At 31.6% G+C, this 72,089-nt stretch overlaps 1 protein-coding gene and 1 long non-coding RNA gene across 10 annotated transcripts; both read right to left on the reverse strand.

Moving 5' to 3' along the window:
* Positions 1-1,213: 1,213 nt before the first annotated feature.
* Positions 1,214-2,946, reverse strand: LOC132755820 (uncharacterized). The gene is made up of 2 exons (XR_009629257.1): positions 2,682-2,946; positions 1,214-1,317 (listed from the first exon to the last, which is right to left on the reverse strand). It is a non-coding gene; the product is annotated as an uncharacterized LOC132755820 (long non-coding RNA).
* A 10,016-nt stretch (positions 2,947-12,962) lies between these two features.
* Positions 12,963-56,759, reverse strand: LOC132755973 (serine/threonine-protein kinase DCLK2-like). 9 transcript variants are annotated; one of them, XM_060747029.1, is made up of 8 exons: positions 56,670-56,759; positions 45,615-46,098; positions 37,454-37,528; positions 19,843-21,572; positions 16,970-17,116; positions 15,621-15,753; positions 14,939-15,106; positions 12,963-13,780 (listed from the first exon to the last, which is right to left on the reverse strand). In XM_060747029.1, the coding sequence occupies exons 2-8, from the start codon at positions 46,000-46,002 to the stop codon at positions 13,551-13,553; spliced, it is 2,871 nt and encodes a 956-aa protein (XP_060603012.1). In that variant the 5' UTR covers positions 46,003-46,098; positions 56,670-56,759; the 3' UTR covers positions 12,963-13,550. The 9 variants fall into 9 exon arrangements, with proteins under 9 accessions (XP_060603012.1, XP_060603084.1, XP_060602930.1 ...); XM_060747101.1 differs by lacking the exon at positions 56,670-56,759 and adding an exon at positions 49,739-49,841; XM_060746947.1 differs by lacking the exon at positions 56,670-56,759 and adding an exon at positions 49,403-49,662.
* Between the last annotated feature and the right edge of the window lie 15,330 nt (positions 56,760-72,089).

The following is a 72,089-nucleotide window of genomic DNA, read 5'->3' on the forward strand; positions in this document are numbered from 1 at the left end:
TATGAACCTCTGATGTTTGTAATCTGTTGGGAATTACACTTTATAAATTTATAATTTAGCTAAAACCTAATAAATACTTTAAAAAAGTGTCACTGTAACCTTGACTTTTGACCTATATAGTCTACTGGTAATTCTTACACAAAAAAGTGCTTCCTATCAGTACAGATATATACATTAAAAAATAAGCTAACAAATGAAAAATTGCTCTTCTGACCAAGTATTACAAACCAACATAAGGATGCCTGGCCATAAAACAAACCTGGCTTTTATTGTAAGTTTGACATTAATTTATCTTCTATTTCACTTTGGAAATTAAACTTATATTAAACCCAACAACAAAAATATTCAACCATATAAATCAATTAATGATTTTGACCTTGTATGATAACCAAATTCCATATGACAAATCTAAAAACAAATTTTGACATTTTAAGTCATTTCACTATTTCTTAAAACTATACATACTGGCACATAAAAATAGATATGCCTTAAATATGTAGCTAAAAACTGTCAATTTACTTAAATTTCAACAGCTTTCCAAACAACTTACATGTATATACATTGATGTATTCAGTATATTAACTGATTAATAAAACACATTAAAAAAATCCTATTTAATTTTAGCAAGCTTCATCAAATTTGTCTGAAAAAAATGTATTTATTCAAAATCTACATTCAATTTTAACCAGCATAATCAAAATTTATATTGTTAAAAAATGATGTACCGTAAAATTCCTAATAAACGCCCCTCCCCTAATAAAGGCCCCCCAGGCCTTTTGATAAGGAAAACAATCTACTCAACAGTGCTGAACTCGTATTAAAGCCATAATTTTATTCAAATCACTCAGAATCCATTTTATTTTATAGTAAACACAAATATGTATAATATGAAATTTAAAACCTTAACACTTTTTAATGTTATTTCCACTTGCTAACACTAAATGTATTTACAGTGATTTTTGGATTTAGGAAAAACTGTGTTGTAATAATAGCCCTTCTTTTGGAAAATGTTTAGCCCACGGGGGCGTTTAATAGGAATTTTACGGTATACATTGTATTTTTCCATAATCTATGTTTTAATCATACAGTCAAGACTCTTAAATAGAAGTATTTACAAATTATTTCCAGGACTGTTTCCCTGAACCGGAATCCTGGATGCTTGTTACAAATGTTATAGGCTATATTAAAGGTAGAATGTAATATTTTAGCTTACCTGAAGTGTGTTAGTTTATCAGGATCTGGCAAATTTTCAAAATTGCCTTCCTTGTATTCTTTTATTGTTGCATCCACATCAGATTTAGTGGCTACACATCTTTTCTATAGAATAAATAAATGCCAAGTGGACTTATTGATTCTCAATGAAATCAAGGTGTAGTTTTGTACAAAACAATTGTTATATAAACATTTAGAGGAAAAAGTTGAAGAGTCTGTTTACATAAGAGCTCAACAACAAAGATTTCATGAAAAAGTTTCTACTTTCAACATTTTTTAAAAGCAGTATACGACTTAAAATTAAACAATATATCTATAATAATTGATTTATCTAGCAATTTGTGATAGAATTTACATAAACTTTACTATATTTACATAAATGCTAAAAAGAAGTTACATTAACTTAATTTTTACTGTTTACATAAACTGAAACAAAAAAGGAAGTTACATAAACTATTTACATGGGCTCATCCTGTAAAGTAGTTACATAAACTATTTGCAAAACTGACAACATGTAAAGTATCTCATGAATATACATTTACCCTATACCATATAAAGTAATAACATAAACTTTTAACAAACATGTAGACTCACACAAAGCTAAGTAAAAAAAAAAAAAATGTTACATAATCTATTTATATAGACGTATACAGGTATCTTATTAAAAGCTAGTTATTTCATTAACAACTGTTAACCAAGGGTTCTATACATCTAGCATTAAAATTTTCTGAGAGTAGTTACATAAACTATTTACAAAAGTTTCTATATTAATACATGTCTATCAAGCAATTTCTATGACAAGTATTGCGGTTAGGACTTTGTTTTTCCTAATCAGGAGTTAAAAAAAGCCTACTTAAGAAAAATAAAATTCTAATTAGGACTTTGCCACACATAATTAACAGTTACAAAAGCCTCAATATGACTTTGTAACTCCTAAGTAGGATTTTATTTATCCTAATCAGGAACTCACAAAGTCCTAATTGGGCATTTGTTTTTCCTTGTTAATCTATTTTAACTCCTAATTAGAAAATACAAAGTCCTAATTATACTTTTTACTCCTTATAAATATTAGGATTGCCATCATATTTCTCCGAATTGCCTATTCACAATTAAAAAGAATCCTGATTAGAAATACAATGTCCTAATTAGTTCTTTCCTCCTAATTAGGAATTTATAAAGCCTTATAAGGCCAAAAAACCTAAACTTTAGGAGTTTAAATCCCAGTTAGGCTTTCATTTCTCCAAATTATATATAGGTTTATTAACTCTTAATTATAAGCACTTTAAAGTTGTGCTAGAAGTAAATAAGATTTTGTAGGCTTTATATAACATTTATTTTTTAAAAACCAGGCTACTGATCAATGCAGATAATAATAATTTACACAACGTATTAAAGTCGAGAACAGACTTTTAAAATTTGAAACGTAAGAAGTAAACTGCTGTTAAGCTAAGCTTCGCACGTGCACTTACCTGTACAAGTTTCTGCGGCTGAACCGAAAGTACGCCAATCCGAAAGTTACTTCCGATTAAATTTATCACACTGTTTGTATTTGTACAAACAGAACGAACAAGTACTGCCGTAGTCATATCTAAATTTATCTTTTCATATAACTTAGTTTACTGATAATTCTTCATGAATGCTCGGCTCAGCGTTATTTCTTTTAGATATATTCGCCTATTGACGCAATGCCCTATGCGTATTTCGTTATATTTTTAGATGACCGCGCATGCGTGGTGATGCAATAATCACACGGATTGATTATCGCTATGCACATATAAGCATGTGTGCGCATGCGCTCAGCTCGAGCGCTTATTGAACTTTACATGTATATCATTTATATAAATTATATACTAACTAACAGAGTCAGTGATTAATATACACCATTTATAGGAAAGTCTGAACAACATGTTAGTATTTAAACGTTATGAAAATCAACATTTTATAATGGACAGTCTAGGAGCTGTTTTATAGTAGACCTACATAGAATCATACAACATAAGTTCGCATAGTTATAATGTGTGTACCAAGATGGGATGAGGTTGGGTTTTACCGTTAAGGTCATATGATGACCTTCCAGTTTTACTCTTGAAGTAAGACTTTCACGTGCAGGGGCTTGAATGGTCTCGTACGTACGGCGTGAATAATTAATTGCTTGTGAAACTTAAACATAAGAGAACCGAAGAAGTGTACAAACTCAATATTCTTGTTTATTTAAAATGAGGTTGAATAAAATTAAAAAAATAAAATAAAATAAAATAAAATAAATAATAATAAATATAAACATAAATAAATAAATAAAATAAATAATAAAAAAATAAATAGGAAAGTTCAATCATAGGTTAGATCTAGTTATTTAATTCTTAAACTGGATATGACTAGATAGATCTATTTGAGAATTTTAATTTGATTCAGTTGATCGATAATAATTATATTTGTAAACCAAAGTGTAATTTATATAGCACGAAAAATAATGTATTCGTATGATAAACTTGTATCTGTGTCTTGCTTTTATTATCGAAATAGACTGAAAGCTGAACATTTAGCAAAAGATTTCAAGAAACTACGAATATAGGATCTATGTACATGTATATCTTTGATGCACAACATTATAACAATCGCCATTATTTATGTTGTAAACAAACTATAATTCATGACTGTGAATAAATCCATGTCTGTGAAGAAAACGGTGGTTGTGAACTAAACAATGGTTGTAAACAAATCTATTGTTATGAACAAATTCATGAATGTGAACAAATCAGTGGTGGTGAATTAATCCATGGTGATTGTGAAATTGATGATTGTGAATAAATGTATGTTTTTGATCAAATTTATGAGTATGAACAGGATTTAGACACATTTGATGTTCCTAAGACTTGTGTTGCACTATTGTCGTCTGATAATAGATTAATTTGGCAACAAAAATGTAAATCACAACATAAACAAAGCTTGATCGTTACAAGTAAAATTACGCAACAATCTTCGCTGGTCTTTTAATAGCTACGCATCTATAATAATAAATAACTCCCTTTACTCCAGCTTCCATTTTCTTAGTCCAGTATAAATTTTGGGGATATCAAGATGAAAATTTGAAATTTGGTCAGCAAACAGTAAAGAATTTGGTATGTGCTTGGATAGCCTGACTCTTTGCTTGTGGGAATGGAAAATCGTTTTCGATAGAGAAGGAAACTATGATGATGTGTTAAATAAAAACAAAAACGAACCGCTAAAATTATCAAGCACGACATTCACACCGTTTATGAAATATGACACCCGTTTAATAAAACAATTTTCATCAAACTCCCCAAACCCCTGTTGTGCATGCATGTTCCAACCACAAATCTGGACGTAATATTTTAGAAAAAAATAACTTTGTAAGATATCACCGTACATAGTGTGCAAATGTGCATTTTGTTGAAATCCATGTACGACAAAATTGATAATGTCGTAGGCTCGGTTTGATTGAGCCTATTCATGGAAGTCATTGTTTCATTGCGCGATTTACATGATTTATAACTATCGATTTTAAGCTCCTTTAATAAAGAAAAATCCCGGATATCCGCATGTTTTAGGGTGCATTTAAGTGCAACTCCTTAAGGGAAGTGAGTTATTTAATGTGATATTTCATGAACCCGGACGACATAACACAAAAAATATTAACTTGATCTTCCATTTTATGTAATACCATACCATATATTTTAAGGATTAACTGTTCCTCGAAAGTTGACAAAATGTGACGTCAGGCGATCGCCAGTTTTCGGTGATCACATAATAATATGTTTTATATAATCCTATTATCGCCGATAATGATTTTCCTTCGCCATCAAATTATACCTGAAAAGGAATTCTTGCCTGCACGTGTTAAATAGCAGCTTTTTAATTTTGTCATATTAAATTAATGCTTTTGAATTCCCTTACATTACATGTACATTACTATAAATTTTGCATAATTTCAACTGTGGTCAAAATGACAAAAAGTTTAAAGAGGTGGGTGTATATAATGTATATCTTTTTACCCGTTTATGCAATGATTCCGTCCGTCTGTGTGTATGTACCAAAATCATCGTAGCATTCTTAATTCAAAGTTAAGCAAGGGAGACGATGCATGAATTATTTCAGGATCAAGCTCATCGCAGTGACCTCCCTTCCACATAAAAGGGTTAAAAATTCTATTTTTTAATTAATAAACCATTCATGGTTGGTTAGATTATTATATGTCAACTTATTTTTCTCTTCGAGCGTTAGAAAGCAAAATGTGCTACCAAAGAATAATAACTTGTAAAGCAGTTTTCTGAAGAATAATCTTTGCATCTAAACCATATCAAGATTTGCTAAGATGTTGGACTCCAACATTACTAATGATTTCATTGACTCGTTCATATGGGACCTGTTAAAGGAACACCACTAAGGTCCAAAAACCTTAAACTTATAAACGGAATTTCTTGGCTAGATCAACATAGGCATAAAACAGAAAGATCTGCAAAAGATAATTAAGAAATATACTCAGAAAGAATTTGAAAATCGTATTGTTGTGCTATTCTTGTAGTTTAATAGGAAGGAAGTCTTATATTTTATCTTGACATCCATAAAATTGTAATAGGAAGTTCCAATCATGTACAGATGGGCTGATTATCTGTCAGTACCCACTATATATTACATACTTTAATAGGAAAAGATAAGAGTATCTTTGTAAAACAAAGCAGTCTGATTATTATAAACGTATCATTAGTATGCTAGTTCTCATGCCGTTGCTTTAGTGTTTTCTCTTTTGAACTATTTCACTAATGTACAGTTTGCCTCTTGAAAAACAGGGAAGATGTTAAAATTGTAAAAAGAAAACAACAAAAAGCAACAAAAACAAGCTTTTAGAATCTTTGTCCATCTTGATGAAATCTTATATACTGTTAAAGGTTTAATAAATTGGAAAAGTTTGGCTTTCAGCTACTAAGTAGTACTACAAAGTATTTAAAATGGTTCAAAGTCGCAATTACGTAAATGTAGTGGGAAACCTCCTAATCAATAAATATATATATGTATATTGAGAAGATGCATGATTCTTCAAATACATTGTAATATGAACATCTAACGAGCACAAAGCTTGCAAGTTTTCCCCCCTTTCTTTTTTTAACTGAATATTCGAAGCTTTGACAAAAAATATCATCACCTGCAAAATCAAAGACTTTTCTTACTATTTATTATATAAAGTTCTACGGCAAAATCTCCATGGTCTGGAAATGTTCTCCATTCTGGAAATTTTCACCGTTTTATATTACATTGCCAGTGTCAGTGTCAACATTGTCCTCTGGTAAATGGATTATTCAAATTGCTCTTCCAAACGATGATCTTTGATTTTTAACTTTACTTAGTGGACTAGATTTTTATGATGTAATTGTATTCTTAATCCATTACATGTATTATCAAAGGGTTCAGTTAAAAATATCTGCTTTATAAAGCAAAGTAATGGCAGCCTGGTTGAGTTCGGACTGCTAATAATGTTTGCCGGCGACAAGCCGTTGTTTCCTTGAGCAATAAAACTTAATGTTTTTAAACTTAGTAATGGTTGGTTCAACTGATTCGAGTGTTTCGAAATATGTAGAGATTAAAGTTTCCAACACAACTGAACTAAAATAAATTTTGTTTTAAATAAAGCAAAGCTTTCATTACTGGACCCCAGATATTGCTCCTATAATATAAGTCAACAAGAGCTGTCACCCAAGTGATGAATGCCTCCGAAAAGGTTTCTTCAGCATGCAGGTATTATGAAAAGAAAAGAGAATGAAAGTATCTAATTTGTGAATATTAATTGTTCTTTGTATTATTGTACCTGTAATCTCTAATTGTGATAGCATGAACCTTCAAAATATAAGTGTGACCTTAATCTTTGAAGAAGGGACGTGGTTCCTGGACGCGACAAAATGTTGTTATGAGATAGACATTTGAGCGAAATTATTTCAAAATCCCTCAATGCATGACAACGTTACAATCTGGACATGATTGTTGTGTAAGTGGGGACAGACAGACATGAGCCTTAGCCGCGACACATTGTCTTGATATGGAAGACATTTGTGCCAAGTTATTTTAAAATCCTTCCATGGATGACAAAGTTACAGTCCGGACATGAATGTGTATCTTCAAACTCTTCTCGAGAGAATGAGTACCTTCAAACTATAAGTGTGACCTTGACCTTGAAGGTAGGGACATGGGTCTTTGTCGCGACATGTCGTCTTAATGTGGTAGACATTTATGCCTAGTTATTTTAAAATCCTTCGATGCATGACAAAGTTGCAGCCCGGACACACACGTGTGTACCTATAAACTCTAATTGTGATAAAGTGAACTTCAAAATGGTAGTGTGAAGTTGACCTTTGAGGTAGGGGCGCGACACATCGTCTTGATGTTGTAGACATTTATGCCAAGTTATTTTAAAATCATTCGATGCATGACAAAGTTACAGCCCAGACACGATTGTATGTACCTATTAATTCTAATTGTGATAATGTGAAACTTCAAAATGTTAGTGTGACCTTGACCTTTGAGGTAGAGACGTAATTCTTTGACGCGACACATTTTCTTGATGTGGTATACATTTATGCCTAGTTATCTTAAAATCATTCGATGCATGACAAAGTTACAGTCCGGACACGAATGTGTACCTAATTTCTCTAAAATTGAGATAATGTGAAACTTCAAAGTGATAGTGTGACCTTGACCTTTGAGGTAGAGACTTAATTCTTGAACACAACACATCGTCTTGATGTGGTAGACATTTATGCCAAGTTATTTCAAAATCCCTTATGTATGACAATGTTACCGTCCTGACAGAATGAAGTGGGACGGACGGTGCGATTATATTATGCCTCCCTTCGGGAAAAAAATGATGAAAACAAATTAATCCATACTGCAAATGTACATAATATATGTACTTCGTGACACATAATATATGTACTTCGTGACAACAAACGAACTTTAAATGATAATGATTTATTTCTGAAAATACATAACAATTTTTTTCTACATTAAAACTGTAAACAACAAAAGTTTGAAGAGCAAATCAATAATTATATCTCTGTAAATTACATAAATAAGCAAAACTAAATGTCACAAACGTAACATTATATGAGCTGGAAACCAGCATCAAAAACAGCATTATTCCATTGGTCCATCTTATCATATGATCAGAATCAACCAATCAGCAGTCTTGTATTAAAAGTAAGTTCCAAAGTTCCTAAACAATGCTTCAGATCTAGAGCAAAAAAAGAAATATTAAAAAAAATCTTTTATTGTTTTTGCTTCAAATTAAACAATTATAACCATTACACCAACCATTAAACAAATACATGTTAAATTTTACCTCAATAAAGATATCATTTATAAAATTTGTTAAACTTAACATCATCAAAAAGTGATACCCAGGTGACAGCGTTATCAAGTATGCATGGACCTAGCACTGTGGAGAATGTCAAGAAAAAAAGGCATTCAACAAGGAAGAATTCTGTTTTGCATTTGCCTTACTAATTTAGCCTTGGAGGATTTTTTATTGCTTTAGTTACCAAATTAGCCATAGATGATACTTTATTGCTGTAGGGTTAACAAATTAGATGATACTTTATTGCTCTAGAGTTACAAAATTAGCCATGGAGGATACTTTATTGCTTTAGAGTTAACAAGCTAGCCACTTCATTTCTCTAGAGTTACCCAATTACCATTAGCCATGGAGGAATCTTCATTGCTTTACAGTTACCAAATTAGCCATGGAACATTCTGTATTGCTCTAGAATTACCAAATTAGTCAAGGAGGATACTTAATTGTTCAAGAGTTACCAAATAAGCCATTGAGGATACTTTATTGTTCTGGAGTTACCAAATTAGCCATGGAGGATACTTTGTTGCTCTAGAATTATCAAATTAGCCAGGGAGGATACTTTATTGCTCTAGAATTATCAAATTAGCCATGGAGGATACTTTATTGCTCTAGAAGTATCATATTAGCCATGGAGGATACTTTGTTGCTCTAGAATTATCAAATTAGCCAGGGAGGATACTTTATTGCTCTAGAGTTTCCAAATTAGCCATGGAGGATACTTTATTGCTCTAGAATTATCATATTAGCCAGGGAGGATTCTTTATTGCTCTAGAATTATCATATTAGCCAGGGAGGATTCTTTATTGCTCTAGAATTATCAAATTAGCCATGGAGGATACTTTATTGCTCTAGAATTATCATATTAGCCAGGGAGGATTCTTTATTGCTCTAGAATTATCAAATTAGCCATGGAGGATACTTTATTGCTCTAGAATTACCAAATTTGCCATGGATTTTTATTGCTCTATCAACTGACTGTGTAAATGAGATAACCAAGAAATTTAAAACATATAAACTTTTCATATGCTAAAAGTAAAGTGTTTTGCTACTAATGGATGATGGAAATTCAGAAATAAAATGTATAGACATAATTTATAAATACTAACTTCTACGCTACTAGTAACTACTGTGAAATCATTTGTATTCGTGGGCATGAAATTTCGTGGTTTTACCAAAACAGGCATTTTCGTGGGTTCTTAAATTCGTGGATTTTCATTTTCTTGTAAAAAAAAAATAAGTAATGGAAAGTAATCTTTCACTTAATCACCGCGCTGTTTTACTTACCCCGTGTATATAACACAGCTCTTGTCAATAAATTTAATCCTGGCCTCTGGCAGTAACACAATTACTGCCGATAATTGACTGCAATTAACACCTTTGTGTGACATGATATGCAGCTCCATTATATGCCCCTATAATTCGCCAATGTAAACATCGCATAAATTATACGACATCTGCCAATTTTTAACCAGCCAGTAAAAAAGTTAACACCCCGAATTAGTCCAAAACTACACACTACATCACATCGACTGTGTAAATTTATATGCATATAAATTAATACCAGTAAATGGCTCAATACAGTTACATACATGTATGTGTGCATCTAGTGTAAAGGCGACGGCTTCTTTGATATTTTCGGAATAGCAGTCACACAAAAACATATTGAAAAAAATATATTTAAATGGATCATATAAACACTAGTCGTTAAAAGTTTTATCGGGGATAATTAATGCACTTGGTTCCCATATTTACTCGATTATGTCACGTATTCTGGCTAACACAATCAAGTAGCCTACAACGATCAAGTAGTCCCCTGATGTTTACATGCGACGAACATTTGTGACAGCAAACTGAAGACATACAATCGATTTTTCTTTCAAGTGTCTTAAATATTGCAAAATTAAACTATTTATGGATTTAATTTGTCACTGACCTGATTAGAATATACATTCATACCACAAATATCGGCCGGAAAAGCGCCGACGCATGTTGAGATATATGGAACAGAGACATGGTAAGAAGCGTTTGTTGGGATAAAATTTCGTCGGGTCTTAAATTCGTGGATTGACCTATCCACGAAAACCACGAAAATTCGTGCCCCACGAATAATGATGATTTCACAGTATATTGTTCTTAAAATATAGAATAATAACTAGATAATAAATACTTTCCTTTTTGTAAATATCAAATAATAGGCTTTTCAATATATGTAATATTTTGGATATTACATATACTGAAACATGTAATTGTTCATTGTTAAAGAGTCTTTTTATTTCACAGTTAAAGGGACTCAGGAAATTTTTTTAACATGACGGGATTTGAAACAATTTTTTTTTTTGAGATTTTTTTTAAGATTTTCAAAATTTATGGGTTTTTTATTTTATCTTTTGTTACTTAAAGGAACTTGGTTAAGGGGGCTCTTATTAAAAATGTAAAATCTTTTCTCTCTTGACTTTTTGTAATATGAAATCATCTTGTCACCCCCCAAAAAAGATTTCACATTACATGCTCTATCTGTAAGTGAAAATTAAATACATCAACTTTAAAAAGGAAAGTTTTTGTACAAAGAACTTCAGAACAGTTTTTTTTTACAATGATTTATGAATTCAAACCATGATCAAATGGTGTTAAACAAACTCATAAAGGCCGGCTATTAAATCATAAAAAAAATTCTTTGTAATATTTATTACATCTGTTTGTTTGATTTAAAACCCTGATTTCAAACTGTAAAATAATCGTAGTTAAAGACCTTTTTAAGTATACTTGAAACACGTAAATGAATTTATTAACACATTTCATGTAAGAAAAAAAAAGTGGTCTTCAAACCAAAATAACACTTAGCGAATCAGTCGTAAATTTATAAAATTTATAATTCACTAAAATTAGTAGACAACAGATAAACTATCTGGACGGATTAAACTTGTAAACATGACAAATAAAAACTTAAATAAAGAATATACAATAACAAAAATACAAAAAAAAACATTTAAAAAAAAAACTTGCAACTTTTTAAAAAAATGTTGCAAAAGAATACTGGGACTTTGCAATGTTACAGCACAAAAATAGTGGATCAGTCTCAATCAACAATGTATAAATTCATGTATATACAATGCATTACTTCGCCATGTCACATATGGAATGTTTTACTACAAATGACTAAGTATCTCCAAATTAGGTCAAAGGTTATAGAACAGTAAATGGAGCTCAATCATTGGTCAATTTTGAATGTACTATTTAAATTAACCAATCGTATTATCAAAATTCTAATTTCATAGATATTGTAAATTTATATATATATATATTTTTTTAATTCAAAATCAGTAATTAGAGAATTTGAAACAAAATAATTATATCTTTTTTACACAAATCCTTTTAAATTAATTCCTATATCTTCTGGAACTGAAAGTGATTTGTTTTTGCCACCTATCTAATATTCTATATGATTCTGTGGAGTTAAAAAAAAGACCCGATAACATAAAAATGTATTATTTCAATAACTCTTGATATGATGTAACACAATGCATTTCTTGTCAAATATTTTCATACCAATACATAACAGATCTTACTAAAATGATGCCCTTCAAAAAAAAGTTTCATAAAAAAGAAACATACATTGTACATAGACTTTAGCATTACAAATAATAAATATAAAATGCACATAGTTTTCTACAAAAAAAAATCATACACTTGTTTTAATTGGCCGACACACTAAATTATTAAACAAAAACAACAAAATTATTCAAAGAAGAGTTCAAAATTGATATCACAGACAAATGTGTTCAATAAAATAGTGCATGGCAACATAAATGTCAATAAATAGAGATATAAAACCACAAATGTATATTGTAGTTATAAGCAGTTGCCTCTTAATATAATATATCAATTAAAAAGTTAATAATATATATTTACAATTATTCAATAACAAATATCACAGATACTTTAGATCATTAGGGCTTCAAAACGCAATTTTTAAAACCAGTCTTAAAATGCAGCCTCCCAATTGGACAATTCAAATTTTTGAATCTGTATCAGCCAATCAGAAGTCCCATGCTCTTTTAGACTGGTTTTCAAAAAGCAAACTTTTATACTTTTATCAAATGTGGATCCAAACTAAGTACCACTGCCTGGGTAAACTCAAAATAGATGAATGAATAAAAAAGTATTATAATTAATAATTGCTATTTTTAAAAAAGTGAAACAATCTATAAATTTTATAATTTATTTTTTATGTCATAAAATCACAGATATCATCTTTTTCATGGGAATGTTTTGTTACAAATTCAAATTGTTATTCACGTTAATTGAAAACATGTTTTAAAAACTAACCAGTGAGGACCAATTTTTTTTTACCTCTTATTTTCTTAACTTGACTATAAAATTGATGATAATATTGATACATAAAATCATTTGTTCATTTTTATTTCAAAAGTAAATCATTTATCATTACTGCATTGGTATATTGAGTAAAAAATCTCAACATTCCAATGCTTTAGTCTTATTTTGCAGATATTCCATCATTTAAAAAAATTCAACAACACTCATTACATTTACAGAACAAATGTACTTTTCCATCACTGACCTAAACAAATCAATTCATACAGACTTAGTACCATGTTTTTACAAACTTCAGCCGTTTTGATTTCTAAAATTACCCAAGTATGTCCATTTTACTTACACATCTATTATCAAGATGGTAATGCAACACAGTCTGATAGTTCTCTATTTTCATTGGTCCATTCAAGTCCTAGATGAATAAACAACCAATCAGATGCAGACAATCACAGACTGGTATTAAATTTCCATCAAATAAAATGATGTGTGTCTAATTTAACATACCTTCATGGCATAAATAACAAAAAAAAAATGTGTATTTACAAAATATTCAAAATTAATGTTACATCAAAATCGCATGAATCAGCATTGCTTTAAAAAGATCTAAAAATAGCACAAATTATTGACTAAAATCTAATGTAATTTTTCATCCATTTTGTGCTCGTTTTTCTTTCATTTTGAGGTATGATTCTCTATTCAAAGCAGCCTGCGTCTCCATCTCTTTTCTTGACGCCTTTCTCATCTCATCAATTTTGGATGCATCCATACTTGACACGTCACCACCGCACAGAATCCATGGATGACACAGAACATCAATGGCTGTGTAACGACGCTTCTTGTCCACTACCAAAAGATGCTCTATCAAGTCTTTGGCACCTAGAAATATCAATATAGGTAAAATATAATATTTCAATATGTCTAGAGCAGGACATCTCAATTATCAGTACTACAGTAGTGAAAAAATTAAGATTTTTTCATTCTGTTCCAGGCTTCAAATGAATGGTTCCCCATTGTCTGAAGTTATTACTTTATTTCAATCTCTAAATGAGTGGGGAATCATTGTCTGAAGTTATTACAAGTTGGCTTTAATGTTTAGTGTTGTTCTTGTTGTTGGACTTAAGGTCACAACGATATTGTAAATAGTGACTTTTCAGCTTTTTGAGTGGAAGTAGACCTCAAGTGTCCCTAACATATTATTTCAGGCACATTAGCAGACTATCAGCTTTCATCTATGCTATATCATATAATTTCTGTGAGTTAGGACAATATTCCTGATGGATTTACTGACAGATAATTTTAGGCATAGAAAGGAAGTGTTGCACAATCTCTGCAGAACAAATTTATTTTGAAGACAAAGACTTCTTTTGGGCATAATTGTTATTGTTGTTTTAAAGAGGTTATTACAGTGGAATGTCCATAAGTGAATAAATTTTCTCTATGAACATTTTTTAAATGGCTGTTCCATCCTATACTCCATTATCAAAATGATGCATCATGTACTGGCTGCTTTAGCGCTACTGCTAGGTGCATAGCATTCCACAGACAGTTCTAAGAGAGATCAGTCTGGTGTCAGAATAATAATTATGATAAGTTGTAATATCATGTCAATATATTGACAGCATGACATTTCAATAAACCGGTACTTAAGTCTGGAATTGTGTAAATTTAAGAGCTACAAGAAGACACTTTAGTCTACTGTATGAGTGGATATTTCAGCATGTCGGAAAGTTAGCAAATTTAAAATTCCAGACATTTCATGTGTGGAAATATTAGCAAATCACCAATCTCGGAGTAGCATGGAAACTGAATGGGTGATATTTAAACTAGAGAAAATTTTAAATGATTTTCTTCAATTCGCGATTATTTCCCTGTCGCTAACTTAACCACTTATACAGTATATAAACAAAAGATAAATAAGGGGGGTTCAAAAACTTGCAACATGTTCATATGCAGATGCCGAAACAGACTTCTTAAGTAATAATTTAACCACTGAAACTATCCTGTAAATCAACATAATACATAACGTCAACTTACTTGATGAAATGTTGTCCCAGTACGGACTGAGGAACTCGTATTCTCCAGCTTTAATAAACTCAAACAATTCTGTCTGGTTACGATCTGGACTTCGAAATGGTGGGAAACCACATAACAGAATGTAGCTTATAACGCCCACTGCCCACATATCTACCTCTAATCCGTACCCTGAAATTAGTAGCATAATCTTTGAAAGTTGTATCTTATGATATTGTATAACACACATTTTGTCAAAGAAAAATAATTATAAAATGCATCAAACAAACCCCACCCCCAGAATCTCAAATCCCTTGGGGATGCAAACCGAAAATATCAAGCAATGTTTGACTTATTATATATATTCTCTTAACATCTAAGCTAAACCATGATTGTGTAGAAAGCATAGAGCTTTTTTGTACCATTAACATGTTAGCTTTCTGTAATAAAGCTCTACTGGTACTATATGAGGAATCATAATGATGTGACCTCAGCAGGAATAAAAACACTTCAAATTGATAAGGAGGAGACATCAACACCTCACCTCTAAGAGACTTTGATTGAAGACAAAGTGTAATATTTCTTATTCACCAGTTTTAAAAAGGTTCCTTTTGACTTGTAGCATCACAAATGTGAACTGCCTGAAATTAAGTGACTAAAATACTGTTACACATTCCATAAAATGATTCCTGCAACCCTTTCTTACCTATTTCTGACAAGATTTCTGGGGCTACATAAGTGGGTGTGCCACAAACTGTATAGATCGCCTCCCTCACGTCCATCGCCAGACCAAAATCAGCAAGTTTTAACGATATTGTCATGTCTTTGTTTCTATGCACCTGTTCAAATGAGAAGAAAAAAATATACCACTTTCAATGTACTTCATATAAGAGGTTGTAATTCTTGATATCATCAGACAAACTTCTTCTCAACTTTTTCTGTGTACTTTGTAAAATATGTTCCTCTATTTGTACTAGCTGTTTAAAGTGACATACGAGACATGGGAGGTCAAATGAGGACTTTAAGCTCAACATGTAAAGAATGATTATAAGTGCCAAGTTGGCAATATATTTTTCTTGAAACAGACAGGTACGAAACAATATAAGAAGTCATACAAAGGAAATGAGATTTTTCATATCTTTCTGGATTATATTGTTATAACGGCACAATTTATGGCCGTTCCACTTGATCTATGTCAGTAACATGCGGTTTTGAAATATGAAATTTTCAAGCTTGAGAAAAAAACAACTTAATTGTTTGTAATATCATACATGTTAACTTTTTTCGATGATCAAGTGGGAGATTTTACTTCAAAAAGAGGGAGATTTTAGAATTTGCAATAAACAAAGAAAAAAGTTCTGACATAAGAAAGAGGGAGATTTCTTTAATTTGTGAAAATACCCCTTATTTTAAGAAAAATCTTTGAAAATATGGCTGCAGAAAGTGGCTTTCTCCCGCTAAAAGTGATAGAGTTTACATGTATGCAATATATCAGAAAACTAAATTTGAATGACCAAATAGATATTCAGGTTTTAGAAAAATTTCTATGCAATTAACAAAACAATAAATTGTTTATTCCGAGACAGATGTATATATCAGGTAATTATCTAGTCCTGATTAACCTTTTCTAATACTAAAACAAAGTCTACAAAGCATTTGCCATAAATATATAGTCAGGCCGGCCATAAGATCTGTGCAAATGAACCAAATGTTATACAATTGGCTGTCTAACTTTCCTATTTTCATTGTCACTTTCTTCATATATTAATAAAAACTGAAAATGCACTTTAAAATATATGCTGGAAAACTCGGGTCAGGAAATTCAACAGCTTATTTTGCTAGAACTGAAAGAGATTAGCTTTTGCCTCTAGGAAAGATTCTGGTCTGACCAGCTTGGCCAGAAGAATGACCAGGATCTATACTATTGACAGCTCAATTTTTATATTTTGATAATGAAATCCCTAAACTTGGAATGGAATGTTCCAAATTCTAATCAGGGCAAATCCATTACACAAATTCCGCAGGTTTAGGGCTAAGACTAATTCATTCACTTACCAATAAATTCTCGGGTTTAAGATCCCTGTGTACGATGACTCGCGAGTGTAAATAAAAGAGAGCACTACACAGATCTTTGACCATATGAGCCGCGTCCACCTCCCCGAACTTCACACTCTGTGTTATAGCATCAAACAAGTCACCGCCCTGAAATACATTATAATATTTGTATAAGTAAATATATGACGTGCTGCTAACAATACAATTTGTTTGTAAAAAATAAATATTGTATTGAAAAGAAAGAAAAAGAAGGTAGGGAACTTTAAAGCATACCTAAGAGGTTGATTAAATACCACTTCTAAAAGCTGTTAACAGACTTCTCAAAACTTACTTTTATGTATCCCTGTAACATGTGGAAAATGTTTTCTTATTTCTTATGTGTTTATGATATTAAATTAAATCTGAAAATCATTAAGACTGTCAAAGGAGTTATTGATATTTAGTTTACAGCTGGCATTATTATAGATACTAAGTTCACTCTATTCAAAATATCTAAAATATATCACATTTCAATGAAACTGTTTGAAATTAGAAATATGTCCATAGGACTACGACGCCCCCACATTTTACTACTTTGTCAGTCTACGAATCAACAGCCTGACAGCTGGATGGACGGACAAGAGCAAATCTATATGCCCCACCCTACGCGCTCCAAATTAGTGGGAGCATGAAATCATGATTTTTTAAAAAAAAACACCAAAGTTGCCTTTGTTGGTCACAGGAAGATTTCAATGCAAGTGTATTTACTCAGATGTTAAGTCTAAATTGAATTTGAAGAAAACACAGTCAGGTTTTGTGAAGATCAGTTGCTGTACAAAGTTTGAATAAGACAACTAGAACCCAATATTGCAAGCATAAAGTTTTAAAGTCTATAACGGTACATATCTGCTGTAACAATTAATGTTTGAATGTAAATAATAATACTTCCAAAATACTTCTATGAAATAAATATGTCAAAAGTAAGGACAACCTGTATTGGTGCAATATGAACGGAGGGTATATAATGTCAGCTGTTTAATTTTATTCTATCCCAATCAAAATTCTTGTTACACACAATGGCCTTTTTATGAATTCAACAGAGAAAGGGGTGTAGACAAAATAGGCCCAAAAAAAGAAGATTATTAAAAGTTTCTGTAATCCGAGATTGCTTTATTAAACCTTGTAGAATAAAGATCACTCCAATAAAATTGAGTATCAATAGCTGATCACAGATCAAAGCTGTTCTTTTCCAAAAATAGCCTTAATTAACATATAAGTTTTGTATTTTGTATTTTCTTTCTGAAGAAAAGCTGTGACACTGAGCTGAGACTGAACTTTACTGTGTCTCAATTATTACATCTTATGAAGGCATGACTAAATTATATATATATTGTTCGTTTATTGATAAAAATAGATCAAAAATCCCCACAAAAGTTCATTATTAAATTGGCAATGTACCATGTCTGTTTAGACAAACAATATCAAATGTCTTGTTTGATACGTAGCCATTATATAAACATTGTAAATAATCAGGTAATATTTGTATTTTACATATACCCTGTACAAACAAACCATTAAAATACAAAAGATTATTAAAAATTTTGTATCTTCTATAAGCTCCCGAGTGTTCAAATATGGTAATATCTGTGCATGGTTTGATAATGATTTTGTGACGGACATGTTTTTTTGAAGATTGATTTGAATAAATATTGATATACTTCTTTATATTTGTTATCCTGGTTGTTCACCAACCAATTTTCTTCCATTTGTATTATTTTTTAAATTCCCTGTAACGAGGGCTTTAAATGAAATTTAAGATTTTGCGGAAGAAATTAGACCTGAATGAAAATTGTAATAATCACCAAAAGCTCAGAAATATCAAATAAAAAAAATAATGTTTATTTAAACTGCATGTATGAATATTTTGCATTCTTAAATAAAAAATGCCTTTAATAGATTTTTTTCTTTAAAACCTAGAACTAAAAGGAAGCAATTTCTCTACAAATTTTACGTGGAATGTAAAAATGAATTGAGCAAACTTAATTTTTGCCATTTATTTATAAACTTTCCTTACTGCCAGCTCAATGAATGGATTCCCCCCCCCCCCCCCCCTGCTCTCTCCTATGGAAGTTTCAATTCCCCCATCCCCCGAAAATGTATAAAAACAAATGATATAAAAGGTCATTATTAATGTAACAATGTTTTACAATAAAGTATTCTCTGGGGAACCAGCCAATCTGTGCTGTCCTTAATCAACTTAACATGCCGTGTGAACAAGACAGTCAACATTTAGATGACTGGGAGATATGCTAGTCAATAATTCAAGATTTTCCTATAATCTATAAAGCATGTCTTGAGAATTCAATAAATGTTTAAATAATTTTTACCTCTGACCGGTTGAATCTAATAAATCTTTTTCAGTCACTTATTAAGACAAAACATTATTCGTTATAAAGATTGGTACTGAATAATTACATTTTTATCTGTGACTAAAGATTATGAAATTTAAAGAGCATTGAAGGAAAGGGGTTTAGTTATAAAAAAATATTTATTGACACCTTGGTCACCGAATGTCAATTTAAGTCTAAGCTCTGAATTTTAGTCACTGGCATTTATGCCTTCAAATAAACTGTCATAGCTGGTTTCATGATTTGTTTAAACTTATTTATTAAAAGTCTTTACTTAAGTGTCGCAAAAGTTAAAGTTGTTGGTATCAATAGTGAGTTTGCTCCATAGCCGCATCAGTGCCGTTTTTGTTATGAGAACATGTTCATGACTCTAGTTGGGAAATAAACGTTATCTCTGGGTTGAGAGGCAAATACTTTTTAAAGTAACCTTTATACAGGTTTAACCTAACAGCTTAACTAGAATAAAAAAAACGAGATAATTCTTACCTTGACTAACTCCATGACAAGATATATTTTATCAGCAGTTTCATACTCCTCATACAATTTCACTATGTTTGGATGGGTACAATCCTTCATAATCTCAATCTCATTTTCTACCATATGTTCTTTGCCCTTCAGTTTTGGTTTGTCTATAACTTTCATTGCATATTCAACACCCGTAGCTTTCATTTTTGACATCCTAACTATGGCAAAATTACCATCACCTAATGTTCGTCCTAATTCATATTTAGCCAATACAGGCTCATCACTGCTTATTTGTCTTTCTAATTTAGTTTTCCTCACAATTCTTGGTTTCTTTCTCTCTTTCTTACGCTTTTCTCTTTCAGCTGCCTCCCTGTTTTCCTTTTCTTTATTGTCTATTTTATTTTTCTCATCATCATTTTCTCTTTCAGAATGTTTACCTTTCTCATCATTATCCTTCTCTTTATCATGTTTTTCATGATGTTTGTCATGTTTTTCTTTGTCATGAGGATGTTTGTCTTTATCTTTAACATCTTTTTCTTTTTCATTTTTCTCTTTCTCATGTTTATCCTTTGCTTCCTTTTCTTTAAGATCTTTCTCTTTTTGTTCTTTATCTCGTTGAGCCTTTTTCTCTGCCCTTTCCCTTTCTTTTTCAGCCTTCTCTTTTTCTGCAGCAGCTTGCCTCTCTCTAGCTGCATTTTCAGCATGTTCCCTATCATGCTTTTCCTTCTCTCTTCTTTTTCTTTCTTCTTCTTTCCTTTGTCTCTCATCCTCCTCAACTCTTTGTCTCTCTTCATCTCTCCTTCTTCTGATCTCTTCCTTTTCTTTTTCCTTTTGTTCCTTCATCTTTTTAAATGGATCTTCCACTTGTCCCTTTGGCACTTGTCTCTTCCTTCGGTTTTCCTCCTCTACTGCTCTACGTTCTGAATCAATCATCTTTCGCCTTTGTTTGCTCACTCTATCCTTTTCTTCCTGAGCAGCTTTTTCTTTTTCTCTATCTAATCTCATAGCAATCTCATAGTCCTTTGGATATTCATTTCGTTTACGGCCTCTTTCAGTAGGCCTACCTTTGTACATAACATACTCCTGATCAGGATCTCTATTACTTCCATCACTTCCTTCTCCGAAACCACTATCACGTTTATCAGCATCATTATCTCTTATAGTGTCTTTAGCAGCCTGAGCTTGTCTTCGTTTCTTTTGCCTTTCAAAGTCTTTCATAATATTTTTAGCATATGGACTGCCTGGGTGAATTTCTTCAATAATGTCATGGATATCACTCTCAGTCAATTGTTCATTTGCTGCCAAACCAATAAATACATCATCATCTCGGAAAAAATCACCTACCCCTTGAACTTCACGGCCCCGAGTAGTAAATAGTTTTTTGACTTTTCGTTTGTCTTTTGGCCCAAAGGCTTCAGCAATATCAGCCATAAGGTGCTCAAAAGACTGAACACTTCTGCGATTAAGCAAAATTTTAACATTATTCCTTGGTTTAGAAGGGCCATGTCTTACAACTGTTATTACTTTAGGCCTGACAGGTGCTTGATTTTCAGTATGACCTCCTAGGTAACTGTTCCGGTTTGCCGGACCAAAAGCACCAAGGTATCTTCGATGCTGTAACTGCTGCTGCCCATCCTGAACCCGATTCTGGAAAAACTTGCCCGGGTGGAAGGCATTCCCGTACATACGGGGCCGATACTGTGTGTAGTTCTGCTCTGGGTTGTCATAAGTCTCATGTTGGTGGTGACGGGCTGTAAATAAACAATTAACCATAGTTATAATTCCATCACTGGTAAATTCAAACACAGAACAGATTACTGCATTGAAAGTGTTTTGAACCTCCTCAGCATGTATATGCATCCTATTTGAAACTGGGTTAAAGAGTAACATCTATTTCAAATGAAACAAAGGTATGATATTCTGAATAAAAAAAGTTGTGTAAATGATCATTTTATTAAAGTAAACATTAAAAACAGAATTATGAACAAATGTAAAAATATTTTGACAATAAAAAGAGATATAAAGACATTGAAACCAACAGAAAGTATCATTTTGCTTTTGTGCATACCTATGGACACAAGGAAAATACAATATCATTTAAATTTAAGCACTCAGAATTGAAACTAAAATTTTGATTAAATTCTTTGTTTATAATATCATACACAGTACAACATTACACTAGTATGTACAATCAAGTATTTTTTAAAAGAAACTGAAACACAATAACAAATATTTGATTCTGGAAACTAATGTGCATTATAAAGAAACTGAATCGATAGAATTACATAAATTTCAAACATCAAGCATTCCCTAATCCTTAAAATGCTACAGAAATATCTATAACTTACTGTATTGCACAACTTCAAACATTTTTGTTTCCTTTTACATAAAAAATATATATCCTACTTGTTTATCATAAATTTGTAAAATAATAAATAACAAATTCTATACAGTTAAGGTTAATGAGACAAATAGTTTGGCCATCTGACAATTATCTTTTACAAAAACAATCTTGGGTAAAAACATATTACATGTACCATATTGATTCTAATAAGTGCCCTGAGCCCTAGTTAGCAGTCCCTTAAATAAAGTTAATTTGTTATGAAGTATCATTTAACTTCTGTAACAGTATTTTGCCTCATTTCTTATCATTTACAGAACCAGTAATGATACTGGCAAACTGTTATCTAAAAGGTGTTCCTGGATTCCCAGCACGGATTCCCAGCACTTCGGGTGTCAGCTTTCAGGTCCTTTCAATGCGTCAATGGTTAATACTGTATCAATTCTTCAAATTCATTTGGCAAATATTTATTTTGTGCAGAAAATCATGTCGCCTACAAAAATTGATCATTAAATTTTGTCATTTTCATAAAATGGTAATTAGAACCAATATGGTATTGTGTCATTTTGTTAAAGCACGCTTGTTACGAAGAAAAGAAGTCATTAGTAAAACAAACAAACAGAGATGTTAGGATGAGTACTAAAGATCGGAAATATCTTCATAACGTCTACAACATAGTACAGTGTACCCTGGGATTGGTTACTTTGCACACAAATAGACTATTATCTCAATAGAATATAGTATCGCAATCACATTGTACTTGATTAATTATTGATAAAATAATTGATATTTAATCTGATTCTATACAAAATTTGCACTAAAATTCAAGTATCAGATAAATCGAAGATGATATAATATATATATGACACTATAAATAAACTAACAATTAATATATCTCCACGCCCAGCCATGAAATGGTATATTAGACATCATAACTATCCATACTCCTCCGGGTATTTCAACCGGACTGTCGTGATAAAATTCTTAACCGGAACTTGCGGTTAAATATTCCATATTATGAAATTAACAAATAAATCCAGCACTAGAACAATGTCTTAATCAAGATCTTCGAGACGTTGTGTAATAGAGTACTTAAAAATTCAATTTTTCCGTTATAAATTTTTGATAGCAATGAATTAATCCTTCACAATATTTCACATTAAAGTCTCTTAAGAATATATATCAATTCTACAGGCATTTCAGACACGCCGGGATAAACTATAAAATAAAATCTGTCAAATAATTGACGCGATCGTAACACTCTTATATTAAAACAAAGATGATTTCATCGTGCTAAAAAAGCCGGTATAAAAGAACTCCTTGTTACTTAACAAAGGAATACGGTGTATAATTATTTGTCATAACTAATATACATTGGTGAATCTTTTGTCTTTATTATATTGAAGTCATTTATGAATAAATTAACAACTACCAATCTACGATCTTGCTAACAACGGAACAATACAGATTCTGTTTTGATACTTGGTGCTTTTTACAATGTTGTAAATAAATATAAATACATTATAATGCTATCTGTTTACAATATCTTTATAGCCGATGAAAATGGAAAAAGAAAGAATTGAACAGGCTTAACTGCAGTGTTAAATGCATAATTACCCCATATGAAGAAACAAATTATAGAAGTATTGTTTCAACAATAATTTTTAAATAAATATCTGATTGAGCAACTTTGAAATACAGTAAGTCTTGCTCTTAGTTTACGGACCATTATCTTTATTTCTCATTCCCTTATAGACCAAGTTATAATCATTCAAGATCAGTTTTTTTTTTATTTGATTTTAATGTCATTCAGACACTGTAAAGGTCAAATAGCAACTGTCCAGTGTTTACTGATGAAGGATGACCAAAGGTGTCTCTATACTTGCAGCAAGCACATTTGCATAAGCAGCTTGTATCTAAGGAAATTTCCGCAAAGCTTCTGAAAGCTTTGTTTCTAATTCACAACCTTAAAGTCCTCAGACCTCTCTATCACTTTTGCTGATCATTAAAATTTTGTTAACTAGATGGACAATTTGTACACCTTAAATCTTATAATTTGTCTACTCTGTGGCAATCATAGAAACAGTACAGTCAAACCAGAAGGCACATACATGCAGTCCAACCAGGTTCAATACTGTGGCTGTTTAATTTTAACATTTTGATACTAAACCCCTATTATTACACAAAGGACTGTTCCCAATTCAAAGAAGGATGAGTCCTTTATACAAATTCAGCATAGCTATGATTCAATCAATTTATTACTGCAAATATTACTCTTTTTATTCAACAAAATATATTAGAAGTAGTTAACAGCCAGTTTAAGTACTATATAATTATAAAACACAATCAAATATCTAAACATTAATTATGTGAAACAGAATTTTCTTGGTTAACTATGGAGATTTCAATAGTTCCAAAAAATGTAAAAAAAACTAAAAATACCCAACATTTATAACAAAGTAGAACAGGTTGACACCGTCTTATGCTGGTGACAATTTGGAAAGTCATAAATATACTGTAAAATGTCACTATAGCATTCAATATTTATACAGACATTAATAACATTTACCTGGCAAGAGTCGAGATGCCGCAGAAAGAACTCTGGCTGCCATTTAAACATACCCTTCTTATGATAACGTAATAAATATCTGAATAGGATGTTATTCCATCAAGTCAACAATACACAAAATAGAGACTTCTTTCAATTCTCCTTTACACAATTTTCACCAAAAAAACGTTAAAAGAAAAAGTCTTGAATTTTTCCAAATTAAAAAACGATCAACACATTTTCTTTCCTAAGTTTTCTCCTTCTAAAATCAAAATCTGAGATGATAATCAAGTATTAAACCTAAACCGAAAACTGAAATCCATAATTACAAATTATTCTAACACACAGAAACGCTCTTCCGTATACACGCAACTTCCACTGTTTCAACAACTTATAATCGGAAATGATAAGCATGCTATCTAAACCGTGTAGATAAGATCGGAAAACAATCGGATAATAAAATGTCAATAGTTTATAAACAATAGCAGTAAATCTAAACCTTCAAATAATTGCTGCTCCCGGGTTTACTATGAAATCATCATATATAATTATGAAATATGGACAGATATTGTTTGGTTTTGCGGAACAATGTCGTAACTCAATAAGCTTACAAAAAACAAGTTAACATAATTTTGCAATTAGTCCTTGAATTATTTACTTTAATCATAAATAAATACTATGTATTAAATATTTATTTCACTTCAGTACATTTTAATTAAGTATCATAACATTACAATAAATTGAAAAAGAATTATACCTGCTAAATTACCCTGCAGCGATAATTTTTGTAAGAATATTTAAATAAATATTTAACTAAATAACACTGAACAAGAGCTGTTTTGGAGACATACTTGCTCAGCTAATTTCAGTGCTTTTAAGGACAGAAGCTAATTACCCAGTACATCAAGGGGAACATTTCTCTAAAGAAACACAGCAGCGAAACGGATAATGTAGATTTGTTTTTTTTCCTTTATAGAACATAATACATGTATATTTCCTATACTAGAGTTCATTCAATTATAAAATAGTTAATTGACAATATGAATAATTGAACACTCCTAATCGAAGGTAAAGACAAAGCATTTACAATAGAAACATATGAGACCATTTTCCTGACAAAGTGTGATATATTGCCAGATATCTCGCTCATTTATATATTATAAAAAAGTGGACCTCAGCTTAACTGATTGCTTATATGATGTCACCTATGAAAGATCTATAAATTCTTTTGGTTTAAATGATATCCCTAACAATTTCAGATATCAGGAGGAGTCTAGAAGAACTTCTCATACAGGAATAGAACCGTATATCATGTAGGAGTAGAAGAAACATCATCCAGCTTGTGTAAAAGCAGATATACAACAGAAATAGAAGAGCTCATCATACAGCAAGAGTAAGTAAAACATTTATTCAAAAGAAGTGGAAGCAATTATTATACAAGTCATACAGAAGGAGGAGAAGCATTTAGAGTAGGAGAAGAAGTACATACAGTAAGAGAAGTACTTAGAGAAGGAGTAGAAGTACTTACAGTAAAAGCAATTACAGTAAGAGTAGAAGCACTTAGAGAAGCAGTAGAAGCACTTTTGTAGGAGTAGAAACACAATAGGAGAAGAAGCACTTTTAGTAGGAGTACAAGCAAATACAGCAGGATAAGAAGCATTTACAGTAGGAGTAGAAGCACTTATAATAGAAGTAGAAGCAAATACAGTAGGTGTAGAAGAACTTCCAGTAGGAGTACAAGCAATTACAGTAGGAGAAGAAGCATCTACAGTAGGAGTAGAAGCACTTATAATACAAGTAGAAGCAAATACAGTAGGTGAAGAAGCACTTCCAGTAGGAGTACAAACAATTACAGTAGGAGAAGAAGCATTTACAGTAGGAGTAGAAGCACTTATAATAAAAGTAGAAGCAAATACAGTAGGTGTAGAAGCACTTCCAGTAGGAGTACAAACAATTACAGTAGGAGAAGAAGCATTTACAGTAGGCGTAGAAGCACTTATAATAAAAGTAGAAGCAAATACAGTAGGTGTAGAAGCACTTCCAGTAGGAGTACAAGCAATAATAGTAGGAGAAGAAGTATTTACAGAAGGAGTAGAAGCACTTATAATAAAAGTAGAAGCAAATACAGTAGGTGAAGAAGCACTTCCAGTAGGAGTACAAACAATTACAGTAGGAGAAGAAGCATTTACAGTAGGCGTAGAAGCACTTATAATAAAAGTAGAAGCAAATACAGTAGGTGAAGAAGCACTTCCAGTAGGAGTACAAGCAATAATAGTAGGAGAAGAAGTATTTACAGAAGGAGTAGAAGCACTTATAATACAAGTAGAAGCAAATACAGTAGGTGTAGAAGCACTTCCAGTAGGAGTACAAGCAATAATAGTAGGAGAAGAAGTATTTACAGAAGGAGTAGAAGCACTTATAATAAAAGTAGGAAGCAAATACAGTAGGTGAAGAAGCACTTCCAGTAGGAGTACAAACAATTACAGTAGGAGAAGAAGCATTTACAGTAGGCGTAGAAGCACTTATAATAAAAGTAGAAGCAAATATAGTAGGTGAAGAAGCACTTCCAGTAGGAGTACAAGCAATAATAGTAGGAGAAGAAGTATTTACAGAAGGAGTAGAACCACTTATAATAAAAGTAGAAGCAAATACAGTAGGTGTAGAAGCACTTCCAGTAGGAGTACAAGCACTTACAGTAGGTGTTGAAACACTTACAGTAGAAGTAGAAGCATAAAGAGGGAGCACTTAAAGCATGAGTTGAAGCACTTTTCACAAAGGAGAAGAAGCATTTATCATACATGAGGAACAGAAGCACTTATCAAACAGTATGGGTAGAAGCATTTTATTGTACAGCAGGGTTATAGCCACTTGTAATACAGCAATAAAATCATTTATAATACAGGGACAGAACCACTTATCATTCAGGACCACTGCAGAACCACTTGATACAGGAGTAGAATAACTTTTCATACAGGAGTAGAACCACACAACACGCAGAAAAAGAGAACTACTTATTATACTGCACTTCTACAGAACAACTTTTCATAAACAAGTAGAAAATAAAACCACTTGCCATACAGGAATAGAACCATTTGTTATACACGGCTACTGTTGAACCACTTATCATTAACAAACCACATTGACAACAGATGGTAAGTTACTAAGTCATACTCAGCAGATGACAAAGTATGAAGTCATAACTTCAGTAGATGACAAATAACCAAGTCATCCAGTAAGTAACAAATGACCAACCCATATTCAACAGAGGACAAATTACATGGTAACCATGGTCAGAACACATCACATCACCAATCCATTTTCAGCAGACCACATATAACCATTTTTATCATTGTTCAATAGACAATACATTCCATACATATACTTCAACCATATAAACTGAAATGCTCTCGTTCAGAACCGCAAATGACGCAAACACTTATAATTTTCAAGAAGGAATATATACAACATATATACCATTGTGTACTCTTACACTGAAGAGTCAATAAATCAGAATGACGTAAGTACTAGAATGATGTTTATAAGGAGATAAAACATGTTCTAGTGGACAATAAGCCTTCATAGACAGGTTGGAATATTGCAGCTTTGAGAGAGACAGATAATCAATTAGTTTGTTTGTTTGTTTGATATTAGATTTTAAGGGGAAAATTTTGAGGGCTTTGTGTAAAATCATTGTAACTATATGTAGTACAAAATGAACAGAAGAAGAGTTGATAAGTAAAAATAAAACAAAGTCCTTACAAATGGAATGTAATAACAATACATGTAATAATTTGCTCACATGCATGCCTAATTAATTAATTGTTTGGTTTTCTGGTGCTGATTCTGAACTACTAAACATTAATTAACTGCTCAATATTAGGTGAAATGATTATAAAAAATATAAATGATTAAAATCCTTCTAAAAAAATCCTTCTAAAAACAGCAGCATCATATAATGTTCTGGAACATTCTGTTTACTAACAGCTTTCATATGTAATAACCTATAATTTATTATGTTGCAACCATTTTGATAATCGACCATAAGAAAAAAATTATTATTTCACTGTTTTTAAATTTTGTAAAATAAAACATTAGATGTAGCTAACAAAAATAAATCAAATATTTGCATTGCTTCTGTATGTCACACCACCTGCAACAATATTTTTCTATTACAACAAATTTTCTTCAGTATCAATGCTTTCCACACTGAATTTCTTTGATGGACTTTGAAACTGAAACTGCCCAATCGAAGTTTGAAGAATTTCCTTATAAAAGTAACATAGGGCAGCAAATTAGAAAGATAGAGCCTGGAAATAAGGCACGGGACTGTGCTGACCTGTCTGGTTCTACAATCTACCCTGTAAAATGGACTTGTCCAGCTTCTATTTTTAGAACTGTCCATTATCAATTTTCAGGACATCAATATGAAAATTTAAAGATGATCAGTTAAGCATGAAGATGTTTGTCAGACTGCACAGATGTGCAGTTTGACTTGGCTTATAATGCTGGTTGCAAATCAATTTTAATTCCAGCAGATTAAACATTATGGAATAAAAGTTTATCAATAAATAATTTAACAAAGAACAGAAATTTCAAGCTTACTTTTCCGCCCCCAAATATATCTTTTAGCACACAATGGTGGATCTGGACCTATATCAATAACCTTCACCCTTGTCTTCTCAAAGTCTGATTCAACCCCAATTTTGACCTCTGAGGTCAAGGTCACTTTAGTGTCCTGGGTATTATCCCGCTCATAAGACTGCCTCACTTCAATCTCATCATAATACGGATCAAACTCTTCTAACGGATACATCACTCCTATCATAATGTGTTCCCGTTTTTAAGATTTCGAAAATTTTATTTTTAAGTTTATCTTTTTACACTAAAGCCATTAAAATCCTTCTAAACCATTGTAAGAATCAACACAAAAATAAATAAACTGTCTCTCAAATTGTTATAGTCAAGACCAATGAATTTTCCATCTTCGGTGCAAACACCACGAAATCTTTCTAAATTCTCATCCGTATATTAAGAATATGACAACTTAATTAAAAATATGATTTTACGCAATTGCTCGGTCCCTTAATCCCTCGATACTGATAATTCAATAGACATTATTGTTCCCATTATCAAGCAGTTCTACAGCCTATATAGAAAACACTTGTTTGAATTTTCTCCGTAATATTTACACAAAACTATTCAAAAAAAAGATTGCTTTCGCAGCGTGCGTCTAATGCAACAAATATAATCATTTCCCTTTAACAAAATAAACTCAATGTCATCCTTTTTTGAAATCAGTTACGCCACACTTAAATATGATTCAAAAATCAACAATGTGTAACTCAATGTTAAGTTCATTACCTTTAAAAAAAAATCACACCAAAATATGTAATTCACTTATTACAGAGTGCTTTTCCCACAGTGACAAATCATTGCCTTTTGTGTAAAAACTTTCGGTAATAGACTTAAAGGAAACATTTTATGGTACAGTTTCAATAAAATAAATCTCTTCCCATCAAATAAAAAAGCAATATAAACAAACATATTAAAATTATTTATAGAATGCTTCTGGCCAGGTTCCCCCTGGCAAGTGCAACCATTGCCAAACAATGTTGTAATTCTAAACAAAAATTATTTGCAGCAAGGATTTTATTATCTTTTCATGAAAGATTTCCAATCATGACTTCATAGTTGAGAAAATGATAGCAACTGCTTTGGAAACCAAGGAATGACAATCGTAAAATCAATTCTATTTTATCACTAAAGACACTAAAAGCATTTTATATCAGTATCCATCCTATAGGTTTGAATTTGTCAAATAAAGGGAGGTAACTCAAAACAAGAATTGCTCCAGTTCAGTTGAAGTTTTCTTTCCTGATGATTATTGATTCTATTGGTGTTTGCACAAGGTAAACAAATAAGTATTAACTAAATATTCTCATCAATTATTGAAAGGTTTCAGGGTCAAAATACCAAAGAATAATTAGGACAAAAATAACGTAAAATGATTTGAATAATCAAAAGTATCAAGGGTAAAATCTGAAACTTTTAAAATTGGTCAGTCTCGGAATTTAAGCATGTTAATTTTCTAGATTAATTTTTGGATTTATTTTCAATAACACTGTCAAGTATGAAATTATAAACAAAGCAGTGCATGCCTGACAAAACCTTTTTCTCTTTCTTCAATACCTACAATTCAATTAATTTAACTTACACATGATTAATATTTCAAATTTGACCAGTGAAAATGCTTAATTTAATAGTGCTTAATTTAAAAATGTTTCCGTAAGAAACAAATGTAAGATTCTAAAATTTATCTTTTCATCTAAATTTGGTTACAATTCATTTTAACTTCTTAGAAAAAAAAGCATGCTTATGACTAACTTAATCAAAACTTGCAAATAAACCTTGATCAGGAGAAATTGAAAAAAAAGGAATTTCCACTTTAATAATGTACAATGTATATATTAAAATTCTCTAAAAAGTTTCAAGGATTTCAAAGCTTACAGGTAAAGTAAAACATACACATGGTGTACACAGACGACAAAAATTTCCGATTGAAATTATTTAATTTGGCAATCTATGCCGTATGAATGTACGTAATTGCCAATTATCTTTTTCAATCTATAAAATGCTTGACTTGTTTTCATTGGCTAATGCCAAACGTTAAAATAATATATAACTACAATTATATCTGCATGTTTTATCACTGACAATGCAATGAATTTTAGCACTCATAATTAAAATAAATTGTCATGTATTTCGAGTTTAAAAGCAACATATACAGAAAATAGGAAATACTGATATATAGCATTATTACTGACATTATTTGTTGATTTTTATTAAATTAAAAAAATTTCAAAGTCAATAATTTGATATTTTCAACTTCACAACATTGTTATCAATATTTTATATAGTGTTCAAAATAAAGTTAAAAATCCTTCATGTTTTTAAAAAATATAATTGATTTAATTTTTTAACATATATCTGGAAACATGCAACTTATAAAGTATAAAGATCTGAAATAGATTTTCCTCCTGACTTAAGTTACAGGCTTTCTATTTGAATATTGTGGAATAATTATCACTATTACATACCATAAAATACAATAAAGATGGGTTTGTTTACACTTATAATAATCTAAAATAATTTATAATTCTTTACATGATGTCAGAAATCAGTTAACATGCGTCAATTTACCAAATTACGTGTAACGGAATACAAAATCGCCAGGTTATATTACAAACAGAATGGCATTCAAATCAATTTTATTCATTCAGGAAGTTAACAGTTTCAGTTTATTTGCTACTTAAGTACCTTAGATAATTTAACATAATAATAACAGCAAAAATTTATGTAGACGACAAGTTTAATGGAATTAAAAATTAAATAATCCAAAAATACCAAAGTATTAAAAGCTGTTTTGAAATTTAACCATGTAAAAAATCAAAATGTTATTTACATTCTTTACATATACAAAACACCAGTCCCTAGGTTTATTGAGCCCCTCACCAGACATGCACGAAAACAGCTGGGGCTTAGGGGCTTACATTTGTCTATGGAACCAGCAACAAAGCCCTTGTAAATCTATCATAATTTATATCATGCATTAGAGTCCTATAACTCAGAACCTGAACAATGACAAATTGTCTTTAACTACTGAATTCTTCTCAATAATTAAACATATTCACTTTCTGTTTGGAATAAAACACATAACCCATATACATGCATGCATTGCAAATTTCACATGGCACCTTTAATATATACTGATATTCATATATTGTGTACATCAATATAAACAACATTGTTGGTAAAACTGATTGTTGCTCTCCACAATATCACTTGACAGCACAAAATAAAATGACCTGGCTAGGAAATCTATTTTTAACCTTGGTGACCTTGACCCATTTAACCTGATATTCATAGGAGGTACCAATAATGGAAATATCTAAAATATGGTTGCTCCCCTCCATGTCACTTTGACAACACTGAAAACATTACCTGGCTTGGACAAAAAGTAAGAAAATATTTTTTTAGTATGAGTGACCTAGCCCCAATTTACCTTATGTTCATATGAGGTATCAACACTACAAATATCTAAGAAATCAGCCAATTCATGAATAATTTTCTTAATGAATATAAACCCCTTGAATTCTTTTTTATCTATTTATTTTTTTTCACAACAAAAGCTTTCGACTTAGCAAAAATTTAAAGACCTCAAACAGAACATACTATTTAAGTCATGTTATTCTCAGAGTGGAAAAACTTTCTAATCTTTGCAAAAAGTCGGGTAATGTTTATTAGGTCATATACATATAATCTTTTAGCTGATTTATATAATCTTCCGTAAATACCAAATACCATGTAGGTAATTATGAAATTTAGTACTTATACACCGAATCAATTTCATGTATAAAGCACAATCCACGTCAAAAGGATAATTGTACTCTTCATGTTGACAATATATGAAAAAGAACACGTTTGTCATTGTCAGGCCTTTATCAGTATTGACTCCTCGACAATGAACCGCAAACTGTCTAATCACAAAAGGGATATAAGTAAGTTATAGAAACAGAAAAGTAATGAATAGCAAAATAACTGACAGGTTTGTCAATATCAAAAAAATAATGTTTATTTGATGTACGTCAGAGTTCAAAATTTAAGACATTGATACTCTCTGTGCCAATTGAATGCTTGTATCAGATCCTTTTTCTTTGTGGTTTTATTTGAAACACTTTTTAATACAATTATTATAAATTACAATAAGGCTGGAAAAAAATTCTGTTTCTGGTCCTCGTACTACAGAAAGATGGAAGGAAGGTAAAACTTTATACAATTTTCTATTTATATTATACACAGAAAAGATTTTTCAGAAAGGGAAAAGGTGATTAATAAGACTACAGTCAGCACTTAATTATTTGCGAAAACAAGCGGATGTTTTCTATAAGACTATTTCTGTGAATACTAACATGATTATTATTGTGACCATTTTGTTAAAATAGAGAAAAACAGAATCCCTGAAAAAAAATTTCAAAACCACAAAATTGAAAATGTTGTAGGCTTGGTTTTATTAAGCCTGTACAATGAAGACGGTACTGGAAAGTGCAAGTTACCGTACATGCCCCCTAGCACCGACTTAAACAGAATTAAACATTTAAACATATGGAAATGGTGAAATTTCGAATTTTGAAACATCTGAAGATGTGTACACTTAGTGACAGTATGGTGATTTTAGCTGGTAAAAGAAACACTCTGACCAGTTCATGTCACACAATAAATTCAGCTGGCTCGCGAGACTTTCCCAACCATGCATTTTGACAAGACTCATTCCTATTTTGTATTTGTATTTAAATATTAAAAGCCTAACAGTGAGGACAATTACAAATTTCCAAAGCGCAGATATGTACAAATGAATGCACAAATTCAGCATATAAAAGCTTTACCACTGAAATGAATGGAATATACCTTGCACAAAAGACAAGAACCATAACTTCCGTCAAAATTTATCTTTAAAGAATGCGATTGTATTTAAATTTTTGCACCCAATTTGTACTCTCATGCACCCTTTTTATCAAATCATTCAATCTAACCAAATAAATACTTTCATTTCTTAATATATATGAATATGTAATTACAAATATGCCAATTGAGGGATTCAAATCCAAATTTAATATAATAACAGGACAAGTAATATTCTAGCACCAAGCAGTCGGTATAATTATGTCATTATGTAAATCTCAAATTGTGCCAATGAAGAAAATCATTATTGATAAAGAGGTATTATTAGACACCAAGAAAAAACCTATCAAACATTAATCAAGATCTAGCTTCTCGTCAATTGAGACCTTGTGGAATCAAATTTCCATACCAATCACATGTCAGGTTTCTAATTTGGAGCGTTTCCTATTAAGATATAATCATAAATTCATAACAAGGTCTTCCATAAATTATTTAATCTTATCTCATAAAACGATCTAAGATATATATACAAAGAGCTTTATCCGTCAAAAATCGTGAAAGATTTTATTTTCCAATAAAATGTCAATTAACATGTTGTTTCTTTATAAAGTATTTAAAGGGAGATTCCATAGTTTATATTCCAAGGTTGCTTTTTTTACAGCATTTTAAATTCACATGTCTATTTAGCTAAATCTAAACAGTTTATGGATATATGAATAAATTCTAAACAAAAATTATAATACATGTATAATAAAGGGGAAAAACTTTAAAAAAACCAAAAAAAAACTTTGTTCTTCAACATAAATATGTATAACATTTAACATGAGATAACAAGATTTGTCTGTGAAACAACCTACTTGACTATTCAAATTTGGAAATCAAAGGGAAAAGTCTACAAAAAGGCATAATCATGATAATCTACAACAGAGTTATCTACTCTTGCCTAGAAGCGAAAATGTTAATTAATTCAGTTCCATAATTCCAGGCACAACTGGGTTCTATAAAAATGCATTTGGAAGAAAATCATAACTGATAATTGGGTGCCTGACATGGACGTAGATGCCAATGCAGAGGGAAGTAGAACAGCTGACTCCCTATTATATACTTGTATATTATAAGTCAAGCAATAAAGATCATCAGGCCTACTTTTTTTCTAAAAGGGAACAATTTCTTCAAGTCCACTGAAACAATCAAATAGCAGAACACCAAACATGCAAACTATGGAAGACAAAGACTTAGGTATTTCCATAATTATGATTGTACAATTAAACAGACATTTCAGTTTGTTTTACACATTACAAAATTAATGTCGATAAAAAAAACCCACGATCAAACATTCAAAATTATTTGTTAAAATCACTCCTTTGGTTAACATTACCTATTCAATTACTAGAACTCCGCGAGTCGGATGTGTCGCCTTGTGAACAATGTAGTTTAGGGGAAATGGCCAGAACAAAAATGAAACATAAAAAATAACAAAGGGTAATAACTAAAAAAATAATAAGTGCAGAGCAGCAGTTTCTGTACACTGCACTTCTTATCAATAACATCTATCATTCTATGATGTTTCAAGTCCACAGCTTTCATACTTGAGGAGAAATGACCAGGACAAAAATAAAGTAAGAAAATCAACAAAGGGCAATAACTCAAAAATAAGAAATGCAGAGTATCAGTTCTTATGCACTGCACTTCTTTTTAATGATATCTATCATCCTATGAAGTTTCAAGTCCATAACTTTTATACTTTCGGAGAAATGGCCTGGACAAAAATTAAGTATGAAAATTAACAAAGGGCAATAACTCAAAAATTAAGAAATGCAGAGTACCGATTCTTGTGCACTGCACTTCTAAATACTGAGATCTATCATCCTATGAAGTTTCGCGTCCATAGCTTTTATACTTAAGGAGAAATGGCCCAGACAAAATTAAAGTATGAAAATAAACAAAGGGCAATAACTCAAAAAATAAGAAATGCAGAGTACCAGTTCTTGTGCACTGCACTTCTTCTTAATGAGACCTATCATCCTATGAAGTTTGAAGTCCATGGCTTTTATACATTAGGAGAAATGGCCCGGACAAAAATAAAGTATGAAAATTAACAAAGGGCAATAACTCAAAAATTAGGAAGTGCAGAGTACTGGTTCTTGTGCACTGCATTTCTTCTTAATGAGATCTATCATCCTATGAAGTTTCAAGTCCATAGCTTTTTTAGTTGAAGAGAAATGGCCCGGACAAAATTAATATATGAAAATTAACAAAGGGCATTAACTCAAAAAATAAGAACTGCAGAGTACCGGTCCTTGTGCACTGCACTTCGGGTTATTGAAAGAAGCAAGCATACCAAGTTTGAAGTCAATCAGACTTATAGTGACTGAGTTATGCTCCGGACAAGCTTTAGGGGACGCCGACAACGACGCCGACACAGACGCCGACACAGACGCCGCCGACACCGCCGACGAAAGTAACCCCTATATGTCACCTTTTCAAGGCGACACAATAAAAGTATCCATGCTGGTTTTAAAGTTAAGTTTAAACTTCAACAAAAGTTAGACAGTAAATATCATTTCAAAGATTCAAACTTTGCAACATGCTGTAAAACTGTGCATTCAGAATTTATTTCAGGAAAATCAAAATAACCCTTTGGTGAGCTAGGAAGCAAAGAGTTCTGTACAGTGAAACTAAATGGATAAAGGTATGTCCTGGCTAAATACATATACATGTATAATAAATTTGTGTGTATTTGGGTAACAAAAATGAATCTATAAATTGGGTTCACACCTACTTTAGTCCAATTATACCTAATATTTTTTTACCCAATATTGTTCAAAATCTTCAATGAAATTAGCATTACAATCCAGGGGTTTATTCTTAGACTAAAATCTATAACAGAGTAAATTCTATACAAGAACATCTTATGAACATGACTTTACAAGGTAATTAATATACTAGTATCTCATAAAAATATTGACACATTTTCCCATGGGATAGATTAATTGAATAATTGATTGGTACACATATAATGTATATGTTACAGACATAGTGCTGAGCTTATAAGGACATTTATATTGGCAAAAGAATATAAAAAGATGTTGAATGATGTCCAGTAACTGGGACAGTCCGCAATACTGAGATGACATAAATTAAAACCTATATTTTGACAATTTCAAACAGTTCTTTTCCAATTAACTACACTGCCCATGAATGTAAAATAAATTTTGATTGCACAGTTTCAGAGAAATTAAGAAAGCTCAAATTTGTTCTATAAATAACTATGTTAAACCCACATGAGGTATTAGAGTCATACAGCCCATGAAATCCACTGTATTTACCGTTCAAACCCGGCAACTTTTTCGGTTCCCCTGTAGTAAAATTGAAAATCTTTGTTATACGGAAAAATTCTTATTCTTTTTGTTCATGATTTTTTTTTACAGATACAATATCTGTTTTTATATAACAATGTTCTACAAGTATAACACCACAGGCGCTGAAAGTTAAAGGGAGACAATAAGTTAGGTGTAGGCACTGAAATTTAAAGGGAGACAATATTAAGTTAAATTAGCTTTAGATAACAAAGACGATGGGACTAAATACTGGGGATACTGACCTAAAAATGATAAGGTACAGATCAAAGAGCACAATTGAATCTTTTCACTACATCACACAAAATTTACTAAAAATTATAAAAAATGACTACAAGTTCTTCAGAGTAATTAATTGATAGTAATTATCTCCCTTGGATTTGTAAAATGAGAAGAACTGCAACGCTGGCTTGACTTAATTATTTGATCGTAAGCAATTAGCAACTTTTGCATGTTTCCAATTTTGAAATGGTTTGATGATATTTTACTAATGCTTGACTGTCAAGTTTTAAGTAAACAGACAAGCTCTCGTCAATTTATCCCATTGTAGACGATGATTACCAACCTGTTTTATTGTCAATATGAATCAATACAAGAATTATTAGCTTGTATGGCAATTATAGATGAAGAAATTTGCCTTGATCCTTCCTTATAATGTTTGTCAATTTATTTTACATGTAATTTCAGCGAAAAATCTGGATTTGAAAACTGATTTTAAAATTCCCTTTCTTCACATAAGGAATAGGAGTGACATAATTGATCGTAAAGATACAATAATAATTCAAAGGTTGACCGCAAAACTGCAGTAACTTAAATGAAATAAAGAAGGCGGACGTACAACAGTCTTGCATTCAACCCTTGATATACTTTTTTCTTTGTAAAATATCATATTTTAGATTTAGACCATGTAATACACGTATGCAGGCAGACAACAACCCTCTTGAGTTCTTCTGTGGAAAGAATGAGCAAGACCGCGGATAAATAAAGCATTCTATAATGAAAGGAATAACTTCAGTAAATGTCCTTTTTTACTGACATTTATATTATTATAATCTTCAACATTAGTCTTACACTATAATAGAAAACAAAATTAAATAGGAAACATAAATTCATATAAAAGAAACTCTGCTTAGTACAAAAAATAACAATAACATCAGTCGAATGAGCTGTTGCTAGTACGGTTTCAGGTTTACATAAAGTCACTGAATAGTTTGTTAAATCTGAATATTCATTGATTGTTAGCTAGAGAACAACAAAATATGATATGGTGCTGTCATTGTTAATATTTCAAAAGACAATTATATATGGTCTTCCTTTGAATGTCAAAGATCTTGAAATCTTTTCAGTCTTTTCTAAAAATTCACTTTAAAGTGGCTTTGAACTTAGGAATTCAAAGACACTTCTTTGATCTAAATTGACCTATTCTGTCAAACATATATTGATTTTTTTCCCAGTAAAATTTCAAGATCTGAAACTCTGAAGTTGTGAATCTAAAGAAGAGAAAGTTTTTCCTGTGCAGGAGTTCCTGTTTGTCCAATTAAAGCAGCTTTCTCATGTATATTTTAAAATCATAATAAAGTTTTATGACTGTGTCAAAATAAATTCAATTTAATTGCATTAAATATTAATTAAATATTTGCTAATTCAATTACTTTAAAACTTCTGAATGTCACTTTTACTTATGTTTTAACAAAATCCAAGAAGCTATGAAATTAACATAAAATTCAATCAACTATGTCCCTACAGAAATTTAAATGAAATTAAATGAAGGAATACAATAAATTTACAGACCAATATGACAATATAAGCCTTTCCTTAAGTCACTATGGGAAGTAACTCATACCTTATCAATTTCAAAACAGTCTTCCAATATTACTAGTTCATTACAAAAGTATACCTTGAACATTCAAAGCCAACAAATATGCCTTCTTCCTCTTAGCATTAGTTAATGGTTAAATAATTTTGATAAAACATGGATATAAAAATTCATTATAATGAATTATAATTACAAATTAAAGGGCTGCGACTCTGGATATTTTACATATTTATTTATTTGGGGATATTTTAGTCTCAAAATCTATACTCAAAATAAATAGGAGAATAAAGGTCAATTGAAAAAAAAAAAACAATTGTTTTTCAATCTGTCATTTTAGACTGATGCTGTGAACCAACAAAATTCTTCATCAGGATGTACATATATTCTAAGAACAAATTTGATATGATTCAAATGAGACAACATTATAAACAGGAATTTTACAACAACAAAAAATGGTGATTTATTAACAAAACAGAATATGTATTATTATTGACCACATTTAATGTTTAACTGCTAAGCAAAACTCAAAAAAACATAAAGCAAAATACATGAGAAAGCTGCTTTAATAGTTATATATAAAGTGCTGGAAATCAAATTCATACTATACTAGATTTACCTCCTGCTGAAACGAAACAAAAGCAAGCATTAGATCAGGTCTATTTACAGGTGATTCTAGAAGAAAGAGGAATGTGTCACAACAATCCGCAATTTATATATATCAAAGACTCAATATGATAATATTGTATACTACTTCATGAACTAAAGGCACCTACATCCATCTTAAGTTTATGAAAAATTTGGCAAAATTCGTAACATCCTATGTCTTGAAAAACCAAATAAGTGATGGCATGTCCATGAGCAATGTCAAAAGCTATCAAGATAGACATCAAATTTGACTATTCTTAATGTTTGATAGTAAAACATGAGTCATGCTGGAATTATCAACTTCAACAAAGGGCCATTATTCAGTAAATGTGCAGACTAGAGTTATGGGTCTTGGTGAATGACCTTCATTACATTTGTCCTGAGGTATGTGCATTGTTTCCAATACAAGTTCCTTCAATGCTTGCAAGATACATGAAGACGTAATATAACCCACACATAACTTTATCCATTCCAATAAAATCCATGCAAGAGTTATGGACCTTGTCATACAATTAAAATCCTAGGTGATTCTTCAGTGGTTTATTACACATTAATTTTCATGCATATCAAGTGTTATGCTAACACTGGTATTCTTTGAATAGTCATGGAGAAAATGCTATTAATTGAACACTTTCTTTATACATAGGAGACATGGAAAGTTATAAAGTTGGCCAAATATTTATACAAACATTGGATGAATGGTAAACCTTTAGTTTTACATTGATTTATGACAGTATGGTGATGTGGTGGTATAAATATTCAAATGTGTACCAAAATAAAAAAAAATTAATATTTGGATACACTCTTTTTTGCTAATTTGAAAAATATACTAAGGACAATACTAGTGTAATGGTTTGTGTATTGCATACCATATAACATACAATTATATACATACATTTTAATTGACAGAAGTTTTAATTTAATTTAAAAACATTTCTGAATTTCTGAATAAGGTTATTACCACTACCTAAAATTCATGAAAATTTCAATAGCCAAAAATGTTAGAAGAATAAACAATAATTTCATTTTGTTGATTTCATTGTGTGAATTTTAAAATTACAAAATTTGCATAAAAGTTACACAAAAAACCCATGAGAAATTATCTATTGTTTTTAGAGTGACAAATCTACAGAATTCTTAGAAGTATTAATTGTTACATAAATCAATGTCTCTTTGGAAAGAAATACTTCCACTTGTGAAACTATTTATCCTTAAATGATTAATATGAATCAATTTCTATCACAGATGCATGATAATTAATCCAATTTGATCACAGACATATGATTTTAAATCTAATTTGATCACAGTTGTATATTAATCAATATATTTTGATCACAGAGGTATGGTATTCTAATTTAATCACAGATGTATGTATGGTATTCTAATTTAATCACAGATGTATGGTAATTTAATTTAATCACAGATGTATGGTATTCTAATTTAATCACAGGTAAATGGTATTCTAATTTAATCACAGATGTATGGTATTCTAATTTAATTACAGATGTATGGTATTCTAATTTAATCACAGATGTATGGTATTCTAATTTAATCACAGATGTTTGGTAATCTAATTCAATCACAGATGTATGGTAATCTAATTTAATCACAGATGTATGGTATTCAATTTAATCACAGACAGACCTGGGGTAATCACTAATCGTAATCATTGATTTTTTAATTAATTACATGATTACACTGTAATCATCATGTAATTGATTACCTTGCTCAAAATTGATTACATTAATTGTAATTAATCAATTACAGCTTAAATTCAGTCTGTAATTATGATTACAATTTGATTGATGTTGATTACTTTCAGATTTTATATGAAACTATTGAAATTCAAATGATTTATTTCACATGTTACAGTTTAACTCAGTAGTAAAATATCAAGTGAGACATCACTTGTGCAGAGATGATTAAATTTCTTTGATGAACCATTTTATGTGATCAAAAAGTGTTCATGTTGCAGTGTGATATTCAAAATAATTATCAATATTTTAACTTTGAAAAATTATTCCTGTTTACTTAACTGATCACAGTAGCATAACCTCGTCCATTAATCTCTTACAGTCGCCTATCATTTATCAATATTTAAAACATACAACCTTTTTATTGCACCTGAGGTAAATCATGCAACTGGCTATTAGACGCAATTATTTAATACTTAAGTGAAACAGGCTGTAATTATTTTGACTAACCACTAATTACCTATTTATTTCGTATTGGCTTTTCAAAAAAAAAGAATAACAAACATAATGTGGCGCGTGTATGTTTTTATTACGTCTTGATCGGCAGCAAATAATCTTTATGTCAATTTTCCTTTTAACTTCTTGTTACGTGTTTCTGACGTGTTTTCATTCACAGGTGACATCCATTGATGACATGGTATTTGGCAAACTTGATAATCATTCTATATTTGCGCTGATCTGCCATTTTACAACTATCTACGTCTGTGTATTGGGATGGTTAATAACAATTATCTGTACAGGCAAGAAGAATGCATTTTATAGCGCGTATAGCTAGGTAACGTCAACGGCAGCTTAAAGAATGACCTCCCTGAATTTCGTCTGACACATTAATGACAAAGCTTTGTTGACATAAAGTAGCCTCCGACCAGTAAGAAATGCAGGGGGATTACTCGAAAACCTAGGATACAGTATTGATCAATGATATATCAAGAAATTTTTATCGCCCTATTCAAATAATGCAATAAAATGGCCGACTTTGCGGTGTTAAAATCATTATTACTGTTCAAAATGAGAGATTATCGCAACAAAAGGATCAGTTATGGAGATAGGAGATGTTCAATAAAGTTTTGTTATCTGCTGGGCTGCTTAATTAGAAATATTCAGTTGTACTTTTCACGCATAACATCTACATTTTTTTCTTGAACCACTGCGCTCAGATTCATCATTTTGTAAGGCGTAAGTATTCTATGTGTTTATCCTGTTTTATGACTGCCAAAATAAAGTCGCCTTTAAATCTAGAAACTTGAAAAAAATTAATTTAATACTTAAAGAAAGATGTGAGAATCTTTCTGGCCAACATGACATTATACATGTCTTTGCCTTTCAGATAAGCATGCCATTTTAATTTCTTTTTTTAATTTAAATACATGCCAGTCACCTGCCTTGCTTTTAATTAAATTCTGAACTGTTCATTAACACTTATACAGACTGTAGTAAAGAGTACTTACATGCTAGCTAGCATGACACTTTACTTTCAGACTGCATGTTAAGTTGTTTCTTGAAAGCACTATTTTTTTGTTCATACGCTCTGAAGGGTAGCATATAGATTATGAATTGTCCATCCGTCTATCTGCTCTTTTTGTTCAGTCCATTACTTTGTTGTTTATGGATTTTGAAATGATTTTGCATAGATACATGTATATAGCACATTACGATGATGTGTTGCATGCAAGACCCAGTTTTTAAGGTCAAAGGTTATGGTCCCGTCAATTTTAATAACTGTATTGATGGTGGGGTCAAAATTTTTGTCGTTTTCGGATAGTTTATAAAATACTTATGCATAAATGCATGGACATGATGAAAATATGTCAAAAAAAAGAACTAGGTTTATATGTGATACTGTCAGTCCTTGTTTTTATATATCTTCATAAAAATAAAATATCTGTGAAATATCTTAAATGACAGCCAGATTTTATCCAAATGATTTAAAAAATAAGAAAAATTTCAGTTACCTAGTGTTTTATTCTTTCCAATTGAATGCGTCAAATGATAACTTATAAATTGCATTACATTTCCATTTATAAAGATTTTTCAGTACGAAAGGCTTACAGCCTATTTAGAAACATATCAAAACTGCTTCAATTCTCAAGGACCTTTACTAGATAAGAATTACATAACATTATACTTTTATAACCCAGTATAGAAGAACTGTATTTACTCTACGATTCAGAAATTACATTGAAGAATTTAAAGTGATATTAACAATTTCCTTACAAACTGTATTGAGTGCAACATGGAAAGATTATAATTCTAGGTTCTTAAAGTGTCACCTTTATTTTGATTGACGAGGAAAATATCAAAGACTTGATTTCCATTAATTGCTTTCTTCTGTACAAACAATTTCATTATTAAATGAGTGTCGCAATTTATCGTTAGTTTATATAACTTAGCCAATTTCAAAGTAAATTTTTCATTTTTGTTTGGGTAATTTTTTTCAGACAGCATTTTATTTAGACATTAATGGCATGCCCTGCCAATAAATTTGGAAATATACAAATCTATTAAGAGTTTTCTCGGGAAGATAAATATACATGTAATGTTGACAGGGCAAAGTAAAACTGCTTATCTTTTAGCATTTTAATCATGACATCCCTATATTTGACAATGGACCATTCTGAATGCATTAAAAGTCAAGTTCATTTTCACTTATAAAGCAGAGTAATTGACATAATCAAATATCTTTAATTGACAATAAACAGTAGGTCAAGTTCATTAACCCAAATAGAGCAGGGTAAACAGCATTTTAACGATAAATTGCTTATAATGGACAATGGACAGTTCTGAATTCATTGCAGGTCAAGTCCATTTGCCCAAATATAGCAGGGAAACCCATAAATTACTTAATTTTAGTAGTTTAATAAAGAAACCCCTGTATTAGAAAATGGACATTTATGAATTCACAGCAGAACAAGTTGACAAAGTTTAACCTGGTGGCTGGAGCAATCAAGCAATGTGACCAGTGCATGACCAAAATTCATGCAGTATGACCAAGATCTGCTACTCAGTCAGGACTTATTTTGAAATTCTACCTGTAATTGATGAATGGTTTTGTCCAGATTGAATGATGGACAAGTCCATTCTATGATATTTTGGGTGGCATTGGGTTATAGAAAATAAAACAGGGTAATAATTAAATCATATTGAATGGCATCATGACAAATCTGCACTATTATACAAAGACTGGATTAAACATGGCAGTTGACTATAATAAAAGATCAAACCAGGTTAAACAGCTTAATTTAGTAATCTAAAAATATTTTTAACTTTTATCACTTTCATTGTTATTAAATTTAGACCAGACTTTTATTTTAACAAAGTTAAATATACATTTTATTTGATAGTTGAATAAATTATGATGATAATGCACCGTGATGAGATGTTGTAACCTTAAGCTTGTAAATTTTTTTAAGAATTAAAATTAATATTCTATTTAAGGCTATAATTTTTAACTGTTCTAAGTTTATCATTGCACTTAATTGATAATCTAGTTTAATATGTTATATTATTATTTGATTAAACAATTATATACTCACATTTACAATTTACATATTGTATTGTTTTTTTATGTTTAGTCATTATTATTTTGACATATTGCAAATTAATGTATTACATGCATATACATGTGCATGTAAGATAACTGTGTGTTTTAGTATTGTATTTCATAATAAAGAACAAAATTTACAGATTAAATTTTGGCATCCATCAAAATAATTGTTTCATAAAGCTGAATACTGAAAAAGTAAATCCTGATTGAATGTTTACTCTATCTAGTTGGTTGATAAGACTTAGTTATAAAAGTATGTTACTGCATTCTTTTAACAATTTTTTTGTTTGCTTTGTTTTCTATAATTATTCGGGACGACCCACTCACCTAAAGACCAAGGCTCCAAATCCGCTTTTCCATATTTTATTGATTTATATCCCTCAAATCCTGCGCAAACATACGCATGGCCGTCTTGTAGGTCTTCAATATCACAAACGCGTCGTCCACTGGCCGGCGTAAAAATCTGACGCACTCCATATGGCAAGTTGGACCCAGACGGTAGCTTTCCGGTGAGGTCATTTAGCAGATCATTAAAATTGTAGTACCGATGTGGAGTTATGTATAACTTCTTTCCTTTAAAGAAGCGATTTCCATTTACATAAAAACGCACTTTTCTAGGTCTGCGAAGGTCACGGTATCTTTCGTCAGTGACATCTCGATGGGCCTGAGATACCGAGTTAAAGTTAATGGCCCGTCTTGCCATTGTCTCAGTCATTGATACTGTTATATGTAATCACGTTCACTGTAGAAAATATTCCTCTGTCACGTCCTCCTTTTTATGACGCCATATTTATGCTGTTATTTCAACATCCTGAAAATGTAACAAGATATGTTTGTAAAACATGTATGCCCCCTATCAGCAGCCAATTAGTCATGTGATAAGGTTATTATGACTTCTGACCCAGTGATCAAACAATTAATAAGGGTTATCAAGTATCTACTGGTCATGACCTTGACCTTTGACCCCTTGACCCAAAACTCAATAGGGGTCATCTGCTGGTCACGACCAATCATCATACAAAGTTTGAAGTTCCTAGGCCTAAGCGTTTTTAGTTAATTGATCGGAAACCGTTTTAACATACAAGGTCAATGTGACCTAGACCTTTGACCCCTTGACCCCAAAATCAATAGGTCATCTGCTGGTCATGACCAATCACCATACCATGTTTGAAGTTCCTAGGCCAAAGGGTTCTTAAGTTATTGATTTGAAAGCATTTTTACCTACAAGGTCAAAGTGACCTTGCCCTTTGACCCCTTAACCCCAATATCAATAGGGGTCATCTACTGGTCATGACCAATCACCATACCAAGTTTGAAGTTCCTAGGCCTAAGGGTTCTTTAGTTATTGATCGGAAACCGTTTTTACCTAAGAGGTCAATGTGACCTTGACCTTTGACCCCTTGACCCCAAAATCAATAGGGGTCATCTACTGATCATGACCAATCACCATATCAAGTTTGAAGTCCCTAGGCCTAAGGGTTCTTTCGTTATTGATCGGAAACCGTTTTTACCTACAAAGTCAATTTGACCTTGACCTTTGACCCCTTGACCCCAAAATCAATAGGGGTCATCTGCTGGTCATGACCAATCACCATACCAAGTTTGAAGTTCCTAGGCCTAAGGGTTCTTTCGTTATTGATCGGAAATCGTTTTTACCTACAAGGTCAATGTGACCTTGACCTTTGACCCCTTAACCCCAAAATCAATAGGGGTCATCTGCTGGTCATGACCAATCACCATACCAAGTTTAAAGTTCCTAGGCCTAAGGGTTCTTTTGTTATTGATCAGAAACCGTTTTTACCCAAGAGGTCAATGTGACCTTGACCTTTGACCCCTTGACCCCAAAATCAATAGGGGTCATCTACTGATCATGACCAATCACCATACCAAGTTTGAAGTTCCTAGGCCTTAAAGTTCTTTAGTTATTGATCGGAAACCGTTATTGCTTACAAGGTCAATGTGACCTTGACCTTTGACCCCTTGACCCCAAAATCAATAGGGGTCATCTACTGATCATGACCAATCACCATACCAAGTTTTAAGTTCCTAGGCCTTAAAGTTCTTTAGTTATTGATCGGAAACCATTTTTGCTTACAAGGTCAATGTGACCTTGACCTTTGACCCCTTGACCCCAAAATCAATAGGGATCATCTATTGATCATGACCAATCACCATATCAAGTTTGAAGTTCCTAGGCCTTAAGGTTCTTTAGTTATTGATCGGAAACCGTTTTTGCTTACAAGGTCAATGTGACCTTGACCTTTGACCCCTTGTCCCCAAAATCAATAGGGATCATCTACTGATCATGACCAATCACCATATCAAGTTTGAAGTTCCTAGGCCTAAAGGTTCTTTAGTTATTGATCGGAAACCGTTTTTGCTTACAAGGTCAATGTGACCTTGACCTTTGACCCCTTGACCCCAAAATCAATAGGGGTCATCTACTGGTCATGACCAATCACCATACCAAGTTTGAAGTTCCTAGGCCTAAGGGTTCTTTAGTTATCACTCGGAAACCATTTGGTCTACGGACCGACGGACCAACGGACCGACGGACCGACAAGTGCAAAGCAATATACCCCCTTTTCTTCGAAATGGGGGCATAATAATAATAAAAACATTGAATTTACATACATCTCCTTAATCTTATATTATGTTGGTGCCAGTCAAATTCGCCAATTAAAGATTTTATGCGACAGAATCAATATATTGTCGCATTTGGCGCCATTGGCGAGCGCCAGCGGGAACCCTGGTTATCAGCTATACTTCTCAGAGAGGAGCCTCTGTAGTGCAATTATATGTACCATATGTATATATGGCAGCTGAATCAAATCTGTCCAACCTAAGCTTTTACAATGAATTTAACCTGTCCAGAACAACACCTCTCAGAAACAATCACAATATTTACCTCTCAAAAAAGTGTTGCTCTGTAGAGGTTGCACTGTACATTGAAAGGAAAAAAGTTGAAATTCAATTGTTACTTAAATGCTTGTAAAAAGTGTACATCTGATCCTATTTAAATGTATTTGAAAGTTAATGCTGTTATAATGTAGATGCAAAATGGTACCCTTCGGTGTATTATCTGGTCAGGTCAAGTAATGGGAACTTGGGACCTGGGTGGGGCCTGGTTTTATGCCTGACTCAGGTGCATGATTTGTAAGATAATAAAAGGAATTTTGGTTCTTAAAAATTTATTCTTACATTGCTCTTCTCTATATTTTAAGTGCTTCCAAATTGGTAGGCATTCATGCCATTTTAATCTGATTTTTTAAAAATATATATATATACACTTTGGTAACATTTAACAATCTGCTAGATTTTTTTTCCTTTTCAACTGGGCAATATTTCATTTCTGCTAGCAGAAAAATATCTGCATGGGAGATCCACCAGTGTTATTAAATGTAACGCTCAAGGTCTACCAGAGATATTAAGTTCTGCATCTAAAGCAGTTGTCTTTGAATCCTTTAATGTTACTCAACACTTTAATATACTTAATTGGGCTTTCTTTACTCAACAGTTACTTGTATACATGGCTTTCTTACTCAACAGTTATATTACAATTTAGGCTTTTGTTACTCAACAGCTATCCTTGGCCTTAACATACTATTTTTTTTGAAAATATGAATTAAGATCCTTGTAGATTCCTTTTATATTTTGCATAGCCAGATCAGGCTTTTGAATACTTCATGTAAAATTATCAATTAAGTGTTTAATATTTATATCTGTTTCTTTTGGACTTTCTTTACTAAAACACTTATCAATGCCTTGGACAAATAATAAACCCCAAGTCCTAAAACCTAAATCCTGTCTCACACAAAGTATCTAAACCCTTGGCCTCGAAAATACGAACCTTGTCTCATAATAATAACACTGCTTTAGTCAAATAAAATCTCCTTTTTTTAATATTTAATTTCTGTGTAAACAGTGAACACAGTAATAATGAATAAATTACCAACTTATCAAAAGAAATGAAAATACGTTAGAAGCATATTTGTCTTGAATAGTAAAATAATGATAACCCACGACCTGCCATAAAAAATAATAAAAAGTGAAATATAAAAAACTCATAAACATTAACAGGCTATTAGGATCATAAATTTGATCAAATAATCTACCTTGAATAGACAAATTATTCCATGGTGTATGTAAATACAAAAATCTATAAACTTGAAAACTTTCACTATTTTTCTTCACTCTTTCTATCGCACTCTTCAAATTCTTATTTCTTTTTAAGTCACATTTTCATTATTAAAGAATCATAAGTATAACAATTAAAATCCAATCTTTTTGTTAATTTCAATTTTAATCAAATATACACCAATAGAAACAAGGTAATAATTTCCTCGACGATCTATTGTTTAAATGGCCGTAAACATTTTCTCTTTAAAGAGCGTCAAGCTTATTGTACGAATTTGTAAGTATGTTATAAATTAAGGTCAATCGGCACTTACCAATCTACGTACGTATTAAAATCAATAATTTGAATATAAGTATTCCATGATCAATTTACACAAATAAGATTATCTCGCGAAAAAATATAATGGAACACTAAACCTGATATAAGTATTGTAAATGTTAGACCGTAAGATCGAGTGAAGCGTTATTCTGACAGTTAACGCATGACAGTAAATATCCAAGGACTGTAATAAATTATATGCAAATGACACATTGGTAATTTAATTCATTAACACCAAAGATTCGGTCATAGAAGAATTTTACACATTTTCTTTAGACACCTTGAAGCTTCACTGCAAATTAAAATTTGTATCACTTTATCTTTATTATATTTACATGTACCTCTATTATGTTTTGTTTTCAGATGTTTTGGCCATGTCAGTAACACTGATTATTCTTCTAATGACAGTCACCTTATTCTCCACTTTCCAAGTACAAAAGTGGTGTTATTACAATGTATATTATCTACCCATTTTTGGACAGTATAACTTTTTGTTAAGGTCCATTTCCCAGAAACTTTTAAAGCTTAATTCACTTCATACATAAAAGTACATACATTCAACACCATGCCAAAAGGGCAGAATGATCCTAAGACTCATTTTGGCAGAGTTATGCCCCTTTGTTGACTTATAATTCTTTTTTGCTTTTTTTAGGCCTATTTTTCAAAAACTATCAAAGGTATTCACTTTAATCTAAGAATACTCGTTCACTTAAGAAACTGGATAAAGGGCAGATAACCCTGAAAGTTGTGTCTGTTTCAATATTTCCTTTTTTTTACTTAGAATATTTTCTTTTCTTCAAAAGAAACAAACAAAAAAAAATCATAAATATTAATATTTTTTAAACTTGAAATAATTGTGCATTATAAAAGGGCAGGCAAGTCTGATAAACTATTGCATAGTTATGCCCCCTTTTCTACTTTGCTTTATTTAAACTATCTATAGTACTGAGAAAGACATCTTTTAATATTTCTTACAAGTGTTGCAATTTTTTTCTGTGGATCTATGGCAGTGGTAAATGCAAACTTTTTTCTAATCAACAATTTAAGTTTTCATGTAGCATTAACTATGAAAAGAATAAGAGAAGAAAAAAAATGAATTTGTGACAATATTCTGCTAAATTTCTTAAATAGACTTGTGTTGTTTCCATATTTGGAACTGTCTTATAATGACCATACCAGGTATGCAGTTAGGTTTGGCTTTATTCAGATGACATTCAGATGCCATAAGATCTAATTAACTTTCATCTCAACTATTCTACAGAGTTCAAAATACATATGTGTCTATCTTACATGTATCATAAGATGGTGAAGCTTAAATGCACTGAGTAATTCACTAAGATTTAACACTGTAGACTTTATTCAATTTTGATCTTACATGATAGTCAATGAGACCCATGGGTCAGAACTGAAGAGTATAGTATGTTGCCCAAACCAGACATTTTTACAAGAAGACTGATAGAAAAGAAATCATTTACATCAATTGAAGAAAGTCCAAAATCTGTCCCTTAGGACCAAGGTGCTCCACTTTTCCTATTGGGTTTGATTCAATGATCAATATTCTAGTTTGCTACCAATGACCTTGATATTTGACCTGAAGTTGTGGATGGCAGGTAGAAATATAAATTTGCATCCATATATAATAAGATTTTCGGAATGTTTAGGTCATCAACTCATCATTCTATTTTAACATACCATAATAACCCACTGTGTACTACAAAATGATAAATAAAAAAAACCCGAAGAGACGGAAAAGGTTATTTCATGCATTGCGAAATTCTCCAGTTCGCTATTCATTGTACATATCGAGACATTTTTTTTAATCAAGCACCCTCATACCGATCGGAATGATCGGCTTTTATTATGACCGACTATAAGGCTCGAGAAGTTGCTGTCGCCCTTTCACAAAATCTGATTTCATTCCATAAGGGCGCCGCGCTTCGGCGCGGACGCCAATAATAACATAAGCTTATAATATAAACTTTACCAAAACTGTTAATGTCACCAAATGACAATTACTATAGTGCTGCCTTTTCAACTTAGAATGCATCAGAGACTAAGGTAAGACTTTTCAACCACCCATAAAAAATTATAAGACAGGCATTCCACAGTCAGAGGAAAATGATATGCTCTTGTAAGAGTGCATCCCAGGGGGCTGATTATCTAAAGCCAATACAACAAGGAATGCATGTTAGATTTATGAGGATTATGCAAGTCTATGATTAATTTGATAATGAGTTGATATTTAAAGAAAGTATATACATAACCTTTAATACAGTCCCCCCTGAATGGGCTTTTATAATTTCCAATGCACAGTCATTAATTTTGTAAGACAGAACATCTGATTTGATACAATTTGACACTTGATCAATGCTAATATTTAATTGCAATAATAATATTTTGCAATAAAGTATGGATTGCAATATCTTTTCAAATTGATCTGTTATATAATAGAAATCCTTGAGACAAGCAACAAGCATTACTTGTTCATTTATAAAGCCTTAACCAATTCTAAATGAAATTCAAATAATTGATTTTAGGATTTAAGAACTGATAACTCCATTTCACTTCAATGTTGTAAGAAAGGATTTAACTTATCTCCATGCAGGGTTTTACTTTTCACATATTTATCAAAATATTATCAAAGTTATCGATCTTAAAGTACCTGTAAAGTCTGTGGATCATGTGTGTACCTCCTACATGTACATAATATTTTGACCTTTGACCCTTTTTTACCCTTATAAATGACAGTGGCAATAACAACTGACATGCCACCCAGGCCAGTCTGCATTATGCACATATTTGCAGCCTGAATTGATGCTATTAAAAAATGTTGGATTCTTAATTTCAGACTTTTTTATTTTTCAAATACCTCAAACTCACAATGGGCTGGACCAAATTCAAAGCTGGACAAGTCCATTATTTTCAAATTATAAAGGTTAAATGTTTACTAAAATATCAGCCAACAGAATTGGGCCTGGTCATTTGTGCAGGCTGGTCTCTTATAATACTTGTGGCAAAGGTGACCAGCACAACTTTATTATTTCAGCTAATTTCCTATTATCAACTTTGGGGACAACAAGATAAAAGGCCAACAGTAAGGAGTAGGGTTAGACTGCATGGATGTGCAGCCTGGCCTTGTTCCATATACTGGTGGCAAAGGCTTAATAATCACTTACCATACCAGCAGGATGATGGGTTAATGTTGGATTTAAATGAAGCCCCAATTTCTTATCAAGACTTTTATAAGGCCAAAAAAGATATGTTAGTTTCTTAGTTTCTAGCCTACACCAAATTAATCATATCGAATTTTAACATCTTTTTATTTTCATGACAAATAACTAAAGTTTAAAACATTAAAATAATTCAATAATAACCATTAAATCTTTTTCCGTTAAAAAAAAAACGCAAAAGCATTTTTGACATACTTACAGGAAAAATCTAGATCTAGAGACAAATCGAATTTTTAATCGCCTAATGAATGACATTATTTTATCAAAAGACAATGTTTACAATGTCAAATATTAAACAAAACCCTGACATATTTGCTAACAAATTGCAACCAGTACTTGTAGAGAACCAAGCAAAATAGGATTGTTTAATCCTTGCAAGTCTTGTTGATCATGTTTAACTTATGTACAATTCCTTTACAACTTTTGAGCAAATATTTACATATTAAGAAACTCTTTGAGATCCGAAAACAATTCAGACATTTTCAATGATATTTAAGTGGAAACCTTTTACAATTAAGTATAGTCATTCCTTACATATTCAATTTCTTATCAATTTCTATTAATGGGGTTAATTTTAATTAAACGCCAGTATTATTCTATTTAACAAACATAACAAAACAAATTTTGTAATTAGTCAGTAAAGTACATACTTCGAATTTCCTATACATTTAAAGCAGGTTAGATTAAAATCAATGTCAAATATTTCTTGAAAAATATGTGGGATCTAGAAATTTACCTTCTACACAATGGACAGCATTTTCCTTTGATTTTGTTTATTGTTCCAATTAATTGGTAATTAATAGGATAACTAAACTTAATTAAACATTAAATGTTGAATGGAAAAGAAGACGTGTGCACTGAGAACTGATTAAGTCTGATTCTGAGTTAACGTTTCTGCTCAAAATGAATTTTAACAAAAGTTGTTCAAGAAGCACGTTCAAGTTTTCTCAGTCACACATTTTCTAAATAAGCTAAAGGTTGACCTTGACCTTTAACCTTTTGATCCAAAAATGAGTATGGCAGGCAAAATCATCGAAGTGCACCCCCATCATCTTTTTTAACTAATAGTAGCTTTGTCAGTTTTGAAGTTTTCAATGCGCATGCATACATAAACAAAAATTAATCAAAAAGGTTATATGATTAAAACCCATGCGGCTCTGTAGGTCATGACATTTTCTCAACTGTTTCATAAAGAAAAGGAGCTAAAATTGTAAATCTACAATAGAAACTTATGAATAAAGAATACCAAGCAATTGCAAATATTAGCTAAGACTTATCAGACTCAGACTTGTAAGTCACATGACCAGTGCATTATAACCAAGACCGTTCTGTCTGATCTAGTCCAACTAATTAGACTTGTCAAAGAGACATCAAGATAATTTTGGATGGGCAATATATGTCTTTTTTCAACGGTTTGACAGTATGAAAAAAAAAAAGTCTGTAAAATGGGTCAAGCCATTCACGTCAAATTAATTAGGCTATGTCTGATTATGGTCTGCACTCACAGTTCACTATTCAGGCGGTTTATATTTTGAAATTTTCCCTAAAAATGATCAATGCCGAATGGTTTGATCCAGATTGAGAGAGTCCAATTATTTAGAGGGGAAAGGAGAATACGTAGTTTTTCTTTCCAATGTAAAACTTCCTTACACTGATCACTATAGGAAAGAAAATACAAATGTATTTTGTTGAAAACAAAAAGTTGTCTCAATTCATTAGTTCCTTTTAAAAGCATTTGTTCAAATGTAAAAGTTCAAAGAGTGTAATGGGTAGAAAGAACAAAGAAGAAATACGCCAGATATGCTGCGCTTGATTTAACTTGTAATTATTTGTCAAAGTTACTCAGCTGTCATAGGATAGTTTTGTTTATTCAGATAAGATGGCAATATAATGCTCTGATAAAATTCTATTTAGGAAATAAATAACTTTGAGTAAATAACATACTATATTGTTGTACATAAAATAACCACTCTTCGAGTTCTTAGATGTGCTTAAATACATGTATAATATATCAATGGGGCCAGTAGGCCTGAGTGACTAATTACATAGCAAGTTAAATTGATACATGCATCTATTTCCATTTTTACATGCTATAAATAGAGAGAAAATCTATTAAAATATGTTGAACTACATTAAGTCAAGATCTTCTTTTCATACATTATATACATAATTTGGTTTCTTGACATCACATCTGATGTCATATGACATGTAAACATTCCATTTGTCATGCACTTGATGATTTAAGTATATTGTAATATATTTAACAAGACCTGTCTGTGAACAGTGCCTCCAATTTTCTGAGTGCTAGATAGTAAATAAAAGCAATATATATGAAAGGGGGCATAATTCTGCAAACATGCTTTTGATGTTCACATGTGTTGGGGTAAAACTGATATCATATGATGTTATGTATTAAATATAGTTATATATTGTAATATGTACTGTATTGCTCATAAAAACTAGAAATATGTTACATAAAATTCTTAATATCATACTGTACATTTAAGTTTCATATGCACACAGATATATATATACAACGGATAGGAAGCTTCGAAAATAGACAATAGTCAGATTCAGACCCACAATCCATTGCGCGCTTCGGTGATAATCGGGTTTTCCCGCTAATCTCCGATTTTCACGCTCATGTTAAACTTCGGCGATATCCTTCAATTATTGTTTACATCGCCAACATGGATTTTTCATCAGAGAAATATTTGTGTAGAAAAGTGTGTTTTGTACGTTTTAGAATAAATAACTATTGCTTCTTATTTAAGTAGAAAATGCTTTGTCTTTTTTGTTGATGTACCTCGATCTGAGTATTCAATATGGCGGTATTTTGGCTGCTTTTAGCCAGGATGCATCTAATCTCGCATTCACGCGACATCTAATTACTTGTGTGAACATATTTATCTATATGATATGCACATGGAAGAACGAAGTGCTAATTTGTGTATTCATTGGTCATATTTTTGATAAATTTACCATAATAGAAATTTATAAAATCAAATTACTTTAATTATTTCTGGGGAAATGTTATTCTAAACTAGTAAAATATATTTGTCCCAAAATTAAAAGAATAACATGTGTACACAAAGTATACAAACACAAATAAAAAATTAATTGTAAACAACATGTATGTACAAATGTATATGTTATTATATACTTCTTGAGATCTACTGATTCTACATGAAGTAAGTTATGTATGGTTGCACATGTCTGTACATATTTTTTCTGTGCTTTATGTTTATATTTACCTCATATAATGTGTTTATATATCTATTTCTTATCAGTAAATAAAGCCATATTGAAAATGTGTGATGACGATGACATTCTAAAAATTAATTGGGGAGGTGCCCAATTAAGGAGTTAAGTGGACTAAATTTCTTCATTTTGAGGAAACGTTGACACACCAGCATTGGATTAAAATTTCATTTATTATAACGCATGGAAACAAATAAATCAGACAGTGAAACGATTCGTCAAACTTCTTAGGAAATGTGAAAAATGCCTGTTTGATTATGTTCCTAATGGTCAGCGTTTTAGCCTTTACCACTTCGTTACCTATGAAAACAATGTCCTAAGATACTGTTATAATCGCACGCTTGCTTTAAGAGAGAATTAAAGGAAGCTTGATTGAAGACCATTAAACAAATCAAATAAAATTATTCAAATATAATAAATAAAACTACTACAAACCGCTTTTATTTTTAAGAAATATCCGAATTATTGAAGTCATTATCAACGTCCGCCATTTTGGTTGTACTGCGTTAATTTGATCGATAGAGGCCCCAAAAGGGGTACACAATAACGTAGGTCGAATTTATACAATGTAGAATACAACTTTGTATTGTTATCACAGACACTTGGGGTTTGGAGCTCAAAACGCCTTTAAAATCCAAATAAAATGCATATTTGTCAATCCCAGCACATGTACTGATCATAATATCAAAAAAACTTAATATAAGCCGTTTTGAAAAAAAATCATATTTCAACATCTATAATAATAATTATTATCAGCTGTTCGCCTCTTTTTAATGATAACATCGACAGCAATTCCTCGGCAAGAATGAATAACGCTGAAAGCCGTTCAAAGAAAAAATTTCAGCGCTTTTGTGCTACAGTAACTAAGAGTAAAACTTTTTTGTTCATTTAAAATATTACTTTATTCATGATACTTTCTAATTATATTATTTTTATTATTACTTTCTATTATTTGTTGTATCTTAGCTGAGAGGCCTTTATCTCCATTTACCGCACTGTATTATAATATAAAAAGGTAGCAAGATCTATTAATATGTTTCTGAAATGTTAAATTCAAAGAAAGTAAAGACAAATTTAACGCTTAATACGAATACTCTGTATTATAAATAAAGGCATCCATCAAGTGAAAATTTTGTTTTAAGGAGCTCCAAAAATGAATAATGTCAGAGCCTCTATAAAAGTTCATATAATTTAGGCTTCGTTTTATTTCATTTTATTTCTTACTTGATTTGACATTTTATATTTATCTTAGTCCCGGCTCAACATGAAGTGCCTCAACGCGAAACTTGTTTAATATGTATTTCCGCTTTTCAAGGTATCTATAGACGGCACAAAATTATGTTCATATGAATGTATAAAAAATTCCACGTATCAGATCTGTCTTAGTTTTTACCCGTTAACTTAATAAACATAAATTTTAAGTGTTAACAATATATCTCGAAATATCATTAAAAGGGAAAAACACTTTGACTTACCGCAAACGTTAACGATACTTCTTTGCAAGGCGATCTGTTTTATACTTTTATTGTTTATAAGTGTCTATGTGATTTTCCAAATGTCTGAGTTTTTTCTAATAACACATGAAGGCAAAGTCATAGAATAAACATATAAACACACAGTAATCTGATTTGCATATCCCCCGCATATACAAATCATAGAACTGAATGATTTGATGTTCGTTCTTTTTGTACTATAGTCTGAATATGTATATCCTATAAAATAAAACCCCTCGGCAAGAATGCAAACATGGCTCCGCATTATTTATCCATGGACTTTCATATCTCGGGTTACACAGCCATTCACTGCATAGGACTTGTCCACTATATGCCTTTATTTATAATAACACTTGATGGATGCCTTCATTTACAAGACTGAATATTCGTATTAAGCGTTAAATTTGCCTTTGCCTTTTGAATTAAACATTTCATAAACCTATAACAGGGACTCCACTGAGGTTTATAAGCCTAAAAACGTGAACTTTTTTTTTTCACATAGATAAACATGAGCACTTAAAACATAAATATTAATAAAATATAACCAAGAAATATAGAAGAAATACACTGAAAATCATATGTTTGTGCTATTCTCAGTCCGATTTGAGTGAAAAGCGTTTAAACTCTTTTCAATTTTGGGTCATTTTTCACTACTTTAATAATTATTCTGGAAAAACGGATCAAGCTAATGATCGGAAATTTTGCACATAAGTTATTAGAATAGATCTACATCAAATGGAGAAATAATCTCAAAAAATTATTTCCAGTCCCGTCATGTCAAAAAACCTTAGTGGGGTCCCTTTAATAGATCTTGCTACCTTTTAATATTTAAATACAGTGCGGTAAATGGAGATAAAGGTCTCTCAGCTAATATACAACAAAAAATAGAAAGTAATAATAAAAATAATATAATTAGAAAGTACCATGAATAAAGTAATATTTTAAATGAACAAAAAAGTTTTACTCTCTCCTAGTTACTGTAGCACAAAAGTGCTGAAAATTGTTTCTTTGAACGGCTTTCAGCGTTATTCATTCTTGCCAAGGAATTGCTGTCGATGTTATCATTAAAAAGAGGCGAACAGCTGATGACGTTACTAAAATTTTGATGACACTTAAACTTAAATACCTTATAACTTTAACAAAAAAGCTTTTTTGAAGGTATGGTTTGGAATATTTAATGACGAAATGTTGACGTTTACGAATCTTATGAAAAAAGGATTTATAATCATGAGAAAATATAAGTTTTTGAGACTTTAAACTAAAAATACCGCATCTCATCGGATAGTGTGGTTTTTTTTCTCAGTCAAAATTCACGTCACAGGGCCAGAAATTTGTTAGCATGCTCCTTTGGATGTTGACTATCAATCCATAACATTGATTTACTCGAACACAGTTGGGATATGTTAAAAAAAGATGAATACTTACCGTACGTCAATTGTATTTCCCGCGCCGACATGTATATACTGGTACAGCTGTCGACGCTGGACGCTGGAACAGCTGTCTGCCCATTTGATTGTACGGTGTGATTCTTTTTGCAGCCAGATTTTTTGGTTTGTAAATGACTGACTATACTTCAAAGTTGGATGAACATTTGTGCAGTAAAATATAAAAATGGCTTCAAAGCACAGAATCAGTGATTGCAACAAAGTGAATTATATGCTTCTATATACATTGTAAGATTATAATAGATTAAAACTTGAAATTGTGACAAAACTAATACAGGTTTGTTTGAAATGAACCTTATTGACTCATAATGTACATGTAATTACATGTACATGTTAACAGATAATTGAAGATTTTGTATTTTGTGTTTTATTATTATTTTCCTCATACTGTACTTATGTACCTGAGAGAATAAAGAGTATGTTCTGTTCTGTTCTTCTGTATCAGATATCATAAATTGTTTTTGTTTGATATAATTGCCTGGTAAATAACTTAAATTGCTCAAGTCCTAAACTGCATTCATTTCAAACTTTTGTTAAGTTCATTATACTGGTACTAATAAATCCATTGCAAAATTTCTTTAAAATACTTGTTTTATACCTTTACAGCCATTTGTAGGAGAGAGAACATAACTTTGTCATGGATTTTGAGTTGTAGTTCACCTTAGTGCTGTTCATATCTCTTCATCACCATTTATGTTAGAATGAGCTCTGTTATAAATGTAATATGACTGGCTGACTGATTCTAAATTTCAGTTTTACTTGTATAAAATTAAAATCACATTTTAGTGCTTGAAGTATAGAATTGTCATACTGTAATATTTATGCCTGTTCGAGGTTTAAATAATTGACTTAATGAAGATATAATGATATTTCATGGTTTTTAACAATGTCTGAATTAATTAGATCTATGCTACAAATTAGTGATTAACTGATTATATACTCTTGTGCCAAACTGTGATAACTATATAAAAGATTATTTATTTACATTGTAAAGGCATGGTATTATTTTAAAATTACATTATAAAAGATTGAAAGAGCTTTTGCCTTAAAGACTTTTATTAACTGACCGTATCAAATCTGTCTATAACTTCTGATTTCCATTTCTGAATACTGCCATAAATCACTTGAATAAAATTTTAATTTGTCAGCTTTCTACTGGGTTATTTTCCCCATGTGACTGAGGACTTGCCTTTAAAGGGATATTCAGGCAAAATAATGACAAAAATATTAAAATGATCTTTTACAACTATTGTGAAGTCCTAGCGCTCTAACCTGACCCACGCGGGTCAGGTTAGGAAACCACCATTTTATTCTTTATATGGAGGAAAGTTTTGTTCCTTTGACTGTCTAATATATTCATTTTGAGGGCATTTACAGAATTAGGGATGAAAAAATTCAAAACTAAGAAATGAAAATTTTGCCTGTGTCTCCCTCTTGAAACATCAGAATTTAAACCATTGTTTATTCCTGCGTGATTGAAGAGGCGACTAAATTGGTTCAAACTACTGGAGTCTGTGCATCTCTTATCTCCTTGCTTTAAGTTTGTAATACCCAAGGTTGACCAAAATCATTTCCTATTTTAACACCATATGACCTAAATTGTGTTGGTACACCCTAATAACAATTAAAACAAACTGGACCAGTTTATTTAAAAGGTGCAATTCTGAAAGTAATAGTTTTGGAGTTATGCCCCTTTTTAACTTTTTGGCAAAAGTGGTTATTTTAACAGACGTGCCAACACTGCATGCAATGCTCTTGTTGGAACTGTTCATTATCAATTTTGGGGTAATCAAGATGAAAAGTTTAAGTTGGTCAGTCAACAATAAAGACCTTGATCAGAAGGCATGGATGTGCAGTCTTGTTTGGCTCTAAGCTAATGCTATTTTTTTGGTTTATAAAGAATTTATTTTAGTTTGATTGTGTTACTAAGGAAGCTTAAAAAGCTTATAGACACACTTTCGAATCTGCTCCTGGAACCAGCCAGCACTGAGCAATTAGTGTAAACGAAACAATGACTTGTCCCTGGCGGGGTTTGAACTTGTGCAACTAGTGATCTGTAGATAGTCTGACACATTAACCACTCAGCCATGCAGCCACTTGATAATTTCGTTACAAGCATGTAATTAGCGCTATCTCTTTAGATGGTACTGGAGATGATGACTAGCCTGTCACCGATATTTATGATGTACAGTACATTACAATGTGTAATCTGATTGTACTATTTGCTGCTTTAAAGTTTTTCAAACATGTATTTTGTTATTGAAATCCCTCTCATATTTAAGGGACGCAATTCCGAATTCAAAAGCAAGAAAAGTTTTTTATATTAATTTGTTTGGTTTAATGTCATTTTTTTTCTTAATGTGGAAAGCTAAGAATGGTGTTTTGTTTTATTGAACAGATTATTAAAACTTTATTTTATATGCCAATTGGTCATATCTCTGCAGTCAGTCCACTAGTAATTACCAATTTCTCCGTAACTGTAACAAATGATCACATGATTTCTAAATCAGCAGTGTAGAGACAAATGAGGCATTAGACTATCAAATGTCACAGAAAAAATTCACCTTGCCCAAGTATCAAACTAGTGACCTTTGGATTACAAAGTTGTTGTCTCAGGCCACTGAAATAATCCAAAACCATAACAATAATGTTCTTGTCATTATGGCAACTTTCCAGCTTTCACTAGTGAAGAACAGGCTTACCAGTCAATATTTGCATTTTAAATTTCAAACACCACTCCAGACACAATATATCAAGCACAAAATTCCACAAGCTAGCTCTGGTAAATCCAATGTGGCTTTTTGCCGAGATCCAGAGTGAAAACTACCAACACTACCACAAGCTAGCTTAATAGCTACCTCACATGAAACAATTGAGGGTCTTCGGAAATTTGTATTACATGCTTTTCGGTAGTTTATATAAATATATCAGTGAATTAAACAAGAGGGCCATGATGGACCTGAAGTCGCTCACCTGTATATAGGCCCCCAGAGGTGGGACAGTTTTGACCCCAGGGCTTTTATTTGAACAAACTTGGTAGACACCCATTAGAAGATGTTTCATGCTAAGTATCTAAACTCTAGCTTTATGGGTTTTGTCAAAGAAGATTTTTTAAGTTTTTGCTATAGTCATATAAGGAAAATCAATGACCCCCGGGGCGGGGCCAATTTTGACCCCAGGGCTCTTATTTGAACAAATTTGGTAGACACCCATTAGAAGATGTTTCATGCTAAATATCTTAGTTCAAGCTCTTTGGGTTCTGTAAAAGAGGATTTTTTAAGTTTTTACTATATGCATATAGAAAAAAATCAATGACCCCCAGGGGCGGGGCCAATTTTGACCCCAGGGCTTTTATTTGAACAAACTTGGTAGACATCCATTAGAAGATGTTTCATGCTAAATATCTTAGCTCTAGCTCTTTGGGTTCTTTAAAAGAAGATTTTTTAAGTTTTTGCTACACATAAATAAAATCAATGACCCCCGGGGCGGGGCCAATTTTGACCCCACGGCTTTTATTTGAACAAACTTTGCAGACACTCACTAGAAGATGTTTCATGCTAAGTATCTAAACTCTAGCTATTTGGGTTTTTTCAAAGAAGACTTTTTAAGTTTTTGCTATACACATATAAGGGAAATCAATGACCCCCCGGGGCGGGGCCAATTTTGACCCCAGGGCTCTTATTTGAACAAATTTGGTAGACACCTATTAGAAGATGTTTCATGCTAATTATCTTAGCTCTAGCTCTTTAGGTTTTCTAAAAGAAGATTTTTTAAGTTTTTACTATATGCATATAGAGAAGATCAATGACCCCTTAAGCGGGGCCAATTTTGACCCCAGGGCTTTTATTTGAACAAACTTGGTAGACACCCATAAGAAGATGTTTCATGCTAAACATCTAAGCTCTAACTCTTTGGGTTCTTTAAAAGAAGATTTTTTAAGTTTTTACTATATGCATATAGGGAAAATCAATGACCTCCTGGGGCGGGGCCAATTTTGACCCCAGGGCTTTTATTTGAAAAAAACTTGATAGACACTCACTAGAAGATGTTTCATGCCGAATATCTAAGCTCTACCTCTTTGGGTTTTTTTAAAGAAGATATTTTAAGTTTTTCCTATCCCTTGCCATGGAACCTGCATGGGAACAATTTTTAAAGGTGACCACCAAAGGAACATTCCTGTGAAATTGGCTTAGTGGTTTATGAGGAGATGTCATTTAAAGCACGGATTTATATTACAATAAATGTAATATAAATCCGTGTTTAAAGTAAAAGTTTACGGACGAACGCCAGACGATTAGTGATCACAAAAGCTCACCCTGTCACTTTGTGACAGGTGAGCTAAAAACTGGTAATTCACCTTTTGGAGCAGTGAAATTATCAACTTGATAATTTTCACTGTGTTTTGAATTTAATCCCGTAAAGCTATTTCAGTGAAATACCAGCGTGCACAGAATTTGAAACCAACTTTCGGACATGACGTCGTAAATGACGACACTTCTTATTATTTGCCACGCTTTTCATTTAGCATTAGGTTAAAACGTCTTTTTAAACGTTCTTTGCATATAATAAAAAGAAAGTTTGTTTAGTGTAAGATGGAAATATATTTCACCTTGTGAACACCAAAAGTTCATATTTCACTCGTGGCTGCGCCAATCGTGAAATATACCTTTTGGTGCTCACTCAATGAAATATATTCCGATCTTACACTGAACTAAACAAATATCCTCTATATAATTATGATGAATATTCATGAAAACAAGCAATTATCATAGTATTGCAAGCAATCCATAAGTCCCCTACCGGTTAGAACCCCATCAACATTCTGAAGGGCCATTGGCCATTCACTAATGTTTCAATTTTTCTCTATTTTAAGTAAATTTGTTGGAAAAGTGATCACAGGAAACAGTTTTTATGAACAGACAGACAGACGGACTGAAAGACACTCTAAAGTTAATATTTGAAACATCCCTGTTACCAAAATATAACATTTTTAAAAGCAAAATTCTTAAAAAGGAGATAACTCTTGAATTAAAGATGCAATTTCATAAAAATTTTCAGCTCTTTTTGACTAATCACAAATAGTGTTATATTTGCCATGTTTTAAGCCTATTTGTTGCCAAGACAGCCAATATTTTTTCAAAATACCGTATAAGTGGTTTTTTCTGCGGGCTCCAAATTCTGCGGTTTTGCCAAATTTTGGCATGTTTTTATTTCTGCGGCACATTATTTGGACAAAACGGGATTTAAATTCTGCGACTCGTCTTATCAAAGTCTAAGTCACATTTCTCAACCTAATTTTTCGCACGTACGCATTTGTTTAGCTTCGTCACCGCAAAACAATAAAGTAATTACAAACAAATGTACTGTTTGCTTGCAAACAAATATAATGCGCAACAATAGAAAGGTATGCAGCTTTTGATCATCGTGAAATGACGTGTGAAAAATATAACCCTGTAGTATCTTTAATTCTATAATTAAAAAGTTGATAGCAGTTGACCGTAAATCAGATGACAATTATAGTAGACGACGATTATTTAGCAGTATAAGGGTTAAAATGGTTTGAAATATCTTTATTCTTAAATAAGCATCATTAACAATTAGTACGTCCTTACAAACACAGATTACATACTAAGCCTACAGCAATTTAATACAATTTGAAAAAACCCCCTTACCGTTATAATCCGTTAGTCGTTATTACAGTAGACGAAACAGGTCATAATGCAGGACACGTATCGTAGCAGTTGAGTGAAATATTCTGCGGTTTTTAGTTGTTTGGGTAGTCGGACCAAACAAATAATGGTAGCGAAATTTCAGAGCCTAATGCTGAAAAATCCAGGGGAGATCAATGCGTAAAGATTGTTATATGACAGGCGAATTAATTTTCAAGCAAAGTAGTTCCCGAATGGTCGAATATTTCTAATATTGTTTCATTCTTTATAGATATACATGCTTACAGTAAGCTGCATGATTATTTACATCTGTGTTATACAACATGTTTAGCGAGTTACAAACCCCAATTTAGAATAATATGGTTTTCTTCAGGCCGTTTACACATAACTTCACCGTGGCCGAGGGGTTTGCACGCTCGCTTATGTATCGAGAGGTCTGGAGTTCAAATCCCAGTTGAGGCAACTCATTTTTTTTTCTTCTTTTTTTTAAGTCAAATAAACATTGAATTGACTATCAGTGTTGCAATTAGTCTTATGAAACTGACCGCAGAAAACGCAGAAATAAAGTCACCGCAGAAAAAAACACTTATACGGTAGGAAGAACAGATAAGACAAGCATAATCTCAAGACTGCCATCTACCCATATGTCAAGTTTCATAAAAATATTTCCAGTACCTTTTGAGTTATCACTGAATTCAGTTTATGCGTAAAATTTGCCATATTTTCAGTCTATGTGTTGTCATAGCAACCAGAATTTTCAACATAGGAAGAAAAGAAAAAGACATGCATAATCTCAAGACTGCCATCTACCCATATGTCAAGTTTCATATAAATATTTTTCTATTACTTTTTGCGTTAACACTGGATCAAGTTTATGTGTAAAATTTGCCACATTTTCAGTCTATTTGTTGCCATAGCAACCAGAATTTTCAACATAGGAAGAAAAGAAAAAGACGTGCATAATCTCCAGACTGCCATCTACCCATATTTCAAGTTTCATAAAAATATTTCCAGTACTTTTTGCGTTATCACTGGATCCGGTTTATGTGTAAAATTTGCCATATTTTCAGCCTATTTGTTGCCATAGCAACCAGAATTTTCAACATAGAAAGAAAAGAAAAAGATGTGCATAATCTCCATACTGCCATCTATCCATATATCAAGTTTCATAAAAATATTTTCAGTACTTTTCAAGTTATTGCGGGATCCAGTTTTGTGGACGGACGGACTGACAGACAGATGGATAGATGGACGGACGGACAGACGAACGGAGGGTAAACCTAAAGTCCCCTCCGGTAAACCGATAGAAGACTAATAAAGACAAACATAATGCCATGCTTCCATATTTTTATATTGCAAAGTTCATACCATATAGTTTAACAAATGTTAAACACAAACAATAAGAAATTATTCAATTATTTTGATAAATATTGCCTTAAAAGATGGTTTATAAAATACAATACATGAACATACATCTATACATGACAATGAATTTTGTGGTGAAATTTTAAGGAAATCCAGCTCCCCATATTAAAATCAAAGGGCTGCAAGCTCTTTGGTATTTTCTGATCTTTGCAATCTAAATCGTACTGTATAATTATCTGTATGTGTTTTCCTGTATAAGTTTATTTTTGGCGTCCGCGCCAAAGCGCGGCGCCTCTTATGGAATGAAATCAGATTTTGTGAAAGGGCGCTAGCAACTTCTCGAGCCTTTTAGTCGGACATAGTAAAAGCCGATCATTCCGATCAGTATGAGGGTGCTTGATTATTAATTAAAAATGAAATGTCGCGATACAGAACAGAACAAATATTTTACAGTTATATAAGTTTTTTTTCAAAATGAATGTTTGTCACTTAGTTTGGTTACACTAATTAATAAACACAGATCAACTCTCAAATTTATTGATTATTATTATACATAAACATGCAATTAAAAATAAAACCCCAACACCAACAATAGCATGTATATGAGATAAAAACAATAAATATGTACAATAATTGAGAAAAAAAGGTACATTTTTATGGTATTAATATGACACTATTTTCTTTGAAACATTTTATTTAATTTGTTATTCGTCTTTAGTAAAGATGCCGAGGAATTATTCAAAGTTACAAATTAGATTTTATAAATTATTCAATTGATTGATAATTTAAAAAATGATAAAGAAAAATACAAATGTACATGTATATGGTTTAAGAATAAACAATATTATATATTGAAAGATTAACCATAATTTACTGACTTTTTCCAGTTAAGTTTTACTTATAATCGTCGGTCAATATGACCATTGAATTCTTAAAATAGTAGTAAACGTAAAAACTCAGTATTAAAATAGCACATAAAACACAAAAAAAAAGAAAAGAAAACAATATTCATAAAATCTGTATTTTTTTTATTAAAATAGATATTGCAATTATTGTTTAATAAACAATTATGCTCAACATGATCAACATGGTAATGTAACCAGTGTCATATTGTTAGTAAGTGTGAACAGATACCTTTAGAGGGGGGTCTTCGCTAATAGCGATAACATAATACGGGACAATTACACAAGTGTGGTATTGATCATGCAATCATTTATAATCCATATGTGTAATGCACTATACATGTATATCCGTTGCTATTAATAACCACGATCATAAAGAAATAACAAGTAATATTCTAATCTCTAGCATGCCAATCAAAGTTAATAATGAACAATGTCTTTCGTCCGTTCATTCATAAGTGATATACAATTCTGGTTAAAACCAATTTACCATTGAAAAGTTTATAATCATATGTCTACTAGTTCATCTTCACCTGTTGGACGCCCTTTGATGCTTTGCATCAATGTTTTTCTTGTAATGTACTATAATTCATCTTGCAGGGCACCAGAGTTTGATACATACGGAATTTTGCATAACTAGAGTTGCATCAAAAAATGATTTAATCATTTATGTTCATTTTATTTGATAGCCACACTTTATCCTTGCATATCGTGGCTATTTCCTTAACAAAGACACTAAAAAAAGAATTTAAAAAAATGTTGACTCGACTGGGTTTTGAACTCCAGACCTCTCACACACTAAACGAGCGCGTTACCCCTGCTCCACAGAGAAGTCATAAAAACAGAGGCTGAATAAAATCAAGTCATTCTTAATTTAGAATTGCCATTTTTTAAAGCAGCAAAGACTGAATAAAATCAAGTCATTCTAAATTTAGAATTTCCATGCATTTCGGGTTAGGGTAATTTCGAGGTATTTTGTTCAGGGTAAACCTGTTGTTTAAAATTGAAGTAAATAATTTAGCAAAAATCTTCTCGCCCAAACAGTCCAACATGTAGAAACTATATATTCAACTACTCGGCAGTCAGATTTATTTGTGTAGTATTCGGTAATCGACATCGCTAAAAGTAGCATTTTCATTGATTAAAATCATATTCATCCGCGTAATTTGTGAGTGTGCATTTATTGACAATTCTATAAGCCAACGCTACTTTAAAAGTTTGAATGTGCAGTAATTTGTTGGACACTTGTAACAAAAAAATGTTCTTTCTTTTAAATTGCTGGTTTTTAAGCAGTTTTGAGTGAGAACTACTTTGCGTTGTTAGGACTGTTAGGAAATTTTGTGTTAGACCGTGGATGTTAGCTATGTATTTACTGATCTGCGATCAGAAAATACAAAAAAAGTTAAAATGAAATTATACAATATTCCATTACGTAAATGTTGTCTTCGGTTTTGCAAGGATTTAAGTTAAAATGTACTTAATAGAAGAACTTTTATTCAATTTGTGTTTGGTAAATTTCTAAAAATACACTTCAGCCTGTTACAGGATGAATTATTTCAATTCCATACTATTTTATCTACTGTTTTGACAAAAAATAGAATAGTAATAATTACAAAATTTTCTTTAAATTCAAAGGAAACGAAATGTCTAGTTTCCATGTAATGAAAAGGAATAACATGTACACATGAAACAAAATTCTACTCAATAAATTTTGTAGATACAAAAGCAAGAGTAAGTTTCCATATTAAAAAGAGCAAATTTACAACAAATAATGAAAGTAATATTAATGTAAATAAATGTTTTCATGTTATTTAAAATAAAGAAAAAAGTAAAATTGAAATTTATGGCAAAAAAAGAAAAAAAAATGATTTAAATAAACATTGAGAAAAGCTAAAAGCCTTTTAAGCCTCTGTCACATCAGCCACAAAATAATTTGGTTCCTATGATTTGTATAGAAGTCTGTGCCATCACAGGCAATTTGGCAGTCTATCTAGATAGATTTGTAGATCTGTCATGTGACAGCATTTGATTACCGCCCACAGTAGTCGCACAAGCAACCCTGCAGTCCTCGCAAGGAAAACGCAAATTTAAAATTATCGATTTTTAGAAAATCTAACAGTTCATATCTTTCAATTTTACAATTCATTCCCTTTTCTCACGAAACAAAAAAAAAATAAAATATTATATTGGTCTTAAGAAGAATGCATTCCTTATCAACTACTACCACTTTATAGCTTGAAATTTTGAAATACATGCACTTTTTTAAAATAAAAGTTTCCACTTTATTTTTAAAATCTATATTACGTACATGTACACTTTTCTAACACTCAATAGTACTTTTTGAACTAGATATTCATTTTTACATTTTCAGCACAATTCACCAGCACATCTTTAACAAAAATAAGAAACATATCAGATAAAAACATCAAGTAACATGTAATATATAAACTCTAAAAAAATATTTTCAGATACACTATTTTGCTAAGAAACTTGTTTAAAAAAACATATTCAAATGAATCACAGTTGTTTTAAAACGTCACAAACACAAACATTGCACTTTCATCATCATGGCATACCTCTGGTTTAATTAATAAATAAATTTTATAAAATATATCAAATATAAAAAAAATCATTTTCCATCTTGGAACTTTTTAACAAGTTCTTTAACCCAGCCTTTCATTATAACTAAATTATCAACATCCATACTAAGAAGGTCAAGTCTTCCTGTGGAAAATGCCGCTTTCATTCCCCCTCCGCCCATAGAGCTTGACCCTGACCTACTTCTGAATGAGCAATCATCAAAAGTTTCCAGATCTAATTTTGTCGGAAATTTACTGTCTATGTATTCTTGTAGTGCAGATCCGGTGAGTTGCCTTTCCTCGCTAACTGCGCGGTTAGAGGAGCAGCTCTGATTACGACTTGTTGTCGTACTCATACTGCGGCTGGTACTTGTGTTACGATATCCGCCATGCGCTGTTAAACTTTCCATTCGCTGTTTGATTGTAGCACTCGGTTCCTTCTGACGAACCTTTACTGGCATTTTTTGTTTATTCTTTTCTTCTAATTGACTAATGTAACATTTGATATTCACGGTAGGAGTAGAAGGTAAAGGATGTGTTTTTTTCTGTGTAACAGCAGTAGGAGAATCTATGTCATCACAATACACAGCAGAATCTCTTAATGCTTCATCATTATTAAAAACTGCTAAAAATCTCCGTTCATAGAAGGTGCCTGTACCTGTAGATTCTTTTGAATCTTCATCTTGACCTAGTGACTCCCTACCCTCACGTGATTCGCCACTACGAGGTGAATCTTCAGTTGAACTAGAATCATTATCTGCACCTTGAATAGAAAATGCTGAATCAGACTGAGCCACATTTTTCAAGTTTGATACAGGATGATAAAGTTTAGATTCAGACTGAGACTGCTGTTTTGATTTGGCAGACTGAATTTGATTTAACTTAAAACCAGTCAAACTTGCTGAAAATCTCCCATAATGCAATTGTTTATCAAAGGTATTGTAACTGTTGCTCTTCCAATCTTGTAGAAGATGAAATTCATTTTTCCATGTGTTGTACAAAATTTGATAGTAATAGAGAACTACTATTTAGACAAATTGAAATATCAAATAAGAACTTTTGTATGTTGAATAATAAGCAGAAATTTGTTTGGTTAATGTCCTCGGAAGACCCTAGAGTCTTTGAATATTTTTCTAAATACCTACTCGAAATTTATAATAAAAGAAATTTTATGTTAGGTAGTACTAGTAGTAATTACTAATAAAAATTTGTCAGACCATTGAATGTATATTATTGTACTTGAATATCGAATGAGTAATTAGTGTGTGTGTGTGTTTTTTTTTTCAATACTGTTTTATTTATTTCTTCTTATTGTCACGGGTCGTTTTATTTATTATATTGATTGTTCATTTTGCCGTGCACTGTTCGTCATTTAGTCGCGGGAAAAGTAATCTTAATGTCCGCGCATGCGTCGATTATCGTTTGTCTCCGTGGCGTCTGTTATCGTCTGCTATTGTATTGTATCGGATGGTTCCGTAATGTACGCTTATTAGCGGAAATTCACGGAAACAGCCGAAACAATTAAACTATGTATCTCGTGCAATTTTGTGAACTGTTTTTGTATGTCCAATCGTTTTGTACGTTGGATGAAAGAGTTTTGAGAGAAAGTTTTAGATTGGTTTTTAACATTTCCTTTCTTCCAAATTCCCGCGAGCTTTCCTTCTTCACTTCACTTCGTCATTATTCTCTTACGAGTTAAGATATACAGTTGTACTATTTGTTTATTTCATAGAATTTTTGATAGGAAATAACTTATTATTAAGTTATTTACTTTTTGTATTGAGACGCTGTAGTAAGATTATTTTCATTTGATTCATTTACTTGAAATAATTCTTATTTGCATCGTTCAATTGTTGTATTGTTGTATTTTATGTTTGTTTTAATTAACTTGTATTATAATCATGTATTTATGTTTTTAGGCTTTATCTTCGTATTATATTAAATTGACGAACCTACGCCAGGAGTTTCTATTACTAATTCTACCCTGTGACGTTATTTTAACATTACTATGCCTGTGTTATTTGTTTTTCCAATAATACGAATTAAGCTTAAGTTACTTTATTGTCTTCATTTCTACCATACAATACACAATTTTTTGGTTGATATATTTTGTTACATGCCTTATGTTTTATGCTTGTGATTATATATGTCATATAGTATGACCCACAGACACTTGGGGTTTGGAGCTCAAAACGCCTTTAAAATCCAAATAAAATGCATATTTGTCAATCCAAGCACATGTACTGATCATATATATTAAAAAACTTAATATAAGCCGTCTTGAAAAAATTTCTTATTTCAACATCTATAATAATACACAAGATAAAAATGTTCGCCGGAAAAAATCCGCACCCTACCGTCATAATCACCATGTATTTTATTCCATTTCCAATATTTTCACA

This window comes from Ruditapes philippinarum, unplaced genomic scaffold, assembly GCF_026571515.1.
Source record: "Ruditapes philippinarum isolate M1 unplaced genomic scaffold, ASM2657151v2 ctg4174_1_1_1_1, whole genome shotgun sequence".
In the NCBI taxonomy this organism is placed as follows: domain Eukaryota; kingdom Metazoa; phylum Mollusca; class Bivalvia; order Venerida; family Veneridae; genus Ruditapes; species Ruditapes philippinarum.

Coding starts and splice junctions, on each gene's coding strand:
- LOC132755973 (XM_060747029.1), bottom strand. CDS start 46,002: ATGACTGAGACAATGGCAAGACGGGCCATTAACTTTAACTCGGTATCT. Junction 37,529..45,614: donor TTTGGAGCCTTGGTCTTTAG/GTGAGTGGGTCG, acceptor ATTTTACTACAG/GGGAACCGAAAAAGTTGCCG. Junction 17,117..19,842: donor TTGTCATGGAGTTAGTCAAG/GTAAGAATTATC, acceptor AATGTATTTCAG/GGCGGTGACTTGTTTGATGC.